General features: G+C 44.4%; 1 protein-coding gene, 1 long non-coding RNA gene and 11 other non-coding genes across 20 annotated transcripts in view; 2 read left to right on the plus strand and 11 right to left on the minus strand.

The window, feature by feature from the left end:
* Positions 1-454, plus strand: part of LOC131709279 (GTPase IMAP family member 4-like) — an 11,225-nt gene extending 10,771 nt beyond the window's left edge. For all 8 annotated transcript variants that reach the window (XM_059011675.1, XM_059011672.1, XM_059011676.1 and 5 more), the window contains one exon: positions 1-454. This exon is cut by the window's left edge and continues 1,939 nt beyond it. The gene's annotated coding sequence lies outside the window, so the exon portion shown is untranslated.
* Positions 455-16,247: 15,793 nt separating this feature from the next.
* LOC131709295 (uncharacterized) lies at positions 16,248-19,054 on the minus strand. The gene is made up of 2 exons (XR_009311462.1): positions 18,947-19,054; positions 16,248-17,493 (listed from the first exon to the last, which is right to left on the minus strand). It is a non-coding gene; the product is annotated as an uncharacterized LOC131709295 (long non-coding RNA).
* A 3,622-nt stretch (positions 19,055-22,676) lies between these two features.
* trnaa-cgc (transfer RNA alanine (anticodon CGC)) lies at positions 22,677-22,748 on the plus strand. Its single transcript has one exon. It is a non-coding gene; the product is annotated as a tRNA-Ala (tRNA).
* Positions 22,749-27,899: 5,151 nt separating this feature from the next.
* Positions 27,900-27,973, minus strand: trnat-ugu (transfer RNA threonine (anticodon UGU)). The gene has a single exon. It is a non-coding gene; the product is annotated as a tRNA-Thr (tRNA).
* A 775-nt stretch (positions 27,974-28,748) lies between these two features.
* trnaa-cgc (transfer RNA alanine (anticodon CGC)) lies at positions 28,749-28,820 on the minus strand. Its single transcript has one exon. It is a non-coding gene; the product is annotated as a tRNA-Ala (tRNA).
* Positions 28,821-36,668: 7,848 nt separating this feature from the next.
* Positions 36,669-36,742, minus strand: trnat-ugu (transfer RNA threonine (anticodon UGU)). The gene has a single exon. It is a non-coding gene; the product is annotated as a tRNA-Thr (tRNA).
* A 785-nt stretch (positions 36,743-37,527) lies between these two features.
* trnaa-cgc (transfer RNA alanine (anticodon CGC)) lies at positions 37,528-37,599 on the minus strand. The gene has a single exon. It is a non-coding gene; the product is annotated as a tRNA-Ala (tRNA).
* A 6,359-nt stretch (positions 37,600-43,958) lies between these two features.
* On the minus strand, positions 43,959-44,032 carry trnat-ugu (transfer RNA threonine (anticodon UGU)). The gene has a single exon. It is a non-coding gene; the product is annotated as a tRNA-Thr (tRNA).
* Positions 44,033-44,816: 784 nt separating this feature from the next.
* trnaa-cgc (transfer RNA alanine (anticodon CGC)) lies at positions 44,817-44,888 on the minus strand. Its single transcript has one exon. It is a non-coding gene; the product is annotated as a tRNA-Ala (tRNA).
* Positions 44,889-54,930: 10,042 nt separating this feature from the next.
* Positions 54,931-55,004, minus strand: trnat-ugu (transfer RNA threonine (anticodon UGU)). Its single transcript has one exon. It is a non-coding gene; the product is annotated as a tRNA-Thr (tRNA).
* Positions 55,005-55,784: 780 nt separating this feature from the next.
* trnaa-cgc (transfer RNA alanine (anticodon CGC)) lies at positions 55,785-55,856 on the minus strand. The gene has a single exon. It is a non-coding gene; the product is annotated as a tRNA-Ala (tRNA).
* Positions 55,857-65,879: 10,023 nt separating this feature from the next.
* trnat-ugu (transfer RNA threonine (anticodon UGU)) lies at positions 65,880-65,953 on the minus strand. Its single transcript has one exon. It is a non-coding gene; the product is annotated as a tRNA-Thr (tRNA).
* A 785-nt stretch (positions 65,954-66,738) lies between these two features.
* Positions 66,739-66,810, minus strand: trnaa-cgc (transfer RNA alanine (anticodon CGC)). Its single transcript has one exon. It is a non-coding gene; the product is annotated as a tRNA-Ala (tRNA).
* Positions 66,811-71,161: the final 4,351 nt, after the last annotated feature.

Genomic DNA, 71,161 nt, shown 5'->3' on the forward strand with positions numbered 1-71,161 from the left:
ATTCTCATTGAATTCCACATTCCAGTTTGAACCGCTTCCTCAGATGGAGATCAGTGTGTCTGGCAGACATGAAGTGAAAGAGAGGTGATCATTAGTAATGACGGGTTTGTTAAACTGGGCTTTCATGTCTTTGGATGGATGTTTTTATTTACATGTGTTTCTATTTTCAAATCAGTTAAAATATCTAGAATATATAGGTTGAATACAATTTTAAGAGCCAAGTAACGAATTATTTTTCAGTTTTAATTTCTCATCTTAAAACATTCAATAGTTTGACAATTCAGTGAATTCATCTGAACTATAAACAGCAATGATACAACTGCATCTCTCTCTTGGTTTTTGTTTCTGGTTACATTTTAATTTCAGCTTTTCAGCAACAAGATAAAATGTAACCTTGTTTTGTTTCAATGTGCTTGTATATTTTGTTTAATCAGATAAAATGGAATCAAATGTATTTTCATCAGGGCTGTCTGAGTAAACATGTTAAGTGTTCAAAGTGTTGTGTGTCTTTTTTTCTTCTTCTTAGCACAGTTTTGTTAAATTAACTTTGTATTGTGCTTTATAGTACAATTGAAGTGTTAATGTTTTCACTTTTCTTCCAATTCTATTAAAATGTAATAAATAAACATGTCTGATTGGTGTGTTTGCTGCTTGTGTTCCCTGCACAGACAGACACCTGCCCCCCTTACCACACATCTCTGTGCTTTACAATGCTTCCCTGTGCTTTACCAGACCTCTCTGTGCTTTACAATGCTTCCCTATACTTTACCAGACATCTGTGCTTTACAATGCTTCCCTATGCTTTACCAGATCTCTCTGTGTTTTACAATGCTTCCCTATGCTTTACCAGAACTCTCTGTGCTTTACAATGCTTCCCTATGCTTTACCAGACCTCTCTGTGCTTTACAGTGCTTCCCTATGCTTTACCAGAACTCTCTGTGCTTTACAATGCTTCCCTATGCTTTACCAGACCTCTGTGTTTTCAATGCTTCCCTATGCTTTACCAGACCTCTCTGTGCTTTACAATGCTTCCCTATGCTTTACCAGACCTCTCTGTGCTTTACAATGCTTCCCTATGCTTTACCAGACCTCTGTGTTTTACAATGCTTCCCTATGCTTTACCACACCTCTCTGTGCTTTACAATGCTTCCCTATGCTTTACCAGACCTCTGTGTTTTACAATGCTTCCCTATGCTTTACCACACCTCTCTGTGTTTTACAATGCTTCCCTATGCTTTACCAGACCTCTCTGTGCTTCACAATGCTTCCCTATGCTTTATCACACCTCTCTGTGCTTTACAATGCTTCCATATGCTTTACCAGACCTCTCTGTGTTTTACAATGCTTCCCTATGCTTTACCAGAACTCTCTGTGTTTTACAATGCTTCCCTATGCTTTACCACACCTCTCTGTGCTTTACAATGCTTCCCTATGCTTTACCAGACCTCTGTGTTTTACAATGCTTCCCTATGCTTTACCACACCTCTCTGTGTTTTACAGTGCTTCCCTATGCTTTACCAGACCTCTCTGTGCTTCACAATGCTTCCCTATGCTTTATCACACCTCTCTGTGCTTTACAATGCTTCCATATGCTTTACCAGACCTCTCTGTGTTTTACAATGCTTCCCTATGCTTTACCAGAACTATCTGTGTTTTACAATGCTTCCCTATGCTTTACCAGACCTCTCTGTGCTTTACAATGCTTCCCTATGCTTTACCAGACCTCTCTGTGCTTTACAATGCTTCCCTATGCTTTACCAGACCTCTCTGTGTTTTACAATGCCTCCCTATGCTTTATCACACCTCTCTGTGTTTTACAATGCTTCCCTATGCTTTACCAGACCTCTCTGTTTTACAATGCTTTCCTATGCTTTACCAGACCTCTGTGCTTTACAATGCTTCCCTATGCTTTATCACACCTCTCTGTGTTTTACAATGCTTCCCTATGGTTTACCAGACCTCTCTGTGCTTTACAATGCTTCCCTATGCTTTACCAGACCTCTCTGTGTTTTACAATGCTTCCCTATGCTTTACCAGACCTCTCTGTGTTTTACAATGCTTCCCTATGCTTTACCAGACCTCTCTGTGCTTTACAATGCTTCCCTATGCTTTACCAGACCTCTCTGTGTTTTACAATGCTTCCCTATGCTTTATCACACCTCTCTGTGCTTTACAATGCTTCCCTATGCTTTACCAGACCTCTCTGTGCTTTACAATGCTTCCCTATGCTTTACCAGACCTCTCTGTGCTTTACAATTGTCACATGTGTTTTGGCTTGTATTTGATTTGTTGTAATTAATTTGCAGTATAGTATTTTATGCTATAGAGTACATCTCTTTAAGTGTCACAATTTATTTCCTTTGTTTAGCTAATCTCAGGGTTGTGGCATCTGTGTTTACAGTAAGCGTGGGTTTGCAGAGTTATTCCCAAGAGGTCATTAACATATGACTCAAAATGAAACTGTAAGTATTTACTTAAAGGTAGAATAGGAGCAGAACACATACAACTGGATTCTAACAGTGTAAATACCTATCAATACTTCAAGTGTGAGCCCATTTGCTAAAATAGCTTCCATAGCAGAGACTGAAGTTACCTTCTTACAACTCTTACCTGATTTGATTAGCACAGCACGGATACCTCTGTGTCTGTATATGTTTAAAAAAAAAAAGTTTTTATTTAGCAGACGCCTTTATCCAAGGCAACTTACAGAGACTAGGGTGTGTGAACTATGCATCAGGTGCAGAGTCACTTACAATTACGTCTCACCCGAAAGACGGAGCACAAGGAGGTTAAGTGACTTGCTCAGGGTCACACAATGAGTCAGTGGCTGAGGTGGGATTTGAACCAGGGACCTCCTGGTTACAAGCCCTTTTCTTTAACCACTGGACCACACAGTCTCCTGTAAAAGCGATCTGTCTCTTCCTTAAGTTCTTGTAAGCCCTGTGTGGCAATGTGCCCGCCCTTGTGTGTATATTGATGTTTGTTATGTCTTGTGTGTTAATGCTGGTGTATAGTCATTGGTACACTGGATATAAATGGGTCTGTGTAGCACGTGTGATATAAAATGTATATTTGTATTTAGGCGCGAGGATTGCACATCACTTCACGTGCAGGTAAAATGTAAGAATATGTGAGCACGGGGGAATGCACTTAATTCACATGCCGATGTACCGAGACTCCAATTGAATGATTGATTAGCAATCGAGTCTCGGTAGAGCTGCATAAAGGAGCACAGTTTCACTCATTCGGGGCTGGGGGTTCGTGAGTGGAGAATGGGGGAGAGAAAGGAGAGAACGATATAATTAAAGCAACAATTGCTAAACGTGCTGGAACAGCCAGTACGATACATACTTGTTTATCTGTTTGGTTTGTCCACAGTTTTTGTCTGTCTGTTTCAGTTTGGTTATTGTGCCGTTTTGTTTGGTCTGTGTTTCTGTTTTGTTTAATCTTTTATTCTAGTCTGTGTTTCTGTTTTGTTTAATCTTTTATTCTAGTCTGTGTTTCTGTTTTGTTTAATCTTTTATTCTAGTCTGTGTTTCTGTTTTGTTTAATCTTTTATTCTAGTCTGTGTTTCTGTTTTGTTTAATCTTTTATTCTAGTCTGTGTTTCTGTTTTGTTTAATCTTTTATTCTAGTCTGTGTTTCTGTTTTGTTTAATCTTTTATTCTAGTCTGTGTTTCTGTTTTGTTTAATCTTTTATTCTAGTCTGTGTTTCTGTTTTGTTTAATCTTTTATTCTAGTCTGTGTTTCTTCCGGGGTCTGCGTCATCCACCAAAGCCATTCTGTGATACCCTGTTACAGCCAGGAATCTTCTATCTAGGCTCCCGACGATGTAGTCTGTGCTCTTCAGATTTAAAAAAGGACTTTTCAGTCCCCACATGTTCCTTCAACTGTTTAAACTATCTACACTTGTCAGCTCTTGAATTGCCCTGATGTCAAACTGCACTGTGCTTCTGTATTTGCCCTTACTAGGACTGAAGTCATTGTATTTTGTATCTTGCTCTCAATTGAACTGTAATTGATGTATCTTGTATTATAACTGAAGTGATTGTATCTTGCTCTTAATTGAACTGTAATTCCTGATGTATTTTATTTGTACACAACTGTAAGTCGCCCTGGCAGTATTATTAGTATTAGCAGTACTATTAGCAGTATCATTATGATTATTTATTTCTTAGCAGACGCCCTTTTCCAGGGTGACTTACAGTCATAGACAAAAATACATTTCAAGAATCAGTACAAATAATAATAATAATAATAATAATAATAATAATAATAGAAGAAAACAGTAAAAGTGGCCCAACCCTATGAAGCCCCACTGGTGCTCAGGGCTCAGATCTCATGTAACTGCCTGGGACAGGATTTGTATAAAGGAAGGTGCTTTGCATACCTGTGCCTGCCTCACTGCTCCAAACACTTTAAGACACACAGTATTGATGAGTCACTGCTCAGCCCTTTCAGAGTCACTGAAACACACAGTACAATGATGCCATTGCTTCTACTGCTGGGGACACTGGGGCTCTTTGCTCAGGGAGACAATTAAAGAGAATTATTTCAAAATCTTTTTTTATTGTATTTTTTCTGACTCAGTCTCCACCAGCTCAGTCTGTTCTCCCAGGACACACTGTCTCTATCAGCTGTACAGCCAGTCAATACATTAGCAGCTCCCTCCACTGGTACCTGCAGAAACCTGGCCAGGCTCCACAGCTCCTGGTTAGATATGCCAGCACTCTTCACTCTGGGACTCCAGCTCCATTCAGTGGCAGTGGATCTGGGACTGACTTTACTCTGACCATCAGTGGAGTCCAGGCTGAAGATGCAGATTACTACTGTCAGCAGTCCTATAGCTCCCCTCTCACACATCCGCACAAAAACCTCCCTCAGCTCAGCAGGAGCTGCTCTGGCTCATAGACAGTAACCACAGGGGCTGAGGCTGACAACAGCTGCAGAGCCGCTGCAGTTGGTCTGCACAGAGCTGTGTTGATTGGGCTGTGTCAGTCAGTATGTATTACACCTCATTGTCATGTCATATTGGAGGCATTGATAGTTTCCTCTTGTTCTTCTTTTTCTTCCTGTTATAATATTCCCTTTAAATTCATCCGCTGCCCCCTGTAGGCTCCCAGCCACAGCCGGCGATGGCACAGCCTGGATTCAAACCAGCGATCTCCGGGCTGTAGGGCACATCCTGACCTCCGGCGCAGTGCCTTGGCTGGATGCGCCTCTCAGGAGCCCCTGGATTTTATGAGTTTTACAAGATTATTTTTTTAAGTAAGCAAAGTGATGGCACTTGAAGACAGACCAGGTCAGTGATCTAGTCTTAGAGCCACTGTGGGGACATTAGGGCTGTTATTACCTTAAAAATGGGAGGAAGCAAACCCCAATGTTTGTGTTTTACTTCTTTTTGTCTTGTTTTCATCATTTAAAAACCTGCATACGGAAGTGGTGTGTTCACACTCTGAAGTGTAATTTAGAATGGAGCTGCTCTGTGTTCAAGTGAATGAAGTGCACTCATTAATGTGACCTGCGAGAGACACGGTGCAGATATTAACACTGACCACTCGAGGGAGCCAGAGCACCACTGCTGTCCATATTGTAATAAATACTTCAATAATTGAAATAGGCAGCAGTTACCTCCCCAGTCAGCCCAGTTCTCCCATTGTTAACACAAGGCTCCTCACACCCAGTCATCTAAACACTACAGTGTGGTCTGTGTCTGGTGGAAGGAGCTGCTCACAGTGATGCATGCTGGGAAACAGCTTGTAACAGAGATACATAGTGACAGCTTGTAACAGAGATACACAGTGACAGCTTGTAACAGATACACAGTGACAGCTTGTAACAGAGATACACAGTGACAGCTTGTAACAGAGATACACAGTGACAGCTTGCAACAGAGACACACAGTGACAACTTGTAACAGATACACAGTGACAGCTTGGAACAGAGATACACAGTGACAGCTTGTAACAGAGATAAACAGTGACAGCTTGTAACAGAGATACACAGTGACAGCTTGTAACAGAGATACACAGTGACAGCTTGTCACAGAGATACACAGTGACAGCTTGTCACAGAGATACACAGTGACAGCTTGTAACAGAGATACACAGTGACAGCTTGTAACAGAGATACACAGTGGCAGCTTGTAACAGAGACACACAGTGACAGCTTGTAACAGAAATACACAGTGACAGCTTGTAACAGAGATACACAGTGACAGCTTGTAACAGAGATACACAGTGACAGCTTGAGAAGTCAAACAGTCTGTATGAGAAGACATCGAGCAATGTGGAGGAATGTTTTCTAATGTAGCCTCATTATCCTCATTGCAAAGAGAGCAAACTGGGCCGAGGGCCACACAGGGACAGCGTGAGTATTCAGAGTAGACTGGAGCAGAAAGGAGGGAAGTTTTCTAAGGGGGCCACATCACCACACTATGCTAATTGTATCTTTACATTGTATTCTCACTAGCAGTGAATAAACTCACCCTCACATTAACACAACACTGTTCCTGGCTTTGACTTCATTTTAAATAAATCTTCTCATCACGGTTGTTAAATAACTAAATAATAAAGACAGATCATCATACAGATAGCTAATTGAGTTTTTATCAGCTCACACAGTCTGTCCCTTCATGCCCGTGTCCCATGTGTTACTCCACTTTCTGCTACAATGACTTTTCCTGTGAGAGGCTGATGAAAGTGGAGCACACATTTAAAATCAAGGGATTGCCTCTTCATTGAACTGATCCTGAACAGAAAAGACTGCAGTTACTAACACTCACCACAAGAGGGAAACAGGCACGGTTGGTAGGGGTTTTGTAGCAGGGCGAGGTTTCCCCTCTGCCCCTGTGTTACTTTGTATTTGTTTTGATTTATGTATTATATTTAGCCGACGGTGAAGTGCTGCGTGTTTTGTTATTGTTTTCTTTATAAATGTGACGGCGTAGTTTGTTATTATATTTGTTTAGTAGCCCCATGTCTGTATATTTGTTGGCAAAGCGCTGCGTGTTTTCTTGTTTTGTTTATAAATGTGACGGCGTAGCCGTGTTTGTTTTGTTATTATATTTGTTTAGTAGCGTGGATGGGTAGCCCCATCCACAGTAATTAAAAAAACCTGTGTAGAATGTGACCAGGGGATTATTAAATATTTGCTAGATAGATTAACCCCTCGGTCACTAATATAAAAGCCTGCAGCTCTCGACACTCGGGCTGGGTGTTAGAGAGCGAGCGGAGACGGAGACGGAGACGAAAACATTAAAGGATGAGCGAAGGCTATTGCCCAGCCTGATCGTGTTGTTTGTGTTTGTGATTTTGTTCTGTTTATTTTCGCTCTGTGAGCAAGTTTCTTTTTGTTTAAATTTTTTATTTATTTTTGTTATTTACATATAAAATGGCGCAAGCGCCTTAAACTGCAGTACTTGGTGTGTGTTTACCTTCCTGCTTCTGCCGTGACGTCACCAGCCAGCCTGCCACGCGTGGTGTGCAGCGTGGGATCACCAGCGCCTCCTGGACGCAGGCAGAGGAAGATACTGCAGTTTTTTCCACTTTTTGGAAGAAGATTAAAGATGGGGGGAAAAGGAGGAATAGAGGTGGGTCCCCTCATCGCATCCTTTGGTTTCTCATACCATTTCTATGCTGATGATGCTCAGATTTTCCTCTCCTTCCCCACCTCTGACTCCACCATCTCCTTCTTTCCACCCTCCTCATCCCCCTCCTGTGATCTCTCTATCTCTGTTCCTCTGGAATCTACCACACTCTCTCCCTCCTCCTCAGCTAAGAACCTCAGAGTCACCCTGGACCCCTGCCTCTCTTACTCCCAACACATCTCCACTCTGGCACGCACTTGCCAATTCGTCCTGAGCAACATACAAAGAATCCGACCCTTCCTCACCAACTATGCTACCCAGCTCCTGGTCCAGGCCCTGGTACTCTCCCGCCTAGACTACTGCAACTCCCTCCTAGCTGGCCTCCCTGCGACCGCCACCCGTCCGCTCCAGCTCATCCAGAACTCTGCTGCTCGCCTGGTGTTCTCTCTGCCTCGCTTCTCCCATGCAACTCCACTGCTCCGCTCACTCCACTGGCTCCCGATCGCCGCTCGCATGCCTTGACCAGACTGCACCCAGCTACCTCCAGACCCTCATCTCTCCCTACACCCCCACCCGACCTCTCTGCTCCGCTTGCTCTAGAAGAATGGCTGTACCTCCTCTACGCTGCATCCTAGCCCGATCCTTTTCCACCCTCGCCCCAAAGTGGTAGAATGACCTTCCTACGGATGTCAGGACTGCCCAATCCCTGTCCACCTTCTGGCGCCTCCTCAAGACACACCTCTTCAGACAACACCTGGAAAACTGAAGTCTCCCTTCTGGACAGCACAGCACTCTGCTTTTTAATGCACCTTATACTTGCACCTATTTGCTGCTGATGTCACAGTATTCAACCCTGCACTTAACCCAGTCTGTAGTACTGTTTTACCTGCACTTGTATCTAACCTTTATATAACTATCTACACTTATCAGCTCTTGATCTGCCCTGATATCAAACTGTACTGTGCTTTTGTATTTGCCCTTACTAGGACTAAGTCATTGTATTTTGTGTCTTGCTCTCAATTGAACTGTTTTTGTATCTTGCTCTCAATTGCTCTTATTAATACAATTAAGAGCAAAATACAATACAATCACTTCGGTTCTAGTAGGTACAAGTATGACAGAATGCGATTCAATATCGGAGCAGATCAGTGTCAGTGATAGTTACGTCAGGATACGATTAGATACAAAATACTACAGATTGAATAACACTTGTGACAGATTACAGTACAGTACTCTAAGGTACAGGATTAAATGCAGTAAAATCGGGGGCAGATAAGAGCAAGTAAATAGCATTTAAGGAAGAGTGTTAAAGTGTCCAGAGGGAAAAGAGAAGTTCTACAGGTACTGTCTGAAGAGGTGAGTCTTGAGGAGGCGCCGGAAGGTGGTCAAGGACTGGGCAGTCCTGACATCTGTAGGAAGGTCGTTCCACCACTGCGGGGCGAGGGTGGAGAATGAGAGGGCTCTGGGGGCAGGGGAGCGTGGTCTCAGGCTGGGATGCGGACCATTGAGAACAGTATAAACGATCTATTACTGGAAGTGGCTTACATGAGAAATGCCCTCGTTTAACATGCTAGGATGATCGACTTCACATTCTCCAACTGCTGTTTACATTTTCTAACACGTTATGAGGACGAATACAAAGTTTGACACTTTCCTTGTAAGTGGGGGTAAACACAAGTTATTTTCAGATGTAATGTCTTTATTTAGAACTAGAAAGGAAGGGGGGAGAAAACAAAAAAACAGAAGGGAGACCACATCAAAACCAGGGCAACAACTCAGGTAAGACAACTATTAAATGTATTTATCTTAATGCTAGAAGTCTCAGAAACAAAATGTTAGAACTTGAAGCTACTGCACTAACAAGTAACTACGATGTGATAGGTGTTACAGAAACTTGGTGGTCTGAGAGCGTTCGGGACGAATATAATATCAGTGGGTATACACTGTATAGGAAAGACAGGCAGGACAAAAGAGGCGGAGGGGTAGCGCTATACATAAGAAATAGTGTTGAAGCCCAGGTGTTAAACCAGGACAACCAAAACAATGCAGAATCAATATGGGTGAGAATAATGGACAAAAATTCAAAAGGGCATAATAATAGGAGCATGCTATAGACCGCCAAATTCAGACACTGAGCAAAATAATCTGTTATACAATGGCATTCGAAATGCTTGTAGAAAAGGAGAAGCCATACTAATGGGGGATTTCAACTTCCCCCATATAAAATGGCAAAACCCGATGGGGAGCACGACGGACAAAATTGAAATGGTGGAAATGACAAATGACTGCTTCCTAACGCAATTTGTCAAGGCACCGACTAGAGGGGAGGCATGCCTTGATTTAGCCTTTTCAAAAAATGAAGACAGAATAACTAAAACAGAGGTCAGAGAGCCATTGGCAAACTCAGGCCACAACATGGGCTAATTTGAAATATTTTTTAAAACCCCAAAAGTAATGACTAAAGCTAAGGTTTACAATTTTAGAAAAGCAAACTACGAAGGTATGAAACAGAGACTAACAGAAGTAGATTGGAGTAAAATAGAGAGAACATCCACAGAAAAGGGATGGCTGTTTTTTAAAATTGTAGTACTAGATGTGCAAAACAATTACATCCCAAAAGTAGACAAATCTAAATCTAAAACAAAATGGCCAAAATGGTTTAATAGATCAATTAAAAAAAATATTCAGCAAAAAAAGGCACTTTACAGAGCGTTTAAAAGGGACCAAAAACAAAGCACACAGAAAGAGTACTTGGAACTGCAAACACAAGTCAAAAAGGAAGTTAGAAAGGCCAAGAGAGAGATAGAAATCAATATTGCTAAGGGGGCTAAAACCAATTCCAAAATGTTTTTCCAATATTATAACAGCAAGAGAACATTCAAAGAGGAGGTTAAATGTCTAAGAGACACAAATGGCAAAATCATAGATGAAGAAAAAAAAATAGCAAATATATTAAATGATTACTTTTCACAGGTTTTTACAAAGGAGGACATGGACAACATGCCCCACATGTCGACCTGTTCCTGTCCAATTTTAAATAACTTTAGCATAACAGAGGCAGAAGTGTTAAAGGGACTAGGAGCTTTTAAAATAAACAAATCCCCTGGGCCGGATGAGATCCTCCCAATAGTACTTAATGAAATGAAAGAAGTTCTTTACAAACCGTTAACCAAGATCATGCAACAGTCTCTTGACACAGGGGTTGTACCGACAGACTGGAAAATTGCTAATGTAATACCGATCCACAAAAAGGGAGACAAAACTGAACCAGGTAACTACAGACCAATAAGCCTGACTTCTATTATATGTAAACTTATGGAAACTATAATAAGATCTAAAATGGAAAAGTACCTATATGGTAACAATATCCTGGGAGACAATCAGCACGGTTTTAGGAAAGGGACATCGTGTCTAACTAACCTGCTTGACTTTTTTGAGGATGCAACATTGACAATGGATAATTGCAAAGCATACAACATGGTCTATTTAGATTTCCAGAAAGCTTTTGAGAAAGTCCTGCATAAAAGATTAATTCTCAAACTGAACGCAGTAGGGATTCAAGGAAATGCATGCACATGGATTAGGGAGTGGTTAACATGTAGAAAACAGAAAGTACTGATTAGAGGAGAAACCTCAAAATGGAGCGAGGTAACCAGTGGACTACCACAGGGATCAGTATTAGGTCCTCTGCTGTTCCTAATCTACATTAATGATTTCGATTCTGGTATAGAAAGCAAACTTGTTAAATTTGCAGATGACACAAAAATAGGAGGAGTGGCAAACACTGTTGCAGCAGCAAAGATCATTCAAAATGACTTAGACAGCATTCAGAACTGGGCAGACACATGGCAAATGAAATTTAATAGAGAAGAGTGTAAAGTATTGCATGCAGGCAATAAAAATGTGCATTATAAATATCATATGGGAGATACTGAAATTGAAGAAGGAATCTATGTGGAGCAGACAACATACAAAATAATAATAATAATAAAAAAGAAAATGATGATATGCCAAGTTGGCCTCTCGCCACCCCATCCTCTGATCTGGGACCCCATTTTGGGGTCGCGACCCACAGTTTGGGAACCGGTAGTCTAAATCATTTTGAATGACCTTTGCTGCTGCAACAGTGTTTGCCACTCCTCCTATTTATGTGTCATCTGCAAATTTAACAAGTTTGCTTACTATACCAGAATCTAAATCATTAATGTAGATTAGGAATAGCAGAGGACCTAATACTGATCCCTGTGGTACACCACTGGTTACCTCGCTCCATTTTGAGTTTTCTCTTCTAATCAGTACTTTCTGTTTTCTAAATGTTAACCACTTCCTAATCTATGTGCATGTATTTCCTTGAACCCCTATTGCGTTCTTTTCTCCATACAGAGAATGGTGAGGGGATGGAATGGGTTACCTGGTCATGTTGTTGAAGGAGACTCTTCTTCACAGAGAGTGGTGAGGGGATGGAATGGGTTACCTGGTCATGTTGTTGAAGGAGACTCTTCTTCACAGAGAGTGGTGAGGGGATGGAATGGGTTACCTCATTAGCAAGCAGACAGTACATGACACACACACACTGGAGCAAGCAGTCAGTACATGACACTCACTGGAGCAAGCAGACAGAGCAGGACACAAACACACACACACACACACACTGGAGCAAGCAGACAGACCATGACAAATACACACACACACACACACACTGGAGCAAGCAGACAGACCAGGACACAAATACACAGATATCACAAATATCAATAGTATGTACAGAATAATACAGAACAATTGGATTGGCGGTTCTCCATATATATGCAGAAATGTAAGTGTGATAACAGATGAAAGGATGGAGGGACACCCCATATCCCCAGAATCTGAGACTCAGTTGATGCTAAATAATGTTAATACTATGTTTCATGAGAACTGGATAAGCACTTCTCCAGATACAGATCTATTGATAACAGACACATCCATGTATAGGCTGGTAAGGTTCAGGTGGTGGTCTGGAAATATGCTTGGGTAATATCGATGCAACTACAGATTTTGCTATACCGGCCACTCTCTCCAGCTTATGATCTGCCCCTGTGTGGGTTTATGACTGTGTGGACCCTGCTGTTGTAAATGAGAAGCTTCTTCTCAACATCCTGGTGCAGTATTTTTTAATAAAATACCTTTATAAAATAACTACTCCTCAGCGTTTATCATAACCCTGACTGCAGGCTGTTTCACTTCATACAGGGTAAAGGCTGCTACATACTTAAGTAATGCGACCACCAGGGTGTAGTCTTGGAGCTGCGACCAGCTAGAGATGAGAAACGGACATCTTTAAGTTTCCAGACCACTTGGATAGCAGTATCTTTCTAGCTGTTTATTGTACAGTAAACGGTTTACCATGGTATTTTTGGAGCTTCCCTCCCATGCTTTTCCTATGATTATACAATGCATTTAGCATAGGTTACCATGTTTTATAATACACTTTTCCATACCTTACATTCGTTTGGTTGCTCTTCGTTGGACTGTGGTGTCCAGAACTGGAAACATTGTGAGGTCTACTTGTCAAACTTACTACCTGTTCAATACAGATCTGCTCTGGAACACGACCTGCACAGTTGTATTATGATGTCACCAGTTGTAATAGATTTTGCAGCTGAGAATTCCTATCCTTGGAACAGGTCTAAGGGGTGTATTTTTATGTGTTTCGTCTCACAGATGATCGTCCTTTCAAAGCCACGCCCACAAGTGAGTTTTAAGGCAGTTGATTTATTTTGACAAATCTAGTGGTTCTGAAACTTTTACTGGAGAATCACTGAAAAGCACATTTCAAGGGTTTGATAGAAGAGTTTCTCTTGATGTAGGTGTCTTTTTACACAGGCAATCAGACAGGAAACCTCATTGAATGACAGCAATGGCCCATTTCCCTTCCATACTGCTTTCGTTTTTGCAGTGTTATCATTATTGTGTGTTTGTTCAATGCTAGACCTGGCCTCTTTAAACTCAATATCTTGAGCAACTACTAAAAAAATACGACTGACTACTGATCATTTTCACAAAGCTTCAAACATCTAAAACAATGCTGTGTATGTAGCAGCCACACAGGAGCACCCACCAAGGGGTCCCAACACCGCCACTAGGGGCACTACTAAACTCAATTTGAAAATACTCAATTTACTAACAAAACCAAATCAACAGGTTCATTGAATAGAGGTAAAGTGACCTCTGGGTTAACTTTATATTGAGCTGAGAGTGCTGAAGAGCATGGAGGCTGCTACACAAACTAATAAGAACATTACAAAATTACAAACAAGGAGGACATTGGGCCAGTCAGTGCACATTCGAATCGTAGTAGCTGCTTGATCTAGTTGCTTCTATAAACATCCCAATGTAAGAATTTAAGAACATTAGAACATGTGCGAGCAGAGAGGCCATTCGGCCCGTCTGTGCTCATCTGGATTCTAGCAGCCAGTGACTCAACGGCAGTAACGTAGCTTAGTAACGAATTTGATCTCCTTTCCACTCTGTAAAAAGTGCCTCAAATCTGTCAATAGCAAGCTCTGTGGTTGAGAGTTAAGAAGCGGTCTTATGCTGATGTCAGTGTTATTAACTGACCAGCTGCTAGGAGGAAATCCATTACATTTTCCACCCCCTTAATCAAAGCTCGTCCCTAGACTCACTTCAAGAGTGCATCCACCCAGTTCTAAATGCATTTCAATTGCCTAGATTCAAATAGCTCCTCTTGGAGGACAGTGCAGTTGCTTATCAGCTGTGCAGGGTGACTGTTCCACTGTAACCTGAGTATGTTTTCAGTAACTGGAATGGTTCTTTTTTCAGACTGGTAACTAAATGTGGAACCAGATTATATTTTATGTGAAAAAAAAAAAATTACATAGATGCTTTTACTTCATTAAAAAAAAAAGGACAACTACGAATGTATAATGTGGAAAGTGTTTTAACAGTGCAAGTCAACCCTGTCACGTGAACACGCTTTCATATGACATCAGAGAAGGGGACGAGGAGGCTCCACAGCTGGATCTTCAAAGGATACAAAGCTACTCCACTGCTCCGCTCACTCCACTGGCTCCCGATAGCCGACTCGCATCCGGTTCGAGACTCTTGTACTTGCCTACCGATGCCTTCACCAAACTGCACCCAGCTACCTCCAGACCCTCGTCTCTCCCTATACCCCCACCCGACCTCTCCGCTCCGCCTGCTCTAGAAGAATGGCTGTACCTCCTCTACACTCCCCTGCCTCCAGAGCCCGCTCCTTCTCCACCCTCGCCCTTTATATAACTATCTACACTTATCAGCTCTTGAACTGCCCTGATATCAAACTGTACTGTGCTTTTGTATTTGCCCTTACTAGGACTGAAGTCATTGTATTTTGTATCTTGCTCTTAATTGAACTGTAAGTCGCCTTGGATAAGGGCATATGCTAAGAAATTAATAATAATAATAATAATAATAATAATAATAATAATAATAATAATAATAATAATAATAATATTTCGAGCTGCAGCCTGAGCAAACCGGAAAAAACATCTGTAAATTGTAAACTGTCCCTGAAAAGTAACTATTTGTAACTGTAACTAGTTAAAACACATTTTCAAGTAATTTGTAACTGCAACATATATATATATATATATTTAATTCATCACGATTTTCAATGCTATTTTCAAAGAAAAACAAATTCAATAATCCACCACAAGGTGGTGCCGGTATGATGTAACAACCCCTGGAAAATGACACATTAAAATAAATTTCATTTGCAACTGATCCTCTTGGTACTAAATAAGAACTACTATGATTGCTTTGTATTTATTGATATATTTAAGAATGCAAATTAAAAAAGGAAGCAACTTGTATTTTATAAAATATTTTCTCAGCCAAATTAGTGTGATTATGAAAACAAAAGCTACCCACCGCAATGGCTAGTGTCTGGATATCCTGAGGGGAGACACAAGCACTGGCCCTAGGCAGCCAAGCACAGCTCCACCATCCCCCCTTTACCTAAATGGTGTCATTTAATTGACTAAACTTTTGTCTACACGACCAGCCAATCACCACTAAACATACTATTGTACAGAGTATGGCACACTGAAAAGATCAATGTAGTATGATGAAAAATATTTGCTGCAATATAAGCAACACAGGATACAGCAAAAGTTATCTAACAATTTTATAAGCAACACAGGATACAGCAAAAGTTATCTAACAATTTTAATACAATGTACTGATTTTCACAAAACTGGCCAAACCAATTCTAGGGGTGCTTTTACAACCCCCAATTGACACTAATCTTGGACTATTTTATGTAAAGTAACATTGGGTAATCCAGGATTAGTGCTGAATGGGGTTTGTGAATCCTTAGGGAAGACACACAAACATTGAATCTTGCACCAGAATGGTTTTAAACTGCCAGTTTCAATTTCTTAGTACAGCAAATTGAAAGCTGAAATCCACAGAGAGCACTTAGTCTTAGCTGTGTGCAACTGCAAAGGCAACTTCCTCTTTCAATTAACTGAAGAGTTTCACAGGTTATTATGAGGCATTGGTAAATATAGGAAATAAAAATAATACCTAGTACTTCTTTTCACTAACTGACTCAAAGCAATTAGAGCTCAGTGTTACAGGACGCCCTACGTGGTAAAGAGACAACAGGCTTTTCAAATAAATATATTTCCGCACAGGGATGGGCACTTTTATTGTTCAGAAACAAAAAAGATTTTTTGACACAGTTTTTTACTCACAGTGGCCTGGATGTTTCTGACGACAGGCTTTCAGTTCTGCTCTGTAATATACAAGCTTACTTCTGCTCTGTAACTTTCTCACCCTTTTCTGATGAGTAGCCTCCCCTTTAATACAGAGTCAGCCAAGCATTGTCATTTGAGGAATTGGTCTCAAGAGTTTACGTTTTGTGGCTTTCACAAACCCCAGTTATCAAAAATTTTGAACTACCGAATGTGCCTAACACTTTAAACCTAGGTTCACAATACAATTCACAATACAATTCTAACGGAAAGTGCAACACACCCATCTTAATAGATACAGGGGCGATTAAACAACAATATGGTACCATTTAAGAAGGACAATTTTTGGTTTAATTATTCAGTGCAGAGCAAAACAGTTTGGTAGGGTAGTTCAGGTTAAGGGTAATCTTGAAACGATGAAATAAGGTTAATTTGGTACGCTTTTTTGAAAATGTACGGGCAGTTTCTTCCTACAAGCTAGAATGATAAACCTTGTTTTCATATCTGCTGTGTAACTACAGTTGGGCGGTTCTTCAGGCTCATTTGTCCATGAGCACTCTGTCAGATTGAACAAGTCCTTGCTCTTATACAGATTGTTATACCGTTTGTCAGGATAGTGGCTACCTCCTGTTCTACATACATTTATAACCACGTCCTCGTCAGAAAATATAAACGTGTTCCGTTGTTTGCATGACCCGTGATCAGTAAGGTTTCTGTTCCTTATTTGAGCTGTGCAGAAATTATTGTCACCTTTTGCGTTCCTGGGTGCAAGGTGCCTCTTTCGGAAATCAGCGAAGGTGGAAGTAAGGGCCACGATTTCACTTTCCTCTCCCACACAGCTGCACAGGAAGGCAGAAAAGGAACCAGTGACACTGGGGTAAGCACCACTCACGAAGGACTGAGGATCACCCTGTCCTCTGTGATCCTGCCAAAGAGTGAGCAGGCAGCCCTCCATCACTGTGAAGAACCCGAAGGTTCCATTCCATCTAGATCCCACCTGGGTCTTGTCTCTGAAGGATGGCAGCTCCAGCTGCTTCTCATTCTCAGTGTGGAGAACAGCACAGGTCTTTGGTGTTCTGGACCTGAGAGTCTGACTTCTCATGAATTGGTTGCTGGACTCAACCAAGAACATCAAGAAGAGAAATTTGACCATCCTCTATATCAGCTTAACCTGAAGAAGAGCCATCACAAAACAATTATTGGAACATCTTTTCTTTCATTTCTTTTTAGAGTTTTCATTAAAAAAATGGTCACACATGGTGAACACAATAACTGCCTTGATTTTGCACCAGTCTTATCCAAATGTTAATCATACATCCTATAGACCGTTCAGATGTGATTTTCTACACATATTTTATTTTGTGATTATGAGGATTCTCTGTATGTGTTTGCCATGGTCCTGGCAATCAAAACATAAATACTTCACTTTACAGGTTTCTGGTGGGAACTAGAAGATATATATATATATATATATATATATATATATATATATATATATATATATATATATACTTTGTTGCTTTACATTATTATACAGTCCCTAAAAATCCCTTAAGTGTGCTACCTTTAATTAGTACATTCATTAGTACTTCAAACACGTCAGCTATGTCATTGGTACAGACAAATTTATAAAACCCTAATGGGGAAATCACCCCTCGATTTAAGAGAATTGTTGACTATATCAGTCTCCTATTACAACCTTCGATTCAGCAATTTGATTGAGTGTTTTTACCGCTGTTGGGTATAACTCCAATACCAATATCCAGCTGCTCACGAGTGGAATGAGTTACAATCAAGGCTTAAACTCCCTGGTTTTATCTCAGACTTGAAGCTCTTTGCCTTGTTTCATATACTTGTCAGAGCAGACACTGATTTTATTAGGTTTTTTTTTTTCGTGTTCCTGTAATGTCTCTGTCTATGTATTTTTGTTTGTTGTATTTATGTTGCCTCTTGGTCAGGTCGGCATTTTAAATGAGAACTTGTTCTCAGTGTCTTTACCTGGTTAAATAAAGGTTTGAATTGAATTATCTAGAATATCTAGAACTGTATTAGTTTGAATTAGTACATTCATTGTCTATAATACCTAGAACTGTATTAGCTTTCAGATGCTGGGATTGTGTAATGGTAAGACACACACCTCAACGCTCCCCTCTACAGTAAATGTTTTACAGCACACAACTGTGACCAGAACCAAACATCTGACACACAAGTCACTTAAACTGCATGCTGATGAAAATACAGCTTATTCATTTACACGTGTATGCCCTTGTTTGGCTGCAGTGCTACCCTATTGCCAAGATAATTTGTCGAAAGACACATAACTATAGAATATCTAAATTCTGTAATAACACTGGTTAATGCAAAATGTAATAACATGTCTATCAAGTAACAATGTATTAAAATAAATGCTGTTACCGAAGCTACATAAGGTACAGAAAAACCAGACCCTACTCCTTTTGCCATTGTATATATATTCACTGTGGGCTAGATTCTCAAAGCTGTTTACTCCAAATCATTTGTGTAATACACAGTAAAGATACCGAACCAGAAATAACTTTTCTGACAAAAAAATAAATCACCAAAACTAACAATGTAATAACGAGTGTATGATTAATGATACATACCAAACCTTAAAGTAAGCTTTTCTTCCTGTTTTTGTCTTGAGAAACTGTCACAGAAACTGTTTCTCCTCGCGACCATTTTATACAAAACCCCAAACCAGACACGCCTTAGACCACAAACTGTAATAATAACATTACCTCACAGGCAAATGTATCAACCCCCTTTCTTTTCTCAAAAAGCTTAGATGATTTACTTGAGTCAAGAACAATTATTGAATGATTTGTAATGTAGACAGTTAGGTATAGACATAGGAATTAAAGTCTGGTGTTTCACGGTGCTCCATTCTAGGTCCCTTGTTGTTTTCATTATATATGCTACAGTTAGGTGACATTATTTGCAGACAGGGACTGAACTTCCATTGCTGTGCTGATGATACCCAGCTATATTTGTCCCTAAAGCCAGGAATTTCTTCTGCCTGGGTGTTATTAGCTATTTGCCTTACAGACATCAAGCATTGCATGTCACAGAATTTTCTAATTTTGAATTCAGATAAAACAGGGGTTATGCTTAAACACAGTGTGGCATAGTGGTTAGGGCTCTGAACTATTGACCGGAGGTTCGTGGGTTCAGTCCCAGGTGTGAGGGGACACTGCTGCTGTACACTTGAGCAAGGTACTTTACCTCAATTGCTCCAGTAAAAACCCAACATTGTAAATGGGCAATTGTATGTAAAAATAATATGATATCTTGGAACAAATGTAAGTCGCCCTGGATAAGGGTGTCTGCTAAGAAATAAATTATGCTAGTTGGCTCACAGAACCAACTAAAAGGAAATGTGGGATTACGTAAACTTGACCCTTGCAGTCCCTCATCAAAACTTAAACTAGAAATCTGAGACTCATATTAGGGAAGTTACTAAAGTATCTTTTTACCATTTGAGAAATATAGCCAAACTTAAACCTATTATTTCCGTATCTCATGCCTTTGTTTCATCTAGAATTGATTATTGTAATGCACTTTTTTCTGGTGTCCCAAAACATGTGGTATCCCGCTTGCAGCTTGTTTAGAATAACGCAGCTAGAATTCTGACTAAAACCAGGAAAAGTGAACATATTACCCCTGTTTTGGCCTCTTTACACTGGCTCCCTGTGCAGTATAGATTTTATATTTTGCTGTTTACTTACAAGGACCTAAATGGATTAGCACCTAGTTATTTGCAGGAGTTAGAGACCCTGCATCTTCCAAACCGCACTCTGAGATCACAGGATGCGGGGCTGCTGGTTATTCCGAGGGTCAACAAAAGCAACGCAGGAGGAGGGAGGGCTTTTTATTGTAGAGCTCCTAAATGATGGAATGCTCTGCCTTCGTTTGGCAGGGAAGCTGGGACCGTTACAGTTTTCAAGTCAAGACTAAAAACGCACTTTTATAAAATGGCTTTCTTATCTTAGTGGGTTTTAATGTAACTTTTAAATTTCTGCTTTTGTATTGTGTATACTGTTATTTACATCTGTTATTTAAATGGTCTGATTGTGGCAGTTGTATGTGTGACATGCTATACAAATATATTGTGGTTGGGTCTTTTTTCTGCTATGGACTGTGCAGTGCTTTACTTTTGTATAAAAAGCGCTATATAAATGCAATAAATACCCTGCTCTCCTGTGCTGTACCCTGCTCTCCTGTGCTGTACCCTGCTTTCCTGTGCTGTATCCTGCTCTCATGTGCTGTACCCTGCTCCCCAGTGCTGCACCCTACTCCCCTGTGCTGCACCCTGCTCCCCTGTGCTGTACCCTGCTCCCCTGTGCTGTATCCTGCTCTCATGTACTGTACCCTGCTCCCCTGTGCTGTACCCTGCTCCCCTGTGCTGTACACTGCTTCTCTATGCTGTACCCTGCTCCCCTGTGCTGTACCCTGCTCCCCTGTGCTGTACATTGCTTCTCTATGCTGTACCCTGCTCCCCTGTGCGGTACCCTGCTCCCCTGTGTTGTATCCTGGTCCCAGGCAATCCAGGCAAAAAAAAGTAATGGCTGGAAGAGAAAGCACCCCCATTTTACGTAACATAAAGGTCCTAAAAGCAAAGCCAGCAATTGACTACTGCCACACCACCTTGAGTAAGCCTGATCTGAGAAGCGAAGCAAGGCTGGGTTTGTTTAGTACTTGGAGGAGAGGCCACCTGGGAATGCAAAGTGCTGTAGGCATTACAAAATTAAAATGAAGTTTTACCATTGAAAAGTGTAAAAAGTATATAAAAAATAGAGTTTAAAGAGAAAGCACACCCAGTGTAAGAAACATAAAGGACCTAAGAGCAGAACTAGCAATTGACTATGGTCAAATCACCTTGATTAAGGCTGGGTTTGGTTAGTACTTGGATGAGAGGCCATCTGGGAATTCTATGTGCAGTAGGCCTTACAATTTTAAAATTACATTTTACCACAGTCCACATAATATGAAGGGCCTAAAAGCAGAGGAAGCAATCGTCTACGGACATCACCTTAAGTAAGCCTGATCTTTTCTGATCTCAGAAACTTAACAAGGCTGGATAGGCGGCACATTTCAGGATGGCACACACCACAGCTTGCCCTAGAAATCAAAGGGGCCAGTTGCCCAGTGGTAGAGCGCATGCTTCACATGTATGAGGCCCCGGGTTCAATCCCCGGCATCTCCAGGTGGTATTTCTTTACCCCGCCCTTCCATGAAATCACACTTTATTGTTTATTAAAAACACTCTTCCAAAACCCAGCCCTTTCTGGTTTCATTCATTCAATCAATCTATCTATCTTTTGATTTATAAATGTAATTATTTATTTTATTAATCTCTATCTAACTTTTGATTCAGAATTATAAATATATTTATATATGTTTTCTCTCTCTATCTATATTTTGATTTCAAAAAATAAATATAATTTTTTTAACTCTCTCCTTCTCTCTATCCATCTAACTATTAGGCATACCATTACAAAAAAAGTCTTCTTATCTTCAACATTTCACACGATTAATGTTGTCATTGAAGCTAAATCAATCAGAATAACAGGACAAGAGGGAGACGCAAAAGAGATATGCTCCAGGAGCCGGTTTTTCAAAACTTGTAATCTGGATCATTTTAATCCATTTGTTCAGAAAATGTCACTGCTAGATTATCCATATTACGAATAATTGCGATTAAAAAGTCCAGCATTTTAAAAAGTAACCTCGATCACAAAATATAGGATTACAAATCCAGATAATTTGTATCCAGATTACAAGTTTTGAAAAAGCAGCTCCCGGTAAACCTCCAACTCACAACCGCAGTGTCCTGCCGTACAAGTACCACACAAAAAACAAGTGCACCACATGGAGCACGGGGAGACGATGTCAGAAAAATTGAGGAAAGCTGTCAAAACAAAATAACCTTCTTCTAAAAGAAAACACAACTAATTAATCCAAAAAAACTCAACCAAACATTCATGACTCCGGCAGGACTCGAACCCATAACCTTTGAATCACACCACACAGCCAGTCTAGAACTCCAATGCGCTATCAATTGTGCCACAGAGCCCTGCACTGTTTCAGCCGGCGCAGCAAAGTTGAGGTAGACGGAGCCAAGGCCACGGAGGAAAAAGCCAAAAAACGACGGGGATGGGATTCAAACCTGCGCGTGCAGAGCACAGTGCAATACATCGCCTTTACCGCTCGGTCACCTCGTCCTCCATACAGCAATCACATAAAAAAAACACATTTCAGGATGGAACACAAAGAACACAGCTTGCCCTGGAAATCAAACGGTCAGTTGCACAAAGCAAGGATTTAATGATGATGGGGGATGTAGCTCAGTGGTAGAGCGCATGCTTCGCATGTATGGGGCCCCGGGTTCAATCCCTGGCATCTCCAGGTGGTATTTCTTTACCCCGCCCTTCCATGAAATCACACTTTGTTGTTTATTAAAAACACTCTTCCAAAACCCAGCCCTTTCTGGTTTCATTCATTCAATCAATCTTTTGATTTATAAATGTCAACATTATTTATTTTCTTTCTTTCTATCTCTTCATAATTATATATATATATATATATATATATATATATATATATATATATATATATATATATATATTTATTATTTTTTTTCTAACTCTATATTTTGATTTCTAAAAATAAATATTATTTTTTTTAACTCTCTCCTTCTCTCAGCTTGAAGTGGCTCTGTGAACAGCACGACAGGCCTGCGGATCCAGCGTTTTACATCAGAGGTGTGGGCAAGCAGGGCCTTTACTTCATACCTGCAAAAACTTCAATCTTGTTAGCTGGGAAAACCACAAATTAATTAAACTGTTTCTGTCAAAGAGCCAGACATCTCTGCCGCATACCCCTTTCACTCAAAAAAGGTGCTCACACCTCGTACAAGGGAAGATGGGTTTCAGGGTCACTCTGTGACACTGGGTTCGAATCCCCGCAGTGCCTCTTTAATTTCTTCTTCCAAAGGTAAATGCATACCTTCTTCTAAAAAAAACACAACTAAGTAATAAAAAATCATGTATAAGCATTCATGACTCAAAACTATACCCTTTGAATCATACTACACAGATGGTCTAGAAGTCCATTGCGCCACAGAGCCCTGCACTGTTTTAAACTACACGGCAAAAGTGAGGTAGACGGAACCAAGGCCACGGAGGAAAATGTGCCAGAAAACGACGGGGATGGGATTCAAACCTGCGCGTGCAGAGCACAGTGCAATACATCGCCTTTACCGCTCGGTCACCTCGTCCTCCATGCAGCAATCACATAAAAAAAAACACATTTCAGTTTTGGTTTTTGTTCCAACTGAACTCTCAATTACTTAATTGAACTAAGAATTTGCTTAATTTGACTTTTTAAATTGATTAGCTTACAAGTTCCTTATATCATTTTGTATTTAACTTGAAATCTCCAACTCTTTAAAATAAGTAAAAAGCTCTGATTAGTTCCATTAAGGGTTCAATTAAGTAATTGAGAGCTCAGTTGGAACAAAAACCAGCAGGACACTGAGTCCCCAGGACCAGGGTTGAGAACCACTGTTCTTCCATCAGCCAGCCCTTTCATTCATTCATTCATTCATTCAATCATTCAATCATTCATTCATTCAATCTATCTATGTTTTGTTGCACAGAGTGAGACTAAGATGACAACAGGGGATGTACAGTGCCTATAGTAAGTATTCACTATTCATCCCCCTTGGACGTTTTCACAGTTTGTTGTGTTACAACCTGAAATCTTGATGCATTTAAATGGGATTTACACAACCTACTCAACACTTTCAATGTGGGAAAAATAAAAACCTGAGAAGTCTTCATTAGATAAGTACTCACCCCCTTTGCTATGACACTCCTAAATAAGCTCTGGTGCAACCAATTGCCTTCAGAATTCACACAATAAGTTCAATGGAGTCCATCTGTGTGCAATAAAAATGGTTCACATGATTTTGGATTAAATACACCTGTCCCACAGTTAGATAGTGCATTCAAAGCAAAGATACTACCATGAAGACCAAGACAACTCTGGAATAAAGTTGTGGAAAGGCACAGATCAGGGGAGAGGTATAAAACGATTTCAAAGGCATTGAATATCCCTTGGAGCACTGTCAAGTCTACCATTAAGATGTGGAAGGTATACGGCACCACCCCGAATCTGCTTAGAGCAGGCCGTCCTCCCAAACTGAGCAGCTGGGTAAGAAGGCCATTGGTCAGAGAAGTCACCAAGAGGCCAATGACAACTCTGAAAGACCTACAGCGTTCCATGGCTGAGACGAAAGAAACTGTCCATGTGTCAACAATAGCTCAGGTACTCCACAAATCTGGCCTGTATGGAAAAGTGGCAAGAAGGAAGCCATTTCTGAAAAAGGCCCATGTAAAATCCCGCTTGGAATTTGCAAAAAAGGATCATGCTATGGGGATGCTTTTCATCGGCAGGGACTGGGAAGCTTGTCAGGGTAGAGGGCAAAATGAATGGACAATGACCCCAAGCACACAGCCAAAGCGACACTGGAGTGGCTTAAAAACAAGAAAGCGAACATCCTAGAGTGGCCCAGTCAAAGCCCGGACTTGAATCAGATTGAGAATCAGTGGCAAGACTTGAAGATTGCTGTCCACCAACGATCCCCATCCAACTTGACAGAGCTTGAATAATTTTGCCAAGAAGAATGGGTGAATATTGCACGATCCAGATGTGCAAACCTGGTAGAAACGTACCCCAAAAGACTTACAGGTGCCAAAGGTGGTTCTACCAAGTATTGACTCAGGGGTGAATACTTATCTAACCAAGACATTTCAGTTTTTTTTTTATTTTTCATTAACTGTTGTTTCACAATAAAAAATCTCTTGCCTCTTCAAAGTGTTGAGTAAGTTGTGTAAATCAAAGGAAAAAATCCCATTTAAATACATCAAGATTTCAGGTTGTAAACTTCCAAGGGGGGTGAATACTTACTATAGGCACTGTAGCTCAGTGGTAGAGTGCATGCTTCACATGTATGAGGCCCTGGGTTCACTCTCCAGGTGGAATTTCTTTACTTAATATTACAATGAAATCACACTTTGTTGTTTATTAAAACACTCTTAACCCTAACCCACCACCTGGCCCTTTCTGGTTTCATTCATTCAATCTATCTATCTATCTACTGTATTGGTAAATAAGTGGAAATCTCCCAGTCTTTCAGTCAAGTTTGGTGCCCTACAGGGATGCCCTTTGTCCCTGTTACTTTTTGTCAGTTATTTAGAGATGCCTGGCAATTTTATAAGCGAGGATCCATCCGAGGAATTGTAATCCCAGGGAGCAAGGGTACACAGGTGAAATGCTCCTTATATATGGATGACGTGTCTTGTTTCTGCAGTGACCAACTGTCTGTACAGTGATTGGTTTGGACAAGCTTGGGGGGGGTCATCAGTTAATATAGGGCTGGGTAAAAGCTGAAATGTGTGTTTTCTTTATGTGATTGCTGCATGGTGGACGAGGTGACCGAGCGGTAAAGGCGATGTATTGCACTGTACTCTGAACGCGCAGGTTTGAATCCCATCCCCGTCGTTTTCTGGCCTTGGTTCCGTCTACCTCAACTTTGCCGAGGATTGTGGTTGAGGAGTGACTTATTATTTACTTTTTGAGACTGAACTTGTTTCTGTTTTTACCCCGATATCATCGTTGATAGTGGGGTGGATTATTGTTTTTCATTTGGATTATTTTGGGTATTTTTGTTTGTAAAAATAAAAGAGTATTTCTTTGGGAGAAACAGTTTGGACATTATGTATCTGCTGTCCTGTCACACCTTAGCAGTCCATTTATTCAGCACGTCTCAGGTGCGTCAGGTCCAATTTATTTTCACACACGCTGTTTAAAAGTATTTTTTTCACAGTAAAACAGGTTTAAAAGGCACTGCATATCAACAGGACACTCAATACTGCACCTCCAGGCCCCGCTCCACCCCTTGTTTGCTGTATTTTTCACATACCTCTTCATAGTCGTGCATACTGATAAATCCTCTCCTGATCACTCGTTTTATCACCAAATTCTTCAATAATGCGATCCAAGTCATTATTTTATTACTATAACATCACAAAAAGCTCTGCAAATAATGTCTGTGATATTCTTTGAGCGCTGGATGCAGAAGCAGCTATCTTGTTTGTTTATGTCCGTGTTATCTCTGTGGTGCCGGAGCTTTGTGTATTGCTCAGATACACCCCTTTTTTTCGGCTTCTCTTAGCTCCTATCAGTCTCACTATGCCATTGAAAGGTTTTCTCTGCTTTTTCTGCTTCATGTGCTTCATGTCTTTCTGATGAGGTGGGACAGGGTCCGACATAGGACCGCAAAGGGGTGACTAGAGAGTTCCATGGAGAGGAGCATTTACAAGTTCATTCCAATTTTTGGATGGCCTTTCCCCTCGGTGTAGGGCTTAACACGAGGTTAAAAGCAGAATGAGCACAATGTAAGAACAAAACAAAGTTTGCAAATGAGAGGAGGCCATTCGGCCCATCTTGCTCGTTTGGCTGTTAGTAGCTTATTGATCCCAGAACCTCATCAAGCAGCTTCTTGAAGGATCCCAGGGTGTCAGCTTCAACAACATTACTGGGGAATTGGTTCTAGAATCCTCTGTGTAAAAAAAGTGCCTCCTATTTTCTGTTCTGAATGCCCCTTTATCTAATCTCCATTTGTGACCTCTGATCCTTGTTTCTTTTTTCAGGTCTAAAAAGTCCCTTGGGTCGACATTGTCAATACCTTTTAGAATTCTGAATGCTTGAATCAGATCACCGCGTAGTCTAATTTGTTCAAGACTGAATAGATTCAATTCTTTGAGCCTGTCTGCATACGACATGCCTTTTAAACCTGGGATAATTCTGGTTGCTCTTCTTTACACTCTTTCTAGAGCAGCAATATCCTTTTTGTAACGAGGAGACCAGAACTGAACACAATATTCTAGTTGAGGTCTTACTAATGCATTGTAAAGTTTTAACATTACTTCCCTTGATTTAAATTCAACATTTTTCATAATATATCCGAGCATCTTGTTGGCTTCCCCACATTGTCTAGATAAACATAAACTCCTAGATCTTTTTCATAGATTCCTTCTTCAATTTCAGTATCTTCTATATGATATTCATAATGCACATTTTTATTGCCTGCATGCAGTACTTTTCTCTATTAAATGTCATTTGCCATGTGTCTGCCCAATTCTGAATGCTGTCTAGATCATTTTGAATGACCTTTGCTGCTTCAACAGTGTTTGCCACTCATCCTATTTTTGTGTCGTCTGCAAATTTAACAAGTTTGCTTACTATGCCAGAATCTAAATCATTAATGTAGATTACGAATAGCAGAGGACCTAATACTGATCCCTGTGGTACACCACTGGTTGCCTCGCTCCATTTTGAGGTTTCTCGTCTAATTAATACTTTCTGTTTTCTACATGTTAACCTCTCCCTAATCCATGTGCATGTATTTCTGTGAATCCCTACTACGTTAATTTTAGGAATTAATCTTTTTAGAAGGTGGTATGCATTTAACTTTGGGAGAAGAAGTAAGAGAGGCACTGCTTGGATTCGAACCAAGGATTTCCTGTTTACAAGGCAGGTGCTTTAACCAACTAAGCCACAATGCCTCACACTTGCCAGCTGCTCGGTGTGCTAAACTGAAGGGCTACAAAACTGTCCCAGGACACGGTGGCCAGCAAGATTACTTTGTTTTGACAGCTTTCCTCAATTTTTCTGACATTGTCTCCAAGTGCTCCAAGTGGTGCACTTGTCTTTTGTGTGGTACTTGTACAGCAGGACACTGCGGTTGTGATTTGGAAGCTCACCAGGAGCTGCTTTTTCAAAACTTGTAATCTGGATACAAATTATCTGGATTTGTAATCCTATATTTTGTGACCGAGTTTACTTTTTAAAATGCTGGACATTTTAATCGCAATTCTTAATATGGATAATTCAGCAGTGACATTTTCTGAACAAATGGATCAAAATGATCCAGATTACAAGTTTTAAAAAACCGGCTCCTGGAGCATATCTCTTTTGCGTCTCCCTCTTGTCCTGTTATTCTGATTGATTTAGCTTCAATGACAACATTAATCGTGTGAAATGTTGAAGATAAGAAGACTTTTTTTGTAATGGTATGCCTAATAGTTAGATGGATAGAGAGTTAAAAAAATTATATTTATTTTTTGAAATCAAAATATAGATAGAGAGAGAAAACATATATAAATATATTTATAATTCTGAATCAAAAGTTAGATAGAGATTAATAAAATAAATAATTACATTTATAAATCAAAAGATTGATTGAATGAATGAAACCAGAAAGGGCTGGGTTTTGGAAGAGTGTTTTTAATAAACAACAAAGTGTGATTTCATGGAAGGGCGGGGTAAAGAAATACCACCTGGAGATGCCGGGGATTGAACCCGGGGCCTCATACATGCGAAGCATGCGCTCTACCACTGAGCTACATCCCCTGTTGTCGATGAACACTTGAACTCTTGAAGTCTTGAACTGGATGCGAGCAGCGATCGGGAGCCAGTGGAGTGAGCGCTAGTCTAGACGGGAGAGTACCAGGGCCTGGACGAGGAGCTGGGTGGTGTAGTTGGTGAGGAAGGGTCAGATTCTTCGTATGTTGCTCAGGAAGTATCAGCAAGTGCGTGCCATAGTGAGATGTGCTGGGAATTAGAGAGGAGGGGGCCCAGGGATCGGGTGTAGAGAGAGAACAGAAGAGGACCAAAGACTGACCCTTTGGGGACTCCTGTTGAGAGAGAGCGAGGTGAGGAGGTTACTCCACGCCAGGTTACCTGGTAAGTGCGGTTGGAGAGGGTGGCGGAGAACCAGGCCAGAGCAGTGCCAGAGATTCCCAGGTCAGCGAGAGAGGATAGTAGAATAGAGACAGCAGAGAGGTCGAGGAGAATTAGGATAGAGGAGATAGAGGCAGCTCGGGCAGTTTAGTGAGTTAGTGACAGACAGAAGGGCGGTTTCAGTGGAGTCAGCAGAGCAGAAGCCAGATTGTTGAGAGTGGTTGGACAGGAAAGCAGAGAGCTGGCGGTGTACAGCCCACTCGAGGGTTTTGGAGAGGAAGGGTAGGAGGGAGACAGGATGGTAGCTCTGGAGGGAGGTGGGGTTGAGGGTAGGTTTTTTGAGAAGGGGAGTGATAGAGGCCTGTTTGAAGGCAGAGGGAAAGAGTCCAGAAAGGAGAGAGGTGTTGAGAAGGGAGGAGATGAAGGGAAGTAGAGCAGGAGCAGCAGCTTGAAAGAGGTGAGTGGGGAGGAGGTCCAGGGCACGTGTGTTGGGTTTGTGACCCTGGAGCAGGGAGGAGAGGTCAGTCTGAGAGGGGAGAGAAGGTGGAGAAGGAGGGTGAGTTAGTAGGGGATGCAGTGGATGTAGGGGTTGGAGCGGGAGGGGGTGGGGGGGAGGGAGATGTGTTAAAGAGTTTGCGGATATCTGAGATTTTAAAAGAGAAGAAAGAGGCAAAGTCATCAGAGGAGATAGAGGAGGGAGGAGGAGGGGGGAGGGTTTAGGAGGGAGGAGAAGGTAGAGAATAGTTTACATGGGTTGTGAGTGGAGGCTTGGATTATAGATTGGAAATAAGAACATTTAGCAGAGGAAAGAGTAGAGGAGAAGGAGGAGAGGAGAGAGCGGTAGAGGTCTAGAGCAGCAGGGAGTTTGGTTCTGAGCTGTACCCTGCTCTCCTGTGCTGTACCCTGCTCTCCTGTGCTGTACCCTGCTCCCCTGTGTTGTATCCTGGTCCCCTCTGCTGTACCCTGTGCTGTACCCTGCTCTCCTGTGGTGCACTCTGCTCCCCTGTGCTGTACCCTGTGCTGTACCCTGCTCTCCTGTGCTATACCCTGCTCCCCTGTGCAGTAACATGCTCCTCTGTGCTGTACCCTGCTCCCCTGTGCTGCACCCTGCTCACCTGTGCAGTACTCTGCTCCCCTGTGCTGTACCCTGTGCTATACCCTTCTCCTCTGTGCTGCACTCTGCTCCCCTGTGCTGTACCCTGCTCCCCTGTGCTGTACCCTGCTCTCCTGTGCTGTACCATGCTCCCCTGTGCTGTACCCTGCTCCCCTGTGCTGTACCCTGCTCCCCTGTGCTGTACCCTGCTCTCCTGTGTTGTACCCTGCTCCCCTGTGCTGTTCCCTGCTCCTCTGTGCTGCACTATGCTCCCCTGTGCTGTACTCTGCGCTGTACCCTGCTCTCCTCTGCTGCACTCTGCTCTCCTGTGCTGTACCCTGTTCCCCTGTGCTGTACCCTGCTCTCCTGTGCTGTACCCTGCTCCCCTGTGCTGTACCCTGTGCTGTACCCTGCTCCTCTGTGCTGCACTCTGCTCCCCTGTGCTGTACCCTTCTCCCCTGTGCTGTACTCTGCGCTGTACCCTGCTCTCCTCTGCTGCACTCTGCTCTCCTGTGCTGTACCCTGCTCCCCTGTGCTGTACCCTGCTCCCCTGTGCTGTACCCTGCTCTCCTGTGCTGTACCCTGCTCTCCTGTGCTGTACCCTGCTCCCCTGGCCTGTATCCTGTGCTATACCCTGCTCCTCTGTGCGGCACTCTGCTCCCCTGTGCTGTACTCTGCGCTGTACCCTGCTCTCCTCTGCTGCACTCTGCTCCCCTGTGCTGTACCCTGCTCCCCTGTGTTGTATCCTGGTCCCCTCTGCTGTACCCTGCTCTCCTGTGCTGCACTCTGCTCCGCTGTGCTGTACCCTGTGCTGTACCCTGCTCTCCTGTGCTGTACCCTGCTCCCCTGTGCAGAACCATGCTCCCCTGTGCTGTACCCTGCTCCCCTGTACTGCACCCTGCTCTCCTGTGCAGTACCCTGCTCCCCTGTGCTGTACCCTGTGCTATACCCTGCTCCTCTGTGCTGCACTCTGCTCCCCTGTGCTATACCCTGCTCCCCTGTGCTGTACTCTGCACTGTACCCTGCTCTCCTCTGCTGCACTCTGCTCTCCTGTGCTGTACCCTGCTCCCCTGTGCTGTACCCTGCTCTCCTGTGCTGTACCCTGCTCTCCTGTGCTATACCCTGCTCCCCTGTGCTGTACTCTGCGCTGTACCCTGCTCTCCTCTGCTGCACTCTGCTCTCCTGTGCTGTACCCTGCTCCCCTGTGCTGTACCCTGCTCCCCTGTGCTGTACCCTGCTCCTCTGTGCTGTACCCTGCTCTCCTGTGCTGTACCCTGCTCTCCTGTGCTGTACCCTGCTCCCCTGTGCTGTACCCTGCTCCTCTGTGCTGCACTCTGCTCCCCTGTGCTGTACCCTGCTCCCCTGTGCTGTATTCTGCGCTGTACCCTGCTCTCCTCTGCTGCACTCTGCTCTCCTGTGCTGTACCCTGCTCCCCTGTGCTGTACCCTGCTCTCCTGAGCTGTACCCTGCTCCCCTGTGCTGTACCCTGTGCTATACCCTGCTCCTCTGTGCTGCACTCTGCTCCCCTGTGCTGTACCCTGCTCCCCTGTGCTGTACTCTGCGCTGTACCCTGCTCTCCTCTGCTGCACTCTGCTGTCCTGTGCTGTACCCTGCTCCCCTGTGCTGTACCCTGCTCTCCTGTGCTGCACTCTGCTCCCATGTGCGGCAAGCAGGGCCTTTACTTCATATCTGCAAAAACTTCAATCTTGTTAGCTGGGAAAACCACAAATTAATTAAACTGTTTCTGTCAAAGAGCCAGACATCTCTGCCGCATACCCCTTTCACTCAAAAAAGGTGCTCACCCTTCGTACAAGGGAAGATGGGTTTCAGGGTCACTCTGTGACACTGGGTTCGAATCCCCGCAGTGCCTCTTTAATTTCTTCTTCCAAAGGTAAATGCATACCACCTTCTAAAAAAAAACACAACTAAGTAATAAAAAATCATGTATAAGCATTCATGAGTCAAAACTATACCCTTTGAATCATACTACACAGATGGTCTAGAAGTCCATTGTGCCACAGAGCCCTGCACTGTTTTAAGCTACACGGCAAAAGTGAGGTAGACTGAGCCAAGGCCACGGAGGAAAATGTGCCAAAAAACGACGGGGATGGGATTCAAACCTGCGCGTGCAGAGCACAGTGCAATACATCGCCTTTACAGCTCGGTCACCTCGTCCTCCACGCAGCAATCACACATAAAAAAAAAACACATTTCAGTTTTGGTTTTTGTTCCAACTGAACTCTCAATTACTTAATTGAACTAAGAATTTGCTTAATTTGACTTTTTAAATTGATTAGCTTACAAGTTCCTTATATCATTTTGTATTTAACTTGAAATCTCCAACTCTTTAAAATAAGTAAAAAGCTCTGATTAGTTCCATTAAGGGTTCAATTAAGTAATTGAGAGCTCAGTTGGAACAAAAAACAGCAGGACACTGAGTCCCCAGGACCAGGGTTGAGAACCACTGTTCTTCCATCAGCCAGCCCTTTCATTCATTCATTCATTCATTCATTCAATCATTCGTTCATTCAATCTATCTATGTTTTGTTGCACAGAGTGAGACTAAGATGACAACAGGGGATGTACAGTGCCTATAGTAAGTATTCACTATTCATCCCCCTTGGACGTTTTCACAGTTTGTTGTGTTACAACCTGAAATCTTGATGCATTTAAATGGGATTTACACAACCTACTCAACACTTTCAATGTGGGAAAAATAAAAACCTGAGAAGTCTTCATTAGATAAGTACTCACCCCCTTTGCTATGACACTCCTAAATAAGCTCTGGTGCAACCAATTGCCTTCAGAATTCACACAGTAAGTTCAATGGAGTCCATCTGTGTGCAATAAAAATGGTTCACATGATTTTGGATTAAATACACCTGTCCCACAGTTAGATAGTGCATTCAAAGCAAAGATACTACCATGAAGACCAAGACAACTCTGGAATAAAGTTGTGGAAAGGCACAGATCAGGGGAGGGGTATAAAACGATTTCAAAGGCATTGAATATCCCTTGGAGCACTGTCAAGTCTACCATTAAGAAGTGGAAGGTATACGGCACCACCCCGAATCTGCTTAGAGCAGGCCGTCCTCCCAAACTGAGCAGCCGGGTAAGAAGGGCATTGGTCAGAGAAATCACCATTCCACCATGCCAGCGTTCCATGGCTGAGACGAAAGAAACTGTCCATGTGTCAACAATAGCTCAGGTACTCCACAAATCTGGCCTGTATGGAAGAGCGGCAAGAAGGAAGCCATTTCTGAAGAATCCCACTTAGAATTTGCAAAAAAAGGATCATGCTATGGGGATGCTTTTCATCGGCAGGGACTGAGAAGCTTGTCAGGGTAGAGGGCAAAATGAATGGACAATGACCCCAAGCACACAGCCAAAGCGACACTGGAGTGGCTTAAAAACAAGAAAGCGAACATCCTAGAGTGGCCCAGTCAAAGCCCGGACTTGAATCAGATTGAGAATCAGTGGCAAGACTTGAAGATTGCTGTCCACCAACGATCCCCATCCAACTTGACAGAGCTTGAATAATTTTGCCAAGAAGAATGGGTGAATATTGCACGATCCAGATGTGCAAACCTGGTAGAAACTTACCCCAAAAGACTTACAGGTGCCAAAGGTGGTTCTACCAAGTATTGACTCAGGGGTGAATACTTATCTAACCAAGACATTTCAGTTTTTTTTATTTTTCATTAACTGTTGTTTCACAATAAAAATTATCTTGCCTCTTCAAAGTGTTGAGTAGGTTGTGTAAATCAAAGGAAAAAATCCCATTTAAATACATCAAGATTTCAGGTTGTAAACTTCCAAGGGGGGTGAATACTTTCTATAGGCACTGTAGCTCAGTGGTAGAGTGCATGCTTCACATGTATGAGGCCCTGAGTTCTCTCTTCAGGTAGAATTTCTTTACTTAATATTACAATGAAATCACACTTTGTTGTTTATTAAAACACTCTTAACCCTAACCCACCACCTGGCCCTTTCTGGTTTCATTCATTCAATCTATCTATCTATCTACTGTATTGGTAAATAAGTGGAAATCTCCCAGTCTTTCAGTCAAGTCTGGTGCCCGACAGGGATGCCCTTTGTCCCTGTTACTTTTTGTCAGTTATTTAGAGATGCCTGGCAATTTTATAAGCGAGGATCCATCCGAGGAATTGTAATCCCAGGGAGCAAGGGTACACAGGTGAAATGCTCCTTATATATGGATGACGTGTCTTATTTCTGCACTGACCAACTGTCTGTACAGTGATTGGTTTGGACAAGCTTGGGGGGGGGTCATCAGTTAATATAGGGCTGGGTGAAAGCTGAAATGTGTGTTTTTTTTATGTGATTGCTGCATGGAGGACGAGGTGACCGAGCGGTAAAGGCGATGTATTGCACTGTACTCTGCACGCGCAGGTTTGAATCCCATCCCCGTCGTTTTTTGGCCTTGGTTCCGTCTACCTCAACTTTGCTGAGGATTGTGGTTGAGGAGTGACTTATTATTTACTTTTTGAGACTGAACCTGTTTCTGTTTTTACTCCGATATCATCGTTGATAGCGGGGTGGATTATTGTTTTTCATTTGGATTATTCTGGGTATTTTTGTTTGTAAAAATAAAAGAGTATTTCTTTGGGAGAAACAGTTTGGACATTATGTATCTGCTGTCCTGTCACACGTTAGCAGTCCATTTATTCAGCACGTCTCAGGTGCGTCAGGTCCAATTTATTTTCACACACGCTGTTTAAAAGTATTTTTTTCACAGTAAAACAGGTTTAAAAGACACTGCATATCAACAGGACACTCAATACTGCACCTCCAGGCCCCGCTCCACCCCTTGTTTGCTGTATTTTTCACATACCTCTTCATAGTCGTGCATACTGATAAATCCTCTCCTGATCACTCGTTTTATCACCAAATTCTTCAATGATGCGATCCAAGTCATTATTTTATTACTATAACATCACAAAAAGCTCTGCAAATAATGTCTGTGATATTCTTTGAGCGCTGGATGCAGAAGCAGCTATCTTGTTTGTTTATGTCCGTGTTATCTCTGTGGTGCCGGAGCTTTGTGTATTGCTCAGATACACCCCTTTTTTTCGGCTTCTCTTAGCTCCTATCAGTCTCACTATGCCATTGAAAGGTTTTCTCTGCTTTTTCTGCTTCATGTGCTTCATGTCTTTCTGATGAGGTGGGACAGGGTCCGACATAGGACCGCAAAGGGGTGACTAGAGAGTTCCATGGAGAGGAGCATTTACAAGTTCATTCCAATTTTTGGATGGCCTTTCCCCTCGGTGTAGGGCTTAACACGAGGTTAAAAGCAGAATGAGCACAATGTAAGAACAAAACAAAGTTTGCAAATGAGAGGAGGCCATTCGGCCCATCTTGCTCGTTTGGCTGTTAGTAGCTTATTGATCCCAGAACCTCATCAAGCAGCTTCTTGAAGGATCCCAGGGTGTCAGCTTCAACAACATTACTGGGGAATTGGTTCTAGAATCCTCTGTGTAAAAAAAGTGCCTCCTATTTTCTTTTCTGAATGCCCCTTTATCTAATCTCCATTTGTGACCTCTGATCCTTGTTTCTTTTTTCAGGTCTAAAAAGTCCCTTGGGTCGACATTGTCAATACCTTTTAGAATTCTGAATGCTTGAATCAGATCACCGCATAGTCTAATTTGTTCAAGACTGAATAGATTCAATTCTTTGAGCCTGTCTGCATACGACATGCCTTTTAAACCTGGGATAATTCTGGTTGCTCTTCTTTGCACTCTTTCTAGAGCAGCAATATCCTTTTTGTAACGAGGAGACCAGAACTGAACACAATATTCTAGATGAGGTCTTACTAATGCATTGTAGAGTTTTAACATTACTTCCCTTGATTTAAATTCAACATTTTTCATAATATATCCGAGCATCTTGTTGGCTTCCCCACATTGTCTCCATTTCTTAGTCAACATAACCTCCTAGATCTTTTTCATAGATTCCTTCTTCAATTTCAGTATCTTCTATATGATATTTATAATGCACATTTTTATTGCCTGCATGCAGTACTTTACACTTTTCTCTATTAAATGTCATTTGCCATGTGTCTGAATGCTGTCTAGATCATTTTGAATGAACTTTGCTGCTGCAGCAGTGTTTGCTACTCCTATTTTTGTATCATCTGCAAAGTTAACCAGTTTGCTTACTATACCAGAATCTAAATCATTAATGTAGATTACGAATAGCAGACGACCTAATACTGATCCCTGTTGTGCACCACTGCTTGCCTCGCTCCATTTTGAGGTTTCTCGTCTAATTAATACTTTCTGTTTTCTACATGTTACCCGCTCCCTAATCCATGTGCATGTATTTCTGTGAATCCCTACTACGTTAATTTTAGGAATTCATCTTTTTAGAAGGTGGTATGCATTTAACTTTGGGAGAAGAAGTAAAAGAGGCACTGCTGGGATTCGAACCAAGGATTTCCTGTTTACAAGGCAGGTGCTTTAACCAACTAAGCCACAATGCCTCACACTTGCCAGCTGCTCGGTGTGCTAAACTGAAGGGCTACAAAACTGTCCCAGGACACGATGGCCAGCAAGATTATTTTGTGTTGACAGCTTTCCTCAATTTTTCTGACATTGTCTCCCAGTGCTCCATGTGGTGCACTTGTCTTTTGTGTGGTACTTGTACGGCAGGACACTGCGGTTGTGATTTGGAGGCTCACCAGGAGCTGCTTTTTCAAAACTTGTAATCTGGATACAAATTATCTGGATTTGTAATCCTATATTTTGTGACCGAGATTACTTTTTAAAATGCTGGACATTTTAATCGCAATTCGTAATATGGATAATTCAGCAGTGACATTTTCTGAACAAATGGATCAAAATGATCCAGATTACAAGTTTTAAAAAACCGGCTCCTGGAGCATATCTCTTTTGCGTCTCCCACTTGTCCTGTTATTCTGATTGATTTAGCTTCAATGACAACATTAATCGTGTGAAATGTTGAAGATAAGAAGACTTTTTTTGTAATGGTATGCCTAATAGTTAGATGGATAGAGAGAAGGATAGAGTTAAAAAAATTATATTTATTTTTTGAAATCAAAATATAGATAGAGAGAGAAAACATATATAAATATATTTATAATTGTGAATCAAAAGTTAGATAGAGATTAATAAAATAAATAATTACATTTATAAATCAAAAGATTGATTGAATGAATGAAACCAGAAAGGGCTGGGTTTTGGAAGAGTGTTTTTAATAAACAACAAAGTGTGATTTCATGGAAGGGCGGGGTAAAGAAATACCACCTGGAGATGCCGGGGATTGAACCCGGGGCCTCATACATGCGAAGCATGCGCTCTACCACTGAGCTACATCCCCTGTTGTCGATGAACACTTGAACTCTTGAAGTCTTGAACTGGATGCGAGCAGCGATCGGGAGCCAGTGGAGTGAGCTGGGTACCACGGCCTGGACGAGGAGCTGGGTGGTGTAGTTGGTGAGGAAGGGTCAGATTCTTCGTATGTTGCTCAGGAAGAATCGGCAAGTGCGTGCCAGAGTGGAGATGTGCTGGGAATTAGAGAGGAGGGGGCCAAGGGATCGGGTGTAGAGAGAGAACAGAAGAGGACCGAAGACTGACCCTTTGGGGACTCCTGTTGAGAGAGGGCGAGGTGAGGAGGTTACTCCACGCCAGGTTACCTGGTAAGTGCGGTTGGAGAGGTAGGCGGAAAACCAGGCCAGAGCAGTGCCAGAGATTCCCAGGTCAGCGAGAGAGGATAGTAGAATAGAGTGATCGACAGTATCAAAGACAGCAGAGAGGTCGAGGAGAATTAGGACAGAGGAGATAGAGGCAGCTCGGGCAGTTTAGTGAGTTAGTGACAGACAGAAGGGTGGTTTCAGTGGAGTCAGCAGAGCAGAAGCCAGATTGTTGAGAGTGGTTGGACAGGAAAGCAGAGAGCTGGCGGTGTACAGCCCACTCGAGGGTTTTGGAGAGGAAGGGTAGGAGGGAGACAGGATGGTAGCTCTGGAGGGAGGTGGGGTTGAGGGTAGGTTTTTTGAGAAGTGGAGTGATAGAGGCCTGTTTGAAGGCAGAGGGAAAGAGTCCAGAAAGGAGAGAGGTGTTGAGAAGGGAGGAGATGAAGGGAAGTAGAGCAGGAGCAGCAGCTTGAAAGAGGTGAGTGGGGAGGAGGTCCAGGGCACGTGTGTTGGGTTTGTGACCCTGGAGCAGGGAGGAGAGGTCAGTCTGAGAGGGGAGAGAAGGTGGAGAAGGAGGGTGAGTTAGTAGGGGATGCAGTGGATGTAGGGGTTGGAGCGGGAGGGGGTGGGGGGGAGGGAGATGTGTTAAAGAGTTTGCGGATATCTGAGATTTTAAAAGAGAAGAAAGAGGCAAAGTCATCAGAGGAGATAGAGGAGGGAGGAGGAGGGGGGAGGGTTTAGGAGGGAGGAGAAGGTAGAGAATAGTTTACATGGGTTGTGAGTGGAGGCTTGGATTATAGATTGGAAATAAGAACATTTAGCAGAGGAAAGAGTAGAGGAGAAGGAGGAGAGGAGAGAGCGGTAGAGGTCTAGGACAGCAGGGAGTTTGGTTCTGCGCTGTACCCTGCTCTCCTGTGCTGTACCCTGCTCCCCTGTGCTGTACCCTGCTCTCCTACGCTGTACCCTGCTCCCCTGTGATGTATACTGGTCCCCTCTGCTGTACCCTGTGCTGTACCCTGCTCTCCTCTGCTGCACTCTGCTCTCCTGTGCTGTACCCTGCTCCTCTGTGCAGCACTCTGCTCCCCTGTGCTGTACCCTGCTCCCCTGTGCTGTACTCCGCGCTGTACCCTGCTCTCCTCTGCTGCACTCTGCTCTCCTGTGCTGTACCCTGCTCCCCTGTGCTGTACCCTGCTCCCCTGTGCTGTACCCAGCTCCCCTGTGCTGTACCCTGCTCTCCTGTGCTGCACTCTGCTCCCCTGTGCGGCAAGCAGGGCCTTTACTTCATGCCTGCAAAAACTTCAATCTTGTTAGCTGGGAAAACCACAAATTAATTAAACTGTTTCTGTCAAAGAGCCAGACATCTCTGCTGCATACCCCTTTCACTCAAAAAAGGTGCTCACACCTCGTACAAGGGAAGATGGGTTTCAGGGTCACTCTGTGACACTGGGTTCGAATCCCCGCAGTGCCTCTTTAATTTCTTCTTCCAAAGGTAAATGCATACCTCCTCCTAAAAAAAAACACAACTAAGTAATAAAAAATCATGTATAAGCATTCATGACTCAGAACTATACCCTTTGAATCATACTACACAGATGGTCTAGAAGTCCATTGTGCCACAGAGCCCTGCACTGTTTTAAGCTACACGGCAAAAGTGAGGTAGACTGAGCCAAGGCCACGGAGGAAAATGAGCCAAAAAACGACGGGGATGGGATTCAAACCTGCGCGTGCAGAGCACAGTGCAATACATCGCCTTTACAGCTCGGTCACCTCGTCCTCCACGCAGCAATCACACATAAAAAAAAACACATTTCAGTTTTGGTTTTTGTTCCAACTGAACTCTCAATTACTTAATTGAACTAAGAATTTGCTTAATTTGACTTTTTAAATTGATTAGCTTACAAGTTCCTTATGTCATTTTATATTTAACTTGAAATTTCCAACTCTTTAAAATAAGTAAAAAGCTCTGATTAGTTCCATTAAGGGTTCAATTAAGTAATTGAGAGCTCAGCTGGAACAAAAACCAGCAGGACACTGAGTCCCCAGGACCAGGGTTGAGAACCACTGTTCTTCCGTCAGCCAGCCCTTTCATTCATTCATTCATTCATTCAATCATTCATTCATTCAATCTATCTATGTTTTGTTGCACAGAGTGAGACTAAGATGACAACAGGGGATGTACAGTGCCTATAGTAAGTATTCACTATTCATCCCCCTTGGACGTTTTCACAGTTTGTTGTGTTACAACCTGAAATCTTGATGCATTTAAATGGGATTTACACAACCTACTCAACACTTTCAATGTGGGAAAAATAAAAACCTGAGAAGTCTTCATTAGATAAGTACTCACCCCCTTTGCTATGACACTCCTAAATAAGCTCTGGTGCAACCAATTGCCTTCAGAATTCACACAGTAAGTTCAATGGAGTCCATCTGTGTGCAATAAAAATGGTTCACATGATTTTGGATTAAATACACCTGTCCCACAGTTAGATAGTGCATTCAAAGCAAAGATACTACCATGAAGACCAAGACAACTCTGGAATAAAGTTGTGGAAAGGCACAGATCAGGGGAGGGGTATAAAACGATTTCAAAGGCATTGAATATCCCTTGGAGCACTGTCAAGTCTACCATTAAGAAGTGGAAGGTATACGGCACCACCCCGAATCTGCTTAGAGCAGGCCGTCCTCCCAAACTGAGCAGCCGGGTAAGAAGGGCATTGGTCAGAGAAATCACCAAGAGACCAATGACAACTCTGAAAGACCTACAGCGTTCCATGGCTGAAACGAAAGAAACTGTCCATGTGTCAACAATAGCTCAGGTACTCCACAAATCTGGCCTGTATGGAAGAGCGGCAAGAAGGAAGCCATTTCTGAAAAATCCTGCTTGGAATTTGCAAAAAAGGATCATGCTATGGGGATGCTTATCATCGGCAGGGACTGGGAAGCTTGTCAGGGTAGAGGGCAAAATGAATGGACAATGACCCCAAGCACACAGCCAAAGCGACACTGGAGTGGCTTAAAAACAAGAAAGCGAACATCCTAGAGTGGCCCAGTCAAAGCCCGGACTTGAATCAGATTGAGAATCAGTGGCAAGACTTGAAGATTGCTGTCCACCAATGATCCCCATCCAACTTGACAGAGCTTGAATAATTTTGCCAAGAAGAATGGGTGAATATTGCACGATCCAGATGTGCAAACCTGGTAGAAACTTACCCCAAAAGACTTACAGGTGCCAAAGGTGGTTCTACCAAATATTGACTCAGGGGTGAATAATTATCTAACCAAGACATTTCAGTTTTTTTTATTTTTCATTAACTGTTGTTTCACAATAAAAATTCTCTTGCCTCTTCAAAGTGTTGAGTAGGTTGTGTAAATCAAAGGAAAAAATCCCATTTAAATACATCAAGATTTCAGGTTGTAAACTTCCAAGGGGGGTGAATACTTTCTATAGGCACTGTAGCTCAGTGGTAGAGTGCATGCTTCACATGTATGAGGCCCTGGGTTCACTCTACAGGTGGAATTTCTTTACTTAATATTACAATGAAATCACACTTTGTTGTTTATTAAAACACTCTTAACCCTAACCCACCACCTGGCCCTTTCTGGTTTCATTCATTCAATCTATCTATCTATCTACTGTATTGGTAAATAAGTGGAAATCTCCCAGTCTTTCAGTCAAGTCTGGTGCCCGACAGGGATGCCCTTTGTCCCTGTTACTTTTTGTCAGTTATTTAGAGATGCCTGGCAATTTTATAAGCGAGGATCCATCCGAGGAATTGTAATCCCAGGGAGCAAGGGTACACAGGTGAAATGCTCCTTATATATGGATGACGTGTCTTGTTTCTGCAGAGACCAACTGTCTGTACAGTGATTGGTTTGGACAAGCTTGGGGGGGGGGGGGTCATCAGTTAATATAGGGCTGGGTGAAAGCTGAAATGTGTGTTTTTTTATGTGATTGCTGCATGGAGGACAAGGTGACCGAGCGGTAAAGGCGATGTATTGCACTGTACTCTGCACGCGCAGGTTTGAATCCCATCCCCGTCGTTTTTTGGCCTTGGTTCCGTCTACCTCAACTTTGCTGAGGATTGTGGTTGAGGAGTGACTTATTATTTACTTTTTGAGACTGAACCTGTTTCTGTTTTTACTCCGATATCATCGTTGATAGCGGGGTGGATTATTGTTTTTCATTTGGATTATTCTGGGTATTTTTGTTTGTAAAAATAAAAGAGTATTTCTTTGGGAGAAACAGTTTGGACATTATGTATCTGCTGTCCTGTCACACGTTAGCAGTCCATTTATTCAGCACGTCTCAGGTGCATCAGGTCCAATTTATTTTCACACACGCTGTTTAAAAGTATTTTTTTCACAGTAAAACAGGTTTAAAAGACACTGCATATCAACAGAACACTCAATACTGCACCTCCAGGCCCCGCTCCACCCCTTGTTTGCTGTATTTTTCACATACCTCTTCATAGTCGTGCATACTGATAAATCCTCTCCTGATCACTCGTTTTATCACCAAATTCTTCAATAATGCGATCCAAGTCATTATTTTATTACTATAACATCACAGAAAGCTCTGCAAATAATGTCTGTGATATTCTTTGAGCGCTGGATGCAGAAGCAGCTATCTTGTTTGTTTATGTCCGTGTTATCTCTGTGGTGCCGGAGCTTTGTGTATTGCTCAGATACTCCCCTTTTTTTCGGCTTCTCTTAGCTCCTATCAGTCTCACTATGCCATTGAAAGGTTTTCTCTGCTTTTTCTGCTTCATGTGCTTCATGTCTTTCTGATGAGGTGGGACAGGGTCCGACATAGGACCGCAAAGGGGTGACTAGAGAGTTCCATGGAGAGGAGCATTTACAAGTTCATTCCAATTTTTGGATGGCCTTTCCCCTCGGTGTAGGGCTTAACACGAGGTTAAAAGCAGAATGAGCACAATGTAAGAACAAAACAAAGTTTGCAAATGAGAGGAGGCCATTCGGCCCATCTTGCTCGTTTGGCTGTTAGTAGCTTATTGATCCCAGAACCTCATCAAGCAGCTTCTTGAAGGATCCCAGGGTGTCAGCTTCAACAACATTACTGGGGAATTAGTTCTAGAATCCTCTGTGTAAAAAAAGTGCCTCCTATTTTCTGTTCTGAATGCCCCTTTATCTAATCTCCATTTGTGACCTCTGATCCTTGTTTCTTTTTTCAGGTCTAAAAAGTCCCTTGGGTCGACATTGTCAATACCTTTTAGAATTCTGAATGCTTGAATCAGATCACCGCGTAGTCTAATTTGTTCAAGACTGAATAGATTCAATTCTTTGAGCCTGTCTGCATACGACATGCCTTTTAAACCTGGGATAATTCTGGTTGCTCTTCTTTGCACTCTTTCTAGAGCAGCAATATCCTTTTTGTAACGAGGAGACCAGAACTGAACACAATATTCTAGATGAGGTCTTACTAATGCATTGTAAAGTTTTAACATTACTTCCCTTGATTTAAATTCAACATTTTTCATAATATATCCGAGCATCTTGTTGGCTTCCCCACATTGTCTAGATGAAGACATTTCTTAGTCAACATAACCTCCTAGATCTTTTTCAAAGATTCCTTCTTCAATTTCAGTATCTTCTATATGATATTTATAATGCACATTTTTATTGCCTGCATGCAGTACTTTACACTTTTCTCTATTAAATGTCATTTGCCATGTGTCTGAATGCTGTCTAGATCATTTTGAATGAACTTTGCTGCTGCAGCAGTGTTTGCTACTCCTATTTTTGTATCATCTGCAAAGTTAACCAGTTTGCTTACTATACCAGAATCTAAATCATTAATGTAGATTACGAATAGCAGAGGACCTAATACTGATCCCTGTGGTGCACCACTGGTTGCCTTGCTCCATTTTGAGGTTTCTCGTCTAATTAATACTTTCTGTTTTCTACATGTTAACCGCTCCCTAATCCATGTGCATGTATTTCTGTGAATCCCTACTACGTTAATTTTAGGAATTCATCTTTTTAGAAGAAGGTATGCATTTAACTTTGGGAGAAGAAGTAAAAGAGGCACTGCTGGGATTCGAACCAAGGATTTCCTGTTTACAAGGCAGGTGCTTTAACCAACTAAGCCACAATGCCTCACACTTGCCAGCTGCTCGGTGTGCTAAACTGAAGGGCTACAAAACTGTCCCAGGACACGGTGGCCAGCAAGATTATTTTGTGTTGACAGCTTTCCTCAATTTTTCTGACATTGTCTCCCAGTGCTCCATGTGGTGCACTTGTCTTTTGTGTGGTACTTGTACGGCAGGACACTGCGGTTGTGATTTGGAGGCTCACCAGGAGCTGCTTTTTCAAAACTTGTAATCTGGATACAAATTATCTGGATTTGTAATCCTATATTTTGTGACCGAGATTACTTTTTAAAATGCTGGACATTTTAATCGCAATTCGTAATATGGATAATTCAGCAGTGACATTTTCTGAACAAACGGATCAAAACGATCCAGATTACAAGTTTTAAAAAACCGGCTCCTGGAGCATATCTCTTTTGCGTCTCCCGCTTGTCCTGTTATTCTGATTGATTTAGCTTCAATGACAACATTAATCGTGTGAAATGTTGAAGATAAGAAGACTTTTTTTGTAATTGTGTGCCTAATAGTTAGATGGATAGAGAGAAGGAGAGAGTTAAAAAAATATATTTAGTTTTTGAAATCAAAATATAGATAGAGAGAGAAAACATATATAAATATATTTATAATTCTGAATCAAAAGTTAGATAGAGATTAATAAAATAAATAATTACATTTATAAATCAAAAGATTGATTGAATGAATGAAACCAGAAAGGGCTGGGTTTTGGAAGAGTGTTTTTAATAAACAACAAAGTGTGATTTCATGGAAGGGCAGGGTAAAGAAATACCACCTGGAGATGCTGGGGATTGAACCCGGGGCCTCATACAGGCGAAGCATGCGCTCTACCACTGAGCTACATCCCCTGTTGTCAATGAACACTTGATCTCTTGAAGTCTTGAACTGGATGCGAGCAGCGATCGGGAGCCAGTGGAGTGAGCGGTAGTCTAGACGGGAGAGTACCAGGGTCTGGACGAGGAGCTGGGTGGTGTAGTTGGTGAGGAAGGGTCAGATTCTTCGTATGTTGCTCAGGAAGAATCGGCAAGTGCGTGCCAGAGTGGAGATGTGCTGGGAATTAGAGAGGAGGGGGAACAGGGATCGGGTGTAGAGAGAGAACAGAAGAGGACCGAAGACTGACCCTTTGGGGACTCCTGTTGAGAGAGGGCGAGGTGAGGAGTTTACTCCACGCCAGGTTACCTGGTAAGTGCGGTTGGATAGGTAGGCGGAGAACCAGGCCAGAGCAGTGCCAGAGATTCCCAGGTCAGCGAGAGAGGATAGTAGAATAGAGTGATCGACAGTATCAAAGACAGCAGAGAGGTCGAGGAGAATTAGGACAGAGGAGATAGAGGCAGCTCGGGCAGTTTAGTGAGTTAGTGACAGACAGAAGGGCGGTTTCAGTGGAGTCAGCAGAGCAGAAGCCAGATTGTTGAGAGTGGTTGGACAGGAAAGCAGAGAGCTGGCGGTGTACAGCCCACTCGAGGGTTTTGGAGAGGAAGGGTAGGAGTTAGACAGGATGGTAGCTCTGGAGGGAGGTGGGGTTGAGGGTAGGTTTTTTGAGAAGGGGAGTGATAGAGGCCTGTTTGAAGGCAGAGGGAAAGAGTCCAGAAAGGAGAGAGGTGTTGAGAAGGGAGGAGATGAAGGGAAGTAGAGCAGGAGCAGCAGCTTGAAAGAGGTGAGTGGGGAGGAGGTCCAGGGCACGTGTGTTGGGTTTGTGACCCTGGAGCAGGGAGGAGAGGTCAGTCTGAGAGGGGAGAGAAGGTGGAGAAGGAGGGTGAGTTAGTAGGGGATGCAGTGGATGTAGGGGTTGGAGCGGGAGGGGGTGGGGGGGAGGGAGATGTGTTAAAGAGTTTGCGGATATCTGAGATTTTAAAAGAGAAGAAAGAGGCAAAGTCATCAGAGGAGATAGAGGAGGGAGGAGGAGGGGGGATGAATTAGGAGGGAGGAGAAGGTAGAGAATAGTTTACATGGGTTGTGAGTGGAGGCTTGGATTATAGATTGGAAATAAGAACATTTAGCAGAGGAAAGAGTAGAAGAGAAGGAGGAGAGGAGAGAGCGGTAGAGGTCTAGGGCAGCAGGGAGTTTGGTTCTGTGCTGTACCCTGCTCTCCTGTGCTGTACACTGCTCTCCTGTGCTGTACCCTGCTCCCCTGTGTTGTATCCTGGTCCCCTCTGCTGTACCCTGCTCTCCTGTGCTGCACTCTGCTCCCCTGTGCTGTACCCTGTGCTGTACCCTGCTCTCCTGTGCTGTACCCTGCTCCCCTGTGCAGAACCATGCTCCCCTGTGCTGTACCCTGCTCCCCTGTGCTGCACCCTGCTCCCCTGTGCTGCACCCTGCTCTCCTGTGCAGTACCCTGCTCCTCTGTGCTGTACCCTGTGCTATACCCTGCTCCTCTGTGCTGCACTCTGCTCCCCTGTGCTGTACCCTGCTCCCCTGTGCTGTACTCTGCGCTGTACCCTGCTCTCCTCTGCTGCACTCTGCTCTCCTGTGCTATACCCTGCTCCTCTGTGCTGCACTCTGCTCCCCTGTGCTGTACCCTGCTCCCCTGTGCTGTACTCTGCGCTGTACCCTGCTCTCCTCTGCTGCACGCTGCTCTCCTGTGCTGTACCCTGCTCCTCTGTGCTGTACCCTGCTCCCCTGTGGTGTACCCTGCTCTCCTGTGCTGTACCCTGCTCCCCTGTGCTGTACCCTGCTCCTCTGTGCTGCACTCTGCTCCCCTGTGCTGTACCCTGCTCCCCTGTGCTGTATTATGCGCTGTACCCTGCTCTCCTCTGCTGCACTCTGCTCCCATGTGCTGTACCCTGTGCTATACCCTGCTCCTCTGTGCTGCACTCTGCTCCCCTGTGCTGTACCCTGCTCCCCTGTGCTGTACTCTGCGCTGTACCCTGCTCCCCTGTGCTGTACCCTGCTCCCCTGTGCTGTACCCAGCTCCCCTGTGCTGTACCCTGCTCTCCTGTGCTGCACTCTGCTCCCGTGTGCGGCAAGCAGGGCCTTTACTTCATACCTGCAAAAACTTCAATCTTGTTAGCTGGGAAAACCACAAATTAATTAAACTGTTTCTGTCAAAGAGCCAGACATCTCTGCCGCATACCCCTTTCACTCAAAAAAGGTGCTCACACCTCGTACAAGGGAAGATGGGTTTCAGGGTCACTCTGTGACACTGGGTTCGAATCCCCGCAGTGCCTCTTTAATTTCTTCTTCCAAAGGTAAATGCATACCTCCTCCTAAAAAAAAACACAACTAAGTAATAAAAAATCATGTATAAGCATTCATGACTCAAAACTATACCCTTTGAATCATACTACACAGATGGTCTAGAAGTCCATTGTGCCACAGAGCCCTGCACTGTTTTAAGCTACACGGCAAAAGTGAGGTAGACGGAGCCAAGGCCACGGAGGAAAATGTGCCAAAAAACGATGGGGATGGGATTCAAACCTGCGCGTGCAGAGCACAGTGCAATACATCGCCTTTACAGCTCGGTCACCTCGTCCTCCACGCAGCAATCACACATAAAAAAAAACACATTTCAGTTTTGGTTTTTGTTCCAACTGAACTCTCAATTACTTAATTGAACTAAGAATTTGCTTAATTTGACTTTTTAAATTGATTAGCTTACAAGTTCCTTATATCATTTTGTATTTAACTTGAAATCTCCAACTCTTTAAAATAAGTAAAAAGCTCTGATTAGTTCCATTAAGGGTTCAATTAAGTAATTGAGAGCTCAGTTGGAACAAAAACCAGCAGGACACTGAGTCCCCAGGACCAGGGTTGAGAACCACTGTTCTTCCATCAGCCAGCCCTTTCATTCATTCATTCATTCATTCAATCATTCGTTCATTCAATCTATCTATGTTTTGTTGCACAGAGTGAGACTAAGATGACAACAGGGGATGTACAGTGCCTATAGTAAGTATTCACTATTCATCCCCCTTGGACGTTTTCACAGTTTGTTGTGTTACAACCTGAAATCTTGATGCATTTAAATGGGATTTACACAACCTACTCAACACTTTCAATGTGGGAAAAATAAAAACCTGAGAAGTCTTCATTAGATAAGTACTCACCCCCTTTGCTATGACACTCCTAAATAAGCTCTGGTGCAACCAATTGCCTTCAGAATTCACACAGTAAGTTCAATGGAGTCCATCTGTGTGCAATAAAAATGGTTCACATGATTTTGGATTAAATACACCTGTCCCACAGTTAGATAGTGCATTTTCACAAAGACGGCCAGAGTGGGTGGCGTCAGACCAGAAAGGAATACACAGAGACGGTGGTTGTGATGATGAGCCGAGTGCAATGGCTGCACTCAGCGTTTAATAACAAAATAAAAGGTTTAAACAACGGAATACAAAACAGGACACGGCACTTGACGCCAAAATAAACAGACAGACAAAACGACTGACACTAAACAAACGGTGCACGGACAGACAAACAAACACGGTGAGAACAAACACTTATCTTGCACGTTTTACTTTTAATTACTCTTCTCTCTCTCACCCGTTCTCCTCTTCCGAACACCCAACCACGAGTGACTAAACGTGCATCTATTTATACTGTTTGTGCTGGGATTCAATTACTAATTAATTATTCACTTGAATCCCAGCACGTGAATTCATTACGTGCAACCCCGTGCCACACATTATACACATTTTATCTGCACGTGAAGTGATGTGCCATCCTCGTGCCTAAATATAATTATACACTTTAAACACACGTGAAACACAGACCCGTTTATATCCCGTGTACCAATCTATACACCAACATTAACACACGCAACATACAACACATAACACACAAAATACACACAGGGGCGTGCACTTTGCCACATATACCCCCCCCTGTGCAAAGCACACATGGCCTCAACGGCCACCTCCCCCCTTAAATACCCAGCAGTCCAGGCCAAAGTCTCAGGCTGGGAAGGGAGTCTTCAGTGGGCCCATGGCTGGAAATGCTGTCAGCTCCCCTGCCGGTAGTGGCACGGCTGACAGCATGCTGGTCCCGTCCTGCAGCGAAAAAGCTGCGGGGGCAGGTGGTCCCCCGACCTCCCCCTTCTTCGTAGCCGGCAGCTCCCTCCTGTGGGGCTCCGGCCACAAGAACTCCTGCAGCGAAACTGCTGCTGGGGAAAGTGGTCTCCAGACCTCGTCCCCCTTCTTCGTGGCCGGCAGCTCCCCTTTCTGGGGCTCCGGCCACCGTACTCCCTGTGGAGGTACGGGCAGCAGAGGCAGCTCCTGCTCCTCTGCTCCGGGCGGTGGCGGAAGCAGAGGCAGCTCCAGCTCCTCTGCTCCTGGCGGTGGTCGAGGCAGAGGCAGCTCCAGCTCCTCTGCTCCTGGCGGTGGTGGAGGCAGAGGCAGCTCCAGCTCCTCTGCTCCTGGCGGTGGTGGAGGCAGAGGCAGCTCCAGCTCCTCTGCTCCTGGCGGCGCTGGCTCCCTCCGCTGTGGCGGCTGGGCTGGTGCGCGCCGTGCTGCCCTCATCAGTATGAATAGAGGCTGCTGGGGGACACCAGCCTCCTGCCCCTCTCCCCCCCAAAAATTTTCAGGGGGTTGAGCCTGTAACTCCTCCCCTTCCGGCTCTTGGGGCTGAACCAGCAGGCATTTTCCCTCTGCTGGTGGCTTGGGTCCCAGGGCTGTGGAAGCCCCGACTTGCCTCCCTTTGGGCTGTGGACGCACCGACTCCTCCCTTTTGGGCTGTGGATGCACCGACTCCTCCCTTTTGGGCTGTGGACGTTCGGGCTCCCCCCACTCAGGCATAGGACGTTCGGGCTCCTCCCACTCAGGTGTAGGACGTTCAGGCTCCTTCCGCTTGGGCTGTGGACGCTCAGGCTCCTCCCGTTTGGGCTGTGGACGCTCAGGCTCCTCCCATTTGGGCTGTGGACGCTCAGGCTCCTCCCGCTTGCACTGTGGACGCTCAGGCTCCTCCCGTTTGGGCTGTGGACGCTCAGGCTCCTCCCATTTGGGCTGTGGACGCTCAGGCTCCTCCCGCTTGGGCTGTGGACGCTCAGGCTCCTCCCATTTGGGCTGTGGACGCTCAGGCTCCTCCCGCTTGGGCTGTGGACGCTCAGGCTCCTCCCGCTTGGGCTGTGGACGCTCGGGCTCCTCCCGCTTGGGCTGTGGACGCTCTGGCTCCTCCCGCTTGGGCTGTGGACGCTCTGGCTCCTCCCCATAACTGCGGAAGGGACAGTGGGCGAACAGGTGATCCTGGTCGCAGAGGAGGCACCCCGGCGATGGCTTGTTACATCGCCGTGGATGCCTGGCCCTTAGGCGGCACTCCTCCTCCCTGTCCTTCACCTCTTTATCTTTCTGTGCCTCCCGCTTGGGCTGTGGAGGCAAAACCAGCAGGCATTCACCCTCTGCTGGTGGAGATGGGGACAGCAGGTACTCACCCTCTGCTGGTGGAGATGGGGACAGCAGGTACTCCTCTGCTGGTGGTCCTGCTACCTGGGCTGCTGTTCCGTTTATGGTTGCCTCCAGGTAGCTGAGGACAAACTCCACACCTTCCTCCAAGGTGTTTGGGGTGTGTTCCTGCTGATATGCCTCCCATCTCTCACTGTCCATCATCCACAGGGCGCGGACGACTATGGGCAGAGACTGGGCCTCCAGCCCAGCATTCTCCAGGAACCAGTCCCGCCACTTTGTGGCGTCTTCTGCCATTATATTATTATTTATTTATTTTTTTTTATATATATATTTTTTTTTTTTTTAAACAAAACCCCTCCTGGTCTGACGCTTGGAGGCGCGGCTATCCCACGATGACACCACGTGTCACAAAGACAGCCAGAGTGGGTGGCGTCAGACCAGAAAGGAATACACAGAGACGGTGGTTGTGATGATGAGCCGAGTGCAATGGCTGCACTCAGCGTTTAATAACAAAATAAAAGGTTTAAACAACGGAATACAAAACAGGACACGGCACTTGACGCCAAAATAAACAGACAGACAAAACGACTGACACTAAACAAACGGTGCACGGACAGACAAACAAACACGGTGAGAACAAACACTTATCTTGCACGTTTTACTTTTAATTACTCTTCTCTCTCTCACCCGTTCTCCTCTTCCGAACACCCAACCACGAGTGACTAAACGTGCATCTATTTATACTGTTTGTGCTGGGATTCAATTACTAATTAATTATTCACTTGAATCCCAGCACGTGAATTCATTACGTGCAACCCCGTGCCACACATTATACACATTTTATCTGCACGTGAAGTGATGTGCCATCCTCGTGCCTAAATATAATTATACACTTTAAACACACGTGAAACACAGACCCGTTTATATCCCGTGTACCAATCTATACACCAACATTAACACACGCAACATACAACACATAACACACAAAATACACACAGGGGCGGGCACTTTGCCACATGCATTCAAAGCAAAGATACTACCATGAAGACCAAGACAACTCTGGAATAAAGTTGTGGAAAGGCACAGATCAGGGGAGGGGTATAAAACAATTTCAAAGGCATTGAATATCCCTTGGAGCACTGTCAAGTCTACCATTAAGAAGTGGAAGGTATACGGCACCACCCCAAATCTGCTTAGAGCAGGCCGTCCTCCCAAACTGAGCAGCCGGGTAAGAAGGGCATTGGTCAGGGAAATCACCAAGAGACCAATGACAACTCTGAAACACCTACAGCGTTCCATGGCTGAGACGAAAGAAACTGTCCATGTGTCAACAATAGCTCAGGTACTCCACAAATCTGGCCTGTATGGAAGAGCGGCAAGAAGGAAGCCATTTCTGAAAAATCCTGCTTGGAATTTGCAAAAAAGGATCATGCTATGGGGATGCTTTTCATCGGCAGGGACTGGGAAGCTTGTCAGGGTAGAGGGCAAAATGAATGGACAATGACCCCAAGCACACAGCCAAAGCGACACTGGAGTGGCTTAAAAACAAGAAAGCGAACATCCTAGAGTGGCCCAGTCAAAGCCCGGACTTGAATCAGATTGAGAATCAGTGGCAAGACTTGAAGATTGCTGTCCACCAATGATCCCCATCCAACTTGACAGAGCTTGAATAATTTTGCCAAGAAGAATGGGTGAATATTGCACGATCCAGATGTGCAAACCTGGTAGAAACTTACCCCAAAAGACTTACAGGTGCCAAAGGTGGTTCTACCAAGTATTGACTCAGGGGTGAATACTTATCTAACCAAGACATTTCAGTTTTTTTTTATTTTTCATTAACTGTTGTTTCACAATAAAAATTCTCTTGCCTCTTCAAAGTGTTGAGTAGGTTGTGTAAATCAAAGGAAAAAATCCCATTTAAATACATCAAGATTTCAGGTTGTAAACTTCCAAGGGGGGTGAATACTTTCTATAGGCACTGTAGCTCAGTGGTAGAGTGCATGCTTCACATGTATGAGGCCCTGGGTTCTCTCTTCAGGTAGAATTTCTTTACTTAATATTACAATGAAATCACACTTTGTTGTTTATTAAAACACTCTTAACCCTAACCCACCACCTGGCCCTTTCTGGTTTCATTCATTCAATCTATCTATCTATCTACTGTATTGGTAAATAAGTGGAAATCAGTCAAGTCTGGTGCCCGACAGGGATGCCCTTTGTCCCTGTTACTTTTTGTCAGTTATTTAGAGATGCCTGGCAATTTTATAAGCGAGGATCCATCCGAGGAATTGTAATCCCAGGGAGCAAGGGTACACAGGTGAAATGCTCCTTATATATGGATATAAGTGTCTTGTTTCTGCAGTGACCAACTGTCTGTACAGTGATTGGTTTGGACAAGCTTGGGGGGGGGTCATCAGTTAATATAGGGCTGGGTGAAAGCTGAAATGTGTGTTTTTTTTATGTGATTGCTGCATGGAGGACGAGGTGACCGAGCGGTAAAGGCAATGTATTGCACTGTACTCTGCACGCGCAGGTTTGAATCCCATCCCCGTCGTTTTTTGGCCTTGGTTCTGTCTACCTCAACTTTGCTGAGGATTGTGGTTGAGGAGTGACTTATTATTTACTTTTTGAGACTGAACCTGTTTCTGTTTTTACCCCGATATCACCGTTGATAGCGGGGTGGATTATTGTTTTTCATTTGGATTATTCTGGGTATTTTTGTTTGTAAAAATAAAAGAGTATTTCTTTGGGAGAAACAGTTTGGACATTATGTATCTGCTGTCCTGTCACACCTTAGCAGTCCATTTATTCAGCACGTCTCAGGTGCGTCAGGTCCAATTTATTTTCACACACGCTGTTTAAAAGTATTTTTTTCACAGTAAAACAGGTTTAAAAGACACTGCATATCAACAGGACACTCAATACTGCACCTCCAGGCCCCGCTCCACCCCTTGTTTGCTGTATTTTCCACATACCTCTTCATAGTCGTGCATACTGATAAATCCTCTCCTGATCACTCGTTTTATCACCAAATTCTTCAATAATGCGATCCAAGTCATTATTTTATTACTATAACATCACAGAAAGCTCTGCAAATAATGTCTGTGATATTCTTTGAGCGTTGGATGCAGAAGCAGCTATCTTGTTTGTTTATGTCCGTGTTATCTCTGTGGTGCCGGAGCTTTGTGTATTGCTCAGATACACCCCTTTTTTCGGCTTCTCTTAGCTCCTATCAGTCTCACTATGCCATTGAAAGGTTTTCTCTGCTTTTTCTGCTTCAGGTGCTTCATGTCTTTCTGATGAGGTGGGACAGGGTCCGACATAGGACCGCAAAGGGGTGACTAGAGAGTTCCATGGAGAGGAGCATTTACAAGTTCATTCCAATTTTTGGATGGCCTTTCCCCTCGGTGTAGGGCTTAACACGAGGTTAAAAGCAGAATGAGCACAATGTAAGAACAAAACAAAGTTTGCAAATGAGAGGAGGCCATTCGGCCCATCTTGCTCGTTTGGCTGTTAGTAGCTTATTGATCCCAGAACCTCATCAAGCAGCTTCTTGAAGGATCCCAGGGTGTCAGCTTCAACAACATTACTGGGGAATTAGTTCTAGAATCCTCTGTGTAAAAAAAGTGCCTCCTATTTTCTGTTCTGAATGCCCCTTTATCTAATCTCCATTTGTGACCTCTGATCCTTGTTTCTTTTTTCAGGTCTAAAAAGTCCCTTGGGTCGACATTGTCAATACCTTTTAGAATTCTGAATGCTTGAATCAGATCACCGCGTAGTCTAATTTGTTCAAGACTGAATAGATTCAATTCTTTGAGCCTGTCTGCATACGACATGCCTTTTAAACCTGGGATAATTCTGGTTGCTCTTCTTTGCACTCTTTCTAGAGCAGCAATATCCTTTTTGTAACGAGGAGACCAGAACTGAACACAATATTCTAGATGAGGTCTTACTAATGCATTGTAAAGTTTTAACATTACTTCCCTTGATTTAAATTCAACATTTTTCATAATATATCCGAGCATCTTGTTGGCTTCCCCACATTGTCTAGATGAAGACATTTCTTAGTCAACATAACCTCCTAGATCTTTTTCAAAGATTCCTTCTTCAATTTCAGTATCTTCTATATGATATTTATAATGCACATTTTTATTGCCTGCATGCAGTACTTTACACTTTTCTCTATTAAATGTCATTTGCCATGTGTCTGAATGCTGTCTAGATCATTTTGAATGAACTTTGCTGCTGCAGCAGTGTTTGCTACTCCTATTTTTGTATCATCTGCAAAGTTAACCAGTTTGCTTACTATACCAGAATCTAAATCATTAATGTAGATTACGAATAGCAGAGGACCTAATACTGATCCCTGTGGTGCACCACTGGTTGCCTTGCTCCATTTTGAGGTTTCTCGTCTAATTAATACTTTCTGTTTTCTACATGTTAACCGCTCCCTAATCCATGTGCATGTATTTCTGTGAATCCCTACTACGTTAATTTTAGGAATTCATCTTTTTAGAAGAAGGTATGCATTTAACTTTGGGAGAAGAAGTAAAAGAGGCACTGCTGGGATTCGAACCAAGGATTTCCTGTTTACAAGGCAGGTGCTTTAACCAACTAAGCCACAATGCCTCACACTTGCCAGCTGCTCGGTGTGCTAAACTGAAGGGCTACAAAACTGTCCCAGGACACGGTGGCCAGCAAGATTATTTTGTGTTGACAGCTTTCCTCAATTTTTCTGACATTGTCTCCCAGTGCTCCATGTGGTGCACTTGTCTTTTGTGTGGTACTTGTACGGCAGGACACTGCGGTTGTGATTTGGAGGCTCACCAGGAGCTGCTTTTTCAAAACTTGTAATCTGGATACAAATTATCTGGATTTGTAATCCTATATTTTGTGACCGAGATTACTTTTTAAAATGCTGGACATTTTAATCGCAATTCGTAATATGGATAATTCAGCAGTGACATTTTCTGAACAAACGGATCAAAACGATCCAGATTACAAGTTTTAAAAAACCGGCTCCTGGAGCATATCTCTTTTGCGTCTCCCGCTTGTCCTGTTATTCTGATTGATTTAGCTTCACAACATTAATCGTGTGAAATGTTGAAGATAAGAAGACTTTTTTTGTAATTGTGTGCCTAATAGTTAGATGGATAGAGAGAAGGAGAGAGTTAAAAAAATATATTTAGTTTTTGAAATCAAAATATAGATAGAGAGAGAAAACATATATAAATATATTTATAATTCTGAATCAAAAGTTAGATAGAGATTAATAAAATAAATAATTACATTTATAAATCAAAAGATTGATTGAATGAATGAAACCAGAAAGGGCTGGGTTTTGGAAGAGTGTTTTTAATAAACAACAAAGTGTGATTTCATGGAAGGGCAGGGTAAAGAAATACCACCTGGAGATGCTGGGGATTGAACCCGGGGCCTCATACAGGCGAAGCATGCGCTCTACCACTGAGCTACATCCCCTGTTGTCAATGAACACTTGATCTCTTGAAGTCTTGAACTGGATGCGAGCAGCGATCGGGAGCCAGTGGAGTGAGCGGTAGTCTAGACGGGAGAGTACCAGGGTCTGGACGAGGAGCTGGGTGGTGTAGTTGGTGAGGAAGGGTCAGATTCTTCGTATGTTGCTCAGGAAGAATCGGCAAGTGCGTGCCAGAGTGGAGATGTGCTGGGAATTAGAGAGGAGGGGGAACAGGGATCGGGTGTAGAGAGAGAACAGAAGAGGACCGAAGACTGACCCTTTGGGGACTCCTGTTGAGAGAGGGCGAGGTGAGGAGTTTACTCCACGCCAGGTTACCTGGTAAGTGCGGTTGGATAGGTAGGCGGAGAACCAGGCCAGAGCAGTGCCAGAGATTCCCAGGTCAGCGAGAGAGGATAGTAGAATAGAGTGATCGACAGTATCAAAGACAGCAGAGAGGTCGAGGAGAATTAGGACAGAGGAGATAGAGGCAGCTCGGGCAGTTTAGTGAGTTAGTGACAGACAGAAGGGCGGTTTCAGTGGAGTCAGCAGAGCAGAAGCCAGATTGTTGAGAGTGGTTGGACAGGAAAGCAGAGAGCTGGCGGTGTACAGCCCACTCGAGGGTTTTGGAGAGGAAGGGTAGGAGTTAGACAGGATGGTAGCTCTGGAGGGAGGTGGGGTTGAGGGTAGGTTTTTTGAGAAGGGGAGTGATAGAGGCCTGTTTGAAGGCAGAGGGAAAGAGTCCAGAAAGGAGAGAGGTGTTGAGAAGGGAGGAGATGAAGGGAAGTAGAGCAGGAGCAGCAGCTTGAAAGAGGTGAGTGGGGAGGAGGTCCAGGGCACGTGTGTTGGGTTTGTGACCCTGGAGCAGGGAGGAGAGGTCAGTCTGAGAGGGGAGAGAAGGTGGAGAAGGAGGGTGAGTTAGTAGGGGATGCAGTGGATGTAGGGGTTGGAGCGGGAGGGGGTGGGGGGGAGGGAGATGTGTTAAAGAGTTTGCGGATATCTGAGATTTTAAAAGAGAAGAAAGAGGCAAAGTCATCAGAGGAGATAGAGGAGGGAGGAGGAGGGGGGATGAATTAGGAGGGAGGAGAAGGTAGAGAATAGTTTACATGGGTTGTGAGTGGAGGCTTGGATTATAGATTGGAAATAAGAACATTTAGCAGAGGAAAGAGTAGAGGAGAAGGAGGAGAGGAGAGAGCGGTAGAGGTCTAGGGCAGCAGGGAGTTTGGTTCTGTGCTGTACCCTGCTCTCCTGTGCTGTACACTGCTCTCCTGTGCTGTACCCTGCTCCCCTGTGTTGTATCCTGGTCCCCTCTGCTGTACCCTGCTCTCCTGTGCTGCACTCTGCTCCCCTGTGCTGTACCCTGTGCTGTACCCTGCTCTCCTGTGCTGTACCCTGCTCCCCTGTGCAGAACCATGCTCCCCTGTGCTGTACCCTGCTCCCCTGTGCTGCACCCTGCTCCCCTGTGCTGCACCCTGCTCTCCTGTGCAGTACCCTGCTCCTCTGTGCTGTACCCTGTGCTATACCCTGCTCCTCTGTGCTGCACTCTGCTCCCCTGTGCTGTACCCTGCTCCCCTGTGCTGTACTCTGCGCTGTACCCTGCTCTCCTGTGCTATACCCTGCTCCTCTGTGCTGCACTCTGCTCCCCTGTGCTGTACCCTGCTCCCCTGTGCTGTACTCTGCGCTGTACCCTGCTCTCCTCTGCTGCACGCTGCTCTCCTGTGCTGTACCCTGCTCCTCTGTGCTGTACCCTGCTCCCCTGTGGTGTACCCTGCTCTCCTGTGCTGTACCCTGCTCCCCTGTGCTGTACCCTGCTCCTCTGTGCTGCACTCTGCTCCCCTGTGCTGTACCCTGCTCCCCTGTGCTGTATTATGCGCTGTACCCTGCTCTCCTCTGCTGCACTCTGCTCCCATGTGCTGTACCCTGTGCTATACCCTGCTCCTCTGTGCTGCACTCTGCTCCCCTGTGCTGTACCCTGCTCCCCTGTGCTGTACTCTGCGCTGTACCCTGCTCCCCTGTGCTGTACCCTGCTCCCCTGTGCTGTACCCAGCTCCCCTGTGCTGTACCCTGCTCTCCTGTGCTGCACTCTGCTCCCGTGTGCGGCAAGCAGGGCCTTTACTTCATACCTGCAAAAACTTCAATCTTGTTAGCTGGGAAAACCACAAATTAATTAAACTGTTTCTGTCAAAGAGCCAGACATCTCTGCCGCATACCCCTTTCACTCAAAAAAGGTGCTCACACCTCGTACAAGGGAAGATGGGTTTCAGGGTCACTCTGTGACACTGGGTTCGAATCCCCGCAGTGCCTCTTTAATTTCTTCTTCCAAAGGTAAATGCATACCTCCTCCTAAAAAAAAACACAACTAAGTAATAAAAAATCATGTATAAGCATTCATGACTCAAAACTATACCCTTTGAATCATACTACACAGATGGTCTAGAAGTCCATTGTGCCACAGAGCCCTGCACTGTTTTAAGCTACACGGCAAAAGTGAGGTAGACGGAGCCAAGGCCACGGAGGAAAATGTGCCAAAAAACGATGGGGATGGGATTCAAACCTGCGCGTGCAGAGCACAGTGCAATACATCGCCTTTACAGCTCGGTCACCTCGTCCTCCACGCAGCAATCACACATAAAAAAAAACACATTTCAGTTTTGGTTTTTGTTCCAACTGAACTCTCAATTACTTAATTGAACTAAGAATTTGCTTAATTTGACTTTTTAAATTGATTAGCTTACAAGTTCCTTATATCATTTTGTATTTAACTTGAAATCTCCAACTCTTTAAAATAAGTAAAAAGCTCTGATTAGTTCCATTAAGGGTTCAATTAAGTAATTGAGAGCTCAGTTGGAACAAAAACCAGCAGGACACTGAGTCCCCAGGACCAGGGTTGAGAACCACTGTTCTTCCATCAGCCAGCCCTTTCATTCATTCATTCATTCATTCAATCATTCGTTCATTCAATCTATCTATGTTTTGTTGCACAGAGTGAGACTAAGATGACAACAGGGGATGTACAGTGCCTATAGTAAGTATTCACTATTCATCCCCCTTGGACGTTTTCACAGTTTGTTGTGTTACAACCTGAAATCTTGATGCATTTAAATGGGATTTACACAACCTACTCAACACTTTCAATGTGGGAAAAATAAAAACCTGAGAAGTCTTCATTAGATAAGTACTCACCCCCTTTGCTATGACACTCCTAAATAAGCTCTGGTGCAACCAATTGCCTTCAGAATTCACACAGTAAGTTCAATGGAGTCCATCTGTGTGCAATAAAAATGGTTCACATGATTTTGGATTAAATACACCTGTCCCACAGTTAGATAGTGCATTTTCACAAAGACGGCCAGAGTGGGTGGCGTCAGACCAGAAAGGAATACACAGAGACGGTGGTTGTGATGATGAGCCGAGTGCAATGGCTGCACTCAGCGTTTAATAACAAAATAAAAGGTTTAAACAACGGAATACAAAACAGGACACGGCACTTGACGCCAAAATAAACAGACAGACAAAACGACTGACACTAAACAAACGGTGCACGGACAGACAAACAAACACGGTGAGAACAAACACTTATCTTGCACGTTTTACTTTTAATTACTCTTCTCTCTCTCACCCGTTCTCCTCTTCCGAACACCCAACCACGAGTGACTAAACGTGCATCTATTTATACTGTTTGTGCTGGGATTCAATTACTAATTAATTATTCACTTGAATCCCAGCACGTGAATTCATTACGTGCAACCCCGTGCCACACATTATACACATTTTATCTGCACGTGAAGTGATGTGCCATCCTCGTGCCTAAATATAATTATACACTTTAAACACACGTGAAACACAGACCCGTTTATATCCCGTGTACCAATCTATACACCAACATTAACACACGCAACATACAACACATAACACACAAAATACACACAGGGGCGTGCACTTTGCCACATATACCCCCCCCTGTGCAAAGCACACATGGCCTCAACGGCCACCTCCCCCCTTAAATACCCAGCAGTCCAGGCCAAAGTCTCAGGCTGGGAAGGGAGTCTTCAGTGGGCCCATGGCTGGAAATGCTGTCAGCTCCCCTGCCGGTAGTGGCACGGCTGACAGCATGCTGGTCCCGTCCTGCAGCGAAAAAGCTGCGGGGGCAGGTGGTCCCCCGACCTCCCCCTTCTTCGTAGCCGGCAGCTCCCTCCTGTGGGGCTCCGGCCACAAGAACTCCTGCAGCGAAACTGCTGCTGGGGAAAGTGGTCTCCAGACCTCGTCCCCCTTCTTCGTGGCCGGCAGCTCCCCTTTCTGGGGCTCCGGCCACCGTACTCCCTGTGGAGGTACGGGCAGCAGAGGCAGCTCCTGCTCCTCTGCTCCGGGCGGTGGCGGAAGCAGAGGCAGCTCCAGCTCCTCTGCTCCTGGCGGTGGTGGAGGCAGAGGCAGCTCCAGCTCCTCTGCTCCTGGCGGTGGTGGAGGCAGAGGCAGCTCCAGCTCCTCTGCTCCTGGCGGTGGTGGAGGCAGAGGCAGCTCCAGCTCCTCTGCTCCTGGCGGCGCTGGCTCCCTCCGCTGTGGCGGCTGGGCTGGTGCGCGCCGTGCTGCCCTCATCAGTATGAATAGAGGCTGCTGGGGGACACCAGCCTCCTGCCCCTCTCCCCCCCAAAAATTTTCAGGGGGTTGAGCCTGTAACTCCTCCCCTTCCGGCTCTTGGGGCTGAACCAGCAGGCATTTTCCCTCTGCTGGTGGCTTGGGTCCCAGGGCTGTGGAAGCCCCGACTTGCCTCCCTTTGGGCTGTGGACGCACCGACTCCTCCCTTTTGGGCTGTGGATGCACCGACTCCTCCCTTTTGGGCTGTGGACGTTCGGGCTCCCCCCACTCAGGCATAGGACGTTCGGGCTCCTCCCACTCAGGTGTAGGACGTTCAGGCTCCTTCCGCTTGGGCTGTGGACGCTCAGGCTCCTCCCGTTTGGGCTGTGGACACTCAGGCTCCTCCCATTTGGGCTGTGGACGCTCAGGCTCCTCCCGCTTGCACTGTGGACGCTCAGGCTCCTCCCGTTTGGGCTGTGGACGCTCAGGCTCCTCCCATTTGGGCTGTGGACGCTCAGGCTCCTCCCGCTTGGGCTGTGGACGCTCAGGCTCCTCCCATTTGGGCTGTGGACGCTCAGGCTCCTCCCGCTTGGGCTGTGGACGCTCAGGCTCCTCCCGCTTGGGCTGTGGACGCTCGGGCTCCTCCCGCTTGGGCTGTGGACGCTCTGGCTCCTCCCGCTTGGGCTGTGGACGCTCTGGCTCCTCCCCATAACTGCGGAAGGGACAGTGGGCGAACAGGTGATCCTGGTCGCAGAGGAGGCACCCCGGCGATGGCTTGTTACATCGCCGTGGATGCCTGGCCCTTAGGCGGCACTCCTCCTCCCTGTCCTTCACCTCTTTATCTTTCTGTGCCTCCCGCTTGGGCTGTGGAGGCAAAACCAGCAGGCATTCACCCTCTGCTGGTGGAGATGGGGACAGCAGGTACTCACCCTCTGCTGGTGGAGATGGGGACAGCAGGTACTCCTCTGCTGGTGGTCCTGCTACCTGGGCTGCTGTTCCGTTTATGGTTGCCTCCAGGTAGCTGAGGACAAACTCCACACCTTCCTCCAAGGTGTTTGGGGTGTGTTCCTGCTGATATGCCTCCCATCTCTCACTGTCCATCATCCACAGGGCGCGGACGACTATGGGCAGAGACTGGGCCTCCAGCCCAGCATTCTCCAGGAACCAGTCCCGCCACTTTGTGGCGTCTTCTGCCATTATATTATTATTTATTTTTTTTTTTTTATATATATTTTTTTTTTTTTTTTAAACAAAACCCCTCCTGGTCTGACGCTTGGAGGCGCGGCTATCCCACGATGACACCACGTGTCACAAAGACAGCCAGAGTGGGTGGCGTCAGACCAGAAAGGAATACACAGAGACGGTGGTTGTGATGATGAGCCGAGTGCAATGGCTGCACTCAGCGTTTAATAACAAAATAAAAGGTTTAAACAACGGAATACAAAACAGGACACGGCACTTGACGCCAAAATAAACAGACAGACAAAACGACTGACACTAAACAAACGGTGCACGGACAGACAAACAAACACGGTGAGAACAAACACTTATCTTGCACGTTTTACTTTTAATTACTCTTCTCTCTCTCACCCGTTCTCCTCTTCCGAACACCCAACCACGAGTGACTAAACGTGCATCTATTTATACTGTTTGTGCTGGGATTCAATTACTAATTAATTATTCACTTGAATCCCAGCACGTGAATTCATTACGTGCAACCCCGTGCCACACATTATACACATTTTATCTGCACGTGAAGTGATGTGCCATCCTCGTGCCTAAATATAATTATACACTTTAAACACACGTGAAACACAGACCCGTTTATATCCCGTGTACCAATCTATACACCAACATTAACACACGCAACATACAACACATAACACACAAAATACACACAGGGGCGGGCACTTTGCCACATGCATTCAAAGCAAAGATACTACCATGAAGACCAAGACAACTCTGGAATAAAGTTGTGGAAAGGCACAGATCAGGGGAGGGGTATAAAACAATTTCAAAGGCATTGAATATCCCTTGGAGCACTGTCAAGTCTACCATTAAGAAGTGGAAGGTATACGGCACCACCCCAAATCTGCTTAGAGCAGGCCGTCCTCCCAAACTGAGCAGCCGGGTAAGAAGGGCATTGGTCAGGGAAATCACCAAGAGACCAATGACAACTCTGAAACACCTACAGCGTTCCATGGCTGAGACGAAAGAAACTGTCCATGTGTCAACAATAGCTCAGGTACTCCACAAATCTGGCCTGTATGGAAGAGCGGCAAGAAGGAAGCCATTTCTGAAAAATCCTGCTTGGAATATGCAAAAAAGGATCATGCTATGGGGATGCTTTTCATCGGCAGGGACTGGGAAGCTTGTCAGGGTAGAGGGCAAAATGAATGGACAATGACCCCAAGCACACAGCCAAAGCGACACTGGAGTGGCTTAAAAACAAGAAAGCGAACATCCTAGAGTGGCCCAGTCAAAGCCCGGACTTGAATCAGATTGAGAATCAGTGGCAAGACTTGAAGATTGCTGTCCACCAATGATCCCCATCCAACTTGACAGAGCTTGAATAATTTTGCCAAGAAGAATGGGTGAATATTGCACGATCCAGATGTGCAAACCTGGTAGAAACTTACCCCAAAAGACTTACAGGTGCCAAAGGTGGTTCTACCAAGTATTGACTCAGGGGTGAATACTTATCTAACCAAGACATTTCAGTTTTTTTTTATTTTTCATTAACTGTTGTTTCACAATAAAAATTCTCTTGCCTCTTCAAAGTGTTGAGTAGGTTGTGTAAATCAAAGGAAAAAATCCCATTTAAATACATCAAGATTTCAGGTTGTAAACTTCCAAGGGGGGTGAATACTTTCTATAGGCACTGTAGCTCAGTGGTAGAGTGCATGCTTCACATGTATGAGGCCCTGGGTTCTCTCTTCAGGTAGAATTTCTTTACTTAATATTACAATGAAATCACACTTTGTTGTTTATTAAAACACTCTTAACCCTAACCCACCACCTGGCCCTTTCTGGTTTCATTCATTCAATCTATCTATCTATCTACTGTATTGGTAAATAAGTGGAAATCAGTCAAGTCTGGTGCCCGACAGGGATGCCCTTTGTCCCTGTTACTTTTTGTCAGTTATTTAGAGATGCCTGGCAATTTTATAAGCGAGGATCCATCCGAGGAATTGTAATCCCAGGGAGCAAGGGTACACAGGTGAAATGCTCCTTATATATGGATATAAGTGTCTTGTTTCTGCAGTGACCAACTGTCTGTACAGTGATTGGTTTGGACAAGCTTGGGGGGGGGTCATCAGTTAATATAGGGCTGGGTGAAAGCTGAAATGTGTGTTTTTTTTATGTGATTGCTGCATGGAGGACGAGGTGACCGAGCGGTAAAGGCAATGTATTGCACTGTACTCTGCACGCGCAGGTTTGAATCCCATCCCCGTCGTTTTTTGGCCTTGGTTCTGTCTACCTCAACTTTGCTGAGGATTGTGGTTGAGGAGTGACTTATTATTTACTTTTTGAGACTGAACCTGTTTCTGTTTTTACCCCGATATCACCGTTGATAGCGGGGTGGATTATTGTTTTTCATTTGGATTATTCTGGGTATTTTTGTTTGTAAAAATAAAAGAGTATTTCTTTGGGAGAAACAGTTTGGACATTATGTATCTGCTGTCCTGTCACACCTTAGCAGTCCATTTATTCAGCACGTCTCAGGTGCGTCAGGTCCAATTTATTTTCACACACGCTGTTTAAAAGTATTTTTTTCACAGTAAAACAGGTTTAAAAGACACTGCATATCAACAGGACACTCAATACTGCACCTCCAGGCCCCGCTCCACCCCTTGTTTGCTGTATTTTCCACATACCTCTTCATAGTCGTGCATACTGATAAATCCTCTCCTGATCACTCGTTTTATCACCAAATTCTTCAATAATGCGATCCAAGTCATTATTTTATTACTATAACATCACAGAAAGCTCTGCAAATAATGTCTGTGATATTCTTTGAGCGTTGGATGCAGAAGCAGCTATCTTGTTTGTTTATGTCCGTGTTATCTCTGTGGTGCCGGAGCTTTGTGTATTGCTCAGATACACCCCTTTTTTTCGGCTTCTCTTAGCTCCTATCAGTCTCACTATGCCATTGAAAGGTTTTCTCTGCTTTTTCTGCTTCATGTGCTTCATGTCTTTCTGATGAGGTGGGACAGGGTCCGACATAGGACCGCAAAGGGGTGACTAGAGAGTTCCATGGAGAGGAGCATTTACAAGTTCATTCCAATTTTTGGATGGCCTTTCCCCTCGGTGTAGGGCTTAACACGAGGTTAAAAGCAGAATGAGCACAATGTAAGAACAAAACAAAGTTTGCAAATGAGAGGAGGCCATTCAGCTCATCTTGCTCGTTTGGCTGTTAGTAGCTTATTGATCCCAGAACCTCATCAAGCAGCTTCTTGAAGGATCCCAGGGTGTCAGCTTCAACAACATTACTGGGGAATTGGTTCTAGAATCCTCTGTGTAAAAAAAGTGCCTCCTATTTTCTGTTCTGAATGCCCCTTTATCTAATCTCCATTTGTGACCTCTGATCCTTGTTTCTTTTTTCAGGTCTAAAAAGTCCCTTGGGTCGACATTGTCAATACCTTTTAGAATTCTGAATGCTTGAATCAGATCACCGCGTAGTCTAATTTGTTCAAGACTGAATAGATTCAATTCTTTGAGCCTGTCTGCATACGACATGCCTTTTAAACCTGGGATAATTCTGGTTGCTCTTCTTTGCACTCTTTCTAGAGCAGCAATATCCTTTTTGTAACGAGGAGACCAGAACTGAACACAATATTCTAGATGAGGTCTTACTAATGCATTGTAAAGTTTTAACATTACTTCCCTTGATTTAAATTCAACATTTTTCATAATATATCCGAGCATCTTGTTGGCTTCCCCACATTGTCTAGATGAAGACATTTCTTAGTCAACATAACCTCCTAGATCTTTTTCAAAGATTCCTTCTTCAATTTCAGTATCTTCTATATGATATTTATAATGCACATTTTTATTGCCTGCATGCAGTACTTTACACTTTTCTCTATTAAATGTCATTTGCCATGTGTCTGAATGCTGTCTAGATCATTTTGAATGAACTTTGCTGCTGCAGCAGTGTTTGCTACTCCTATTTTTGTATCATCTGCAAAGTTAACCAGTTTGCTTACTATACCAGAATCTAAATCATTAATGTAGATTACGAATAGCAGAGGACCTAATACTGATCCCTGTGGTGCACCACTGGTTGCCTTGCTCCATTTTGAGGTTTCTCGTCTAATTAATACTTTCTGTTTTCTACATGTTAACCGCTCCCTAATCCATGTGCATGTATTTCTGTGAATCCCTACTACGTTAATTTTAGGAATTCATCTTTTTAGAAGAAGGTATGCATTTAACTTTGGGAGAAGAAGTAAAAGAGGCACTGCTGGGATTCGAACCAAGGATTTCCTGTTTACAAGGCAGGTGCTTTAACCAACTAAGCCACAATGCCTCACATTTGCCAGCTGCTCGGTGTGCTAAACTGAAGGGCTACAAAACTGTCCCAGGACACGATGGCCAGCAAGATTATTTTGTGTTGACAGCTTTCCTCAATTTTTCTGACGACGTCTCCCAGTGCTCCATGTGGTGCACTTGTCTTTTGTGTGGTACTTGTACGGCAGGACACTGCGGTTGTGATTTGGAGGCTCACCAGGAGCTGCTTTTTCAAAACTTGTAATCTGGATACAAATTATCTGGATTTGTAATCCTATATTTTGTGACCGAGATTACTTTTTAAAATGCTGGACATTTTAATCGCAATTCGTAATATGGATAATTCAGCAGTGACATTTTCTGAACAAACGGATCAAAACGATCCAGATTACAAGTTTAAAAAAACCGGCTCCTGGAGCATATCTCTTTTGCGTCTCCCACTTGTCCTGTTATTCTGATTGATTTAGCTTCAATGACAACATTAATCGTGTGAAATGTTGAAGATAAGAAGACTTTTTTTGTAATGGTATGCCTAATAGTTAGATGGATAGAGAGAAGGATAGAGTTAAAAAAATTATATTTATTTTTTGAAATCAAAATATAGATAGAGAGAGAAAACATATATAAATATATTTATAATTCTGAATCAAAAGTTAGATAGAGATTAATAAATTAAATAATTACATTTATAAATCAAAAGATTGATTGAATGAATGAAACCAGAAAGGGCTGGGTTTTGGAAGAGTGTTTTTAATAAACAACAAAGTGTGATTTCATGGAAGGGCGGGGTAAAGAAATACCACCTGGAGATGCCGGGGATTGAACCCGGGGCCTCATACATGCGAAGCATGCGCTCTACCACTGAGCTACATCCCCTGTTGTCAATGAACACTTGAACTCTAGAAGTCTTGAACTGGATGCGAGCAGCGCTCGGCAGCCAGTGGAGTGAGCGGTAGTCTAGACGGGAGAGTACCAGGGCCTGGATGAGGAGCTGGGTGGTGTAGTTGGTGAGGAAGGGTCAGATTCTTCGTATGTTGCTCAGGAAGAATCGGCAAGTGCGTGCCAGAGTGGAGATGTGCTGGGAATTAGAGAGGAGGGGGCCCAGGGATCGGGTGTAGAGAGAGAACAGAAGAGGACCGAAGACTGACCCTTTGGGGACTCCTGTTGAGAGAGGGCGAGGTGAGGAGGTTACTCCACGCCAGGTTACCTGGTAAGTGCGGTTGGAGAGGTAGGCGGAAAACCAGGCCAGAGCAGTGCCAGAGATTCCCAGGTCAGCGAGAGAGGATAGTAGAATAGAGTGATCGACAGTATCAAAGACAGCAGAGAGGTCGAGGAGAATTAGGACAGAGGAGATAGAGGCAGCTCGGGCAGTTTAGTGAGTTAGTGACAGACAGAAGGGTGGGTTCAGTGGAGTCAGCAGAGCAGAAGCCAGATTGTTGAGAGTGGTTGGACAGGAAAGCAGAGAGCTGGCGGTGTACAGCCCACTCGAGGGTTTTGGAGAGGAAGGGTAGGAGGGAGACAGGATGGTAGCTCTGGAGGGAGGTGGGGTTGAGGGTAGGTTTTTTGAGAAGGGGAGTGATAGAGGCCTGTTTGAAGGCAGAGGGAAAGAGTCCAGAAAGGAGAGAGGTGTTGAGAAGGGAGGAGATGAAGGGAAGTAGAGCAGGAGCAGCAGCTTGAAAGAGGTGAGTGGGGAGGAGGTCCAGGGCACGTGTGTTGGGTTTGTGACCCTGGAGCAGGGAGGAGAGGTCAGTCTGAGAGGGGAGAGAAGGTGGAGAAGGAGGGTGAGTTAGTAGGGGATGCAGTGGATGTAGGGGTTGGAGCGGGAGGGGGTGGGGCATAGGGAGATGTGTTAAAGAGTTTGCGGATATCTGAGATTGTAAAAGAGAAGAAAGAGGCAAAGTCATCAGAGGAGATAGAGGAGGGAGGAGGAGGGGGGAGGGTTTAGGAGGGAGGAGAAGGTAGAGAATAGTTTACATGGGTTGTGAGTGGAGGCTTGGATTATAGATTGGAAATAAGAACATTTAGCAGAGGAAAGAGTAGAGGAGAAGGAGGAGAGGAGAGAGCGGTAGAGGTCTAGGGCAGCAGGGAGTTTGGTTCTGTGCTGTACCCTGCTCTCCTGTGCTGTACCCTGCTCTCCTGTGCTGTACCCTGCTCCCCTGTGTTGTATCCTGGTCCCCTCTGCTGTACCCTGTGCTGTTCCCTGCTCTCCTGTGCTGCACTCTGCTCCCCTGTGCTGTACCCTGTGCTGTACCCTGCTCTCCTGTGCTGTACCCTGCTCCCCTGTGCAGTAACATGCTCCCCTGTGCTGTACCCTGCTCCCCTGTGCTGCACCCTGCTCCCCTGTGCTGCACCCTGTTCTCCTGTGCAGTACCCTGCTCCCCTGTGCTGTACCCTGTGATATACCCTGCTCTCCTGTGCTGCACTCTGCTCCCCTGTGCTGTACCCTGTGCTGTACCCTGCTCTCCTGTGCTGTACCCTGCTCCCCTGTGCAGTACCATGCTCCCCTGTGCTGTACCCTGCTCCCCTGTGCTGCACCCTGCTCCCCTGTGCTGCACCCTGTTCTCCTGTGCTGTACCCCTGCTCCCCTGTGCTTTACCCTGTGCTATACCCTGCTCCTCTGTGCTGCACTCTGCTCCCCTGTGCTGTACCCTGCTCCCCTGTGCTGTACTCTGCTCTGTACCCTGCTCTCCTCTGCTGCACTCTGCTCTCCTGTGCTGTACCCTGCTCCCCTGTGCTGTACCCTGCTCCCCTATGCTGTACCCTGCTCTCCTGTGCTGTACCCTGCTCCCCTGTGCTGTTCCCTGCTCCTCTGTGCTGCACTCTGCTCCCCTGTGCTGTACCCTGCTCCCCTGTGCTGTACTCTGCGCTGTACCCTGCTCTCCTCTGCTGCACTCTGCTCTCCTGTGCTGTAAACTGCTCCCCTGTGCTGCACCCTGCTCCCCTGTGCTGCACCCTGCTCTCCTGTGCAGTACCCTGCTCCCCTGTGCTGTACCCTGTGCTGTACCCTGCTCCCCTGTGCAGAACCATGCTCCTCTGTGCTGCACTCTGCTCCCCTGTGCTGTACCCTGCTCCCCTGTGCTGTATTCTGCGCTGTACCCTGCTCTCCTCTGCTGCACTCTGCTCTCCTGTGCTGTACCCTGCTCCCCTGTGCTGTACCCTGCTCCCCTGTGCTGTACCCTGCTCTCCTGTGCTGTACCCTGCTCCCCTGTGCTGTACCCTGTGCTATACCCTGCTCCTCTGTGCTGCACTCTGCTCCCCTGTGCTGTACCCTGCTCCCCTGTGCTGTACTCTGCGCTGTACCCTGCTCTCCTCTGCTGCACTCTGCTCTCCTGTGCTGTACCCTGCTCCCCTCTGCTGTACCCTGCTCCCCTGTGCTGTACCCAGCTCCCCTGTGCTGTACCCTGCTCTCCTGTGCTGCACTCTGCTCCCCTGTGCGGCAAGCAGGGCCTTTACTTCATACCTGCAAAAACTTCAATCTTGTTAGCTGGGAAAACCACAAATTAATTAAACTGTTTCTGTCAAAGAGCCAGACATCTCTGCCGCATACCCCTTTCACTCAAAAAAGGTGCTCACACCTCGTACAAGGGAAGATGGGTTTCAGGGTCACTCTGTGACACTGGGTTCGAATCCCCGCAGTGCCTCTTTAATTTCTTCTTCCAAAGGTAAATGCATACCACCTTCTAAAAAAAAACACAACTAAGTAATAAAAAATCATGTATAAGCATTCATGACTCAAAACTATACCCTTTGAATCATACTACACAGATGGTCTAGAAGTCCATTGTGCCACAGAGCCCTGCACTGTTTTAAGCTACACGGCAAAAGTGAGGTAGACTGAGCCAAGGCCACGGAGGAAAATGTGCCAAAAAACGACGGGGATGGGATTCAAACCTGCGCGTGCAGAGCACAGTGCAATACATCGCCTTTACAGCTCGGTCACCTCGTCCTCCACGCAGCAATCACACATAAAAAAAAACACATTTCAGTTTTGGTTTTTGTTCCAACTGAACTCTCAATTACTTAATTGAACTAAGAATTTGCTTAATTTGACTTTTTAAATTGATTAGCTTACAAGTTCCTTATATCATTTTGTATTTAACTTGAAATCTCCAACTCTTTAAAATAAGTGAAAAGCTCTGATTAGTTCCATTAAGGGTTCAATTAAGTAATTGAGAGCTCAGTTGGAACAAAAACCAGCAGGACACTGAGTCCCCAGGACCAGGGTTGAGAACCACTGTTCTTCCATCAGCCAGCCCTTTCATTCATTCATTCATTCATTCAATCATTCGTTCATTCAATCTATCTATGTTTTGTTGCACAGAGTGAGACTAAGATGACAACAGGGGATGTACAGTGCCTATAGTAAGTATTCACTATTCATCCCCCTTGGACGTTTTCACAGTTTGTTGTGTTACAACCTGAAATCTTGATGCATTTAAATGGGATTTACACAACCTACTCAACACTTTCAATGTGGGAAAAATAAAAACCTGAGAAGTCTTCATTAGATAAGTACTCACCCCCTTTGCTATGACACTCCTAAATAAGCTCTGGTGCAACCAATTGCCTTCAGAATTCACACAGTAAGTTCAATGGAGTCCATCTGTGTGCAATAAAAATGGTTCACATGATTTTGGATTAAATACACCTGTCCCACAGTTAGATAGTGCATTCAAAGCAAAGATACTACCATGAAGACCAAGACAACTCTGGAATAAAGTTGTGGAAAGGCACAGATCAGGGGAGGGGTATAAAACGATTTCAAAGGCATTGAATATCCCTTGGAGCACTGTCAAGTCTACCATTAAGAAGTGGAAGGTATACGGCACCACCCCGAATCTGCTTAGAGCAGGCTGTCCTCACAAACTGAGCAGCCGGGTAAGAAGGGCATTGGTCAGAGAAATCACCAAGAGACCAATGACAACTCTGAAAGACCATGGCTGAGACGAAAGAAACTGTCCATGTGTCAACAATAGCTCAGGTACTCCACAAATCTGGCCTGTATGGAAGAGCGGCAAGAAGGAAGCCATTTCTGAAAAATCCTGCTTGGAATTTGCAAAAAAGGATCATGCTATGGGGATGCTTTTCATCGGCAGGGACTGGGAAGCTTGTCAGGGTAGAGGGCAAAATGAATGGACAATGACCCCAAGCACACAGCCAAAGCGACACTGGAGTGGCTTAAAAACAAGAAAGCAAACATCCTAGAGTGGCCCAGTCAAAGCCCGGA

This window comes from Acipenser ruthenus, chromosome 42 (assembly GCF_902713425.1).
Source record: "Acipenser ruthenus chromosome 42, fAciRut3.2 maternal haplotype, whole genome shotgun sequence".
In the NCBI taxonomy this organism is placed as follows: domain Eukaryota; kingdom Metazoa; phylum Chordata; class Actinopteri; order Acipenseriformes; family Acipenseridae; genus Acipenser; species Acipenser ruthenus.